This window comes from Mus musculus, chromosome 7 (assembly GCF_000001635.26).
Source record: "Mus musculus strain C57BL/6J chromosome 7, GRCm38.p6 C57BL/6J".
NCBI lineage: Eukaryota > Metazoa > Chordata > Mammalia > Rodentia > Muridae > Mus > Mus musculus.
The window spans coordinates 5138199-5210287 of record NC_000073.6 but is presented as its reverse complement, the minus strand read 5'-3'; the positions used below and the strand labels follow the sequence as shown (position 1 = coordinate 5210287).

At 40.3% G+C, this 72089-nt stretch overlaps 2 protein-coding genes across 2 annotated transcripts; both read left to right on the top strand.

The window, feature by feature from the left end:
* The first annotated feature begins 13540 nt into the window (after nt 1-13540).
* Nucleotides 13541-15372, top strand: Vmn1r56 (vomeronasal 1 receptor 56). The gene has a single exon (NM_030740.1). The coding sequence runs from the start codon at nt 13672-13674 to the stop codon at nt 14602-14604; it is 933 nt and encodes a 310-aa protein (NP_109665.1). The 5' UTR covers nt 13541-13671; the 3' UTR covers nt 14605-15372.
* A 47493-nt stretch (nt 15373-62865) lies between these two features.
* Vmn1r55 (vomeronasal 1 receptor 55) lies at nt 62866-63798 on the top strand. The gene has a single exon (NM_001166706.1). The coding sequence runs from the start codon at nt 62866-62868 to the stop codon at nt 63796-63798; it is 933 nt and encodes a 310-aa protein (NP_001160178.1).
* Nucleotides 63799-72089: the final 8291 nt, after the last annotated feature.

The window sequence follows — 72089 nt, the reverse complement described above, 5'->3', positions numbered from 1 at the left end:
ACATAGCCTCACAAAGAGAGCTTTATCATGGTCCTGTAAGCAAAATCTTTCTGGCATATGCAATAGTGTCTGGTTTGGGTGGTTGTATATATGATGGTACCACACGTGGTGCATTCTCTGGATGGTCCTTCCTTCCATCTCAGCTCTGAACTTTGTCTCTCTAACTCCTTCCATGGGTATCTTGTTCCCCATTCTAAGAAGAAGCGAAGTATCCACACTCTGGTCTTCCTTCTTCTTGAGTTTCATGTGTTTTGCAAATTGTATCTTGGATGGTCTAAGTTTCTGGGCTAATAACTGCTTATAAGTGAGTGCATATCATATGAGCTCTTTTGTGATTGGGTTATCTCACTCAGGATTATATCCTACAGATATATCCATTTGCCTAAGAATTTCATAAATTCATTGTTTTTAATCTCTGAGTAGTACTCCATTGTGTAAAAGTAGCACAATTTCTGAATCCATTTTTTTTTAGGGGCATCTGGGTTCTTTCCAGCTTCTGGCTATTATAAATAAGGCTGCTATGAACATAGTGGAGCATGTATCCTTATTACAAGTTGGTACATCTTCTGGGTATATGCCCAGGAGAAAAATTGCTGGATCTTACAGTAGTACTATGCCCAATTTTCTGAGGAATTGCCAGATTGATTTCCAGAGTAGTTGTACCTGCTTGCAATCCCACAACCAATGGAGGGATGATCCTCTTTGACCACATCCTCAAATTGAAGACACAGAAATGAACCCACACACCTATGGTCACATGATCTATGACAAGGGAGCTAAAACCATCTAGTGGAAAAAAGACAGCATTTTCTTTTTTTTTTTTCCATTTTTTATTAGGTATTTAGCTCATTTACATTTCCAATGCTATACCAAAAGTCCCCCTTACCCACCCACCCCCACTCCCCTACCCACCCACTCCCCCCCTTTGGCCCTGGCGTTCCCCTGTACCGGGGCACACAAAGTCTGCGTGTCCAATGGGCCTCTCTTTCCAGTGATGGCCGACTAGGCCATCTTTTGATACATATGCAGCTAGAGTCAAGAGCTCCGGGGTACTGGTTAGTTCATAATGTTGTTCCACCTATAGGGTTGAAGATCCCTTTAGCTCCTTGGGTACTTTCTCTAGCTCCTCCATTGGGAGCCCTGTGATCCATCCATTAGCTGACTGTGAGCATCCACTTCTGTGTTTGCTAGGCCCCGGCATAGTCTCACAAGAGACAGCTACATCTGGGTCCTTTCAGTAAAATCTTGCTAGTGTATGCAATGGTGTCAGCATTTGGAAGCTGATTATGGGGTGGATCCCTGGATATGGCAGTCTCTACATGGTCCATCCTTTCATCTCAGCTCCATACTTTGTTTCTGTAACTCCTTCCATGGGTGTTTTGTTCCCACTTCTAAGGAGGGGCATAGTGTCCACACTTCAGTCTTCATTTTTCTTGAGTTTCATGTGTTTAGGAAATTGTATCTTATATCGTGGGTATCCTAGGTTTTGGGCTAGTATCCACTTATCAGTGAGTACATATTGTGAGAGTTCCTTTGTGATTGTGTTACCTCACTCAGGATGATGCTCTCCAGGTCCATCCATTTGGCTAGGAATTTCATAAATTCATTCTTTTTAATAGCTGAGTAGTACTCCATTGTGTAGATGTACCACATTTTCTGTATCCATTCCTCTGTTGAGGGGCATCTGGGTTCTTTCCAGTTTCTGGCTATTATAAATAAGGCTGCTATGAACATAGTGGAGCATGTGTCCTTCTTACCAGTTGGGGCTTCTTCTGGATATATGCCCAGGAGAGGTATTGCTGGATCCTCCGGTAGTACTATGTCCAATTTTCTGAGGAACCGCCAGACTGATTTCCAGAGTGGTTGTACAAGCCTGCAATCCCACCAACAATGGAGGAGTGTTCCTCTTTCTCCACATCCTCGCCAGCATCTGCTGTCACCTGAATTTTTGATCTTAGCCATTCTCACTGGTGTGAGGTGGAATCTCAGGGTTGTTTTGATTTGCATTTCCCTGATGATTAAGGATGTTGAACATTTTTTCAGGTGCTTCTCTGCCATTCGGTATTCCTCAGGTGAGAATTCTTTGTTCAGTTCTGAGCCCCATTTTTTAAGGGGGTTATTTGATTTTCTGAGGTCCACCTTCTTGAGTTCTTTATATATGTTGGATATTAGTCCCCTATCTGATTTAGGATAGGTAAAGATCCTTTCCCAGTCTGTTGGTGGTCTTTTTGTCTTATAGACAGTGTCTTTTGCCTTGCAGAAACTTTGGAGTTTCATTAGGTCCCATTTGTCAATTCTCGATCTTACAGCACAAGCCATTGCTGTTCTGTTCAGGAATTTTTCCCCTGTGCCCATATCTTCAAGGCTTTTCCCCACTTTCTCCTCTATAAGTTTCAGTGTCTCTGGTTTTATGTGAAGTTCCTTGATCCACTTAGATTTGACCTTAGTACAAGGAGATAAGTATGGATCGATTCGCATTCTTCTACATGATAACAACCAGTTGTGCCAGCACCAATTGTTGAAAATGCTGTCTTTCTTCCACTGGATGGTTTTGGCTCCCTTGTCGAAGATCAAGTGACCATAGGTGTGTGGGTTCATTTCTGGGTCTTCAATTCTATTCCATTGGTCCACTTGTCTGTCTCTATACCAGTACCATGCAGTTTTTATCACAATTGCTCTGTAGTAAAGCTTTAGGTCAGGCATGGTGATTCCACCAGAGGTTCTTTTATCCTTGAGAAGAGTTTTTGCTATCCTCGGTTTTTTGTTATTCCAGATGAATTTGCAAATTGCTCCTTCTAATTCGTTGAAGAATTGAGTTGGAATTTTAATGGGGATTGCATTGAATCTGTAGATTGCTTTTGGCAAGATAGCCATTTTTACAATGTTGGTCCTGCCAATCCATGAGCATGGGAGATCTTTCCATCTTCTGAGATCTTCTTTAATTTCTTTCTTCAGGGACTTGAAGTTTTTATCATACAGATCTTTCACTTCCTTCGTTAGAGTCACGCCGAGATATTTTATATTATTTGTGGCTATTGAGAAGGGTGTTGTTTCCCTAATTTCTTTCTCAGCCTGTTTATTCTTTGTGTAGAGAAAGGCCATTGACTTGTTTGAGTTAATTTTATATCCAGCTACTTCACCGAAGCTGTTTATCAGGTTTAGGAGTTCTCTGTTGGAATTTTTAGGGTCACTTATATATACTATCATATCATCTGCAAAAAGTGATATTTTGACTTCCTCTTTTCCAATTTGTATCCCCTTGATCTCCTTTTGTTGTCGAATTGCTCTGGCTAATACTTCAAGTACTATGTTGAAAAGGTAGGGAGAAAGTGGGCAGCCTTGTCTAGTCCCTGATTTTAGTGGGATTGCTTCCAGCTTCTCTCCATTTACTTTGATGTTGGCTACTGGTTTGCTGTAGATTGCTTTTATCATGTTTAGGTATTGGCCTTGAATTCCTGATCTTTCCAGAACTTTTATCATGAATGGGTGTTGGATCTTGTCAAATGCTTTTTCTGCATCTAACGAGATGATCATGTGGTTTTTGTCTTTGAGTTTGTTTATATAATGGATTACATTGATGGATTTTCGTATATTAAAACATCCCTGCATCCCTGGAATAAAACCTACTTGGTCAGGATGGATGATTGCTTTAATGTGTTCTTGGATTCGGTTAGCGAGAATTTTATTAAGGATTTTTGCATCGATGTTCATAAGAGAAATTGGTCTGAAGTTCTCTATCTTTGTTGGATCTTTCTGTGGTTTAGGTATCAGAGTAATAGTGGCTTCATAAAATGAGTTGGGTAGAATACCTTCTACTTCTATCTTGTGAAAAAGTTTGTGCAGAACTGGAGTTAGATCTTCTTTGAAGGTCTGATAGAACTCTGCACTAAACCCGTCTGGTCCTGGGCTTTTTTTGGCTGGGAGACTATTAATAAGTGCTTCTATTTCTTTAGGGGATATGGGACTGTTTAGAAGGTCACCTTGATCCTGATTCAACTTTGGTACCTGGTATCTGTCCAGAAACCTGTCCATTTCGTCCAGGTTTTCCAGCTTTGCCGAGTACAGCCCCCTGTAGAAGGATCTGATGGTGTTTTGGATCTCCTCAGGATCTGTTGTTATGTCTCCCTTCCCATTTCTTATTTTGCTAACTAGGATTTTGTCCCTGTGCCCTTTAGTGAGTCTAGCTAAGGGTTTATCTATCTTGTTGATTTTCTCAAAGAACCAACTCCTCGTTTGGTTAATTCTTTGAATAGTTCTTCTTGTTTCCACTTGGTTGATTTCACCCCTGAGTTTGATTATTTCCTGCCGTCTACTCCTCTTGGGTGAATTTGCTTCCTTTTTTTCTAGAGCTTTTAGATGTGTTGTCAAGCTGCTAGTATGTGCTCTCTCCCGTTTTTTCTTGAAGGCACTCATAGCTATGAGTTTCCCTCTTAGAAATGCTTTCATTGTGTCCCAAAGGTTTGGGTACGTTGTGGCTTCATTTTCATTAAACTCTAAAAAGTCTTTAATTTCTTTCTTTATTCCTTCCTTGACCAAGGTATCATTGAAAAGAGTGTTGTTCAGTTTCCATGTGAATGTTGGCTTTCTGTTATTTATTTTGTTATTGAAGATCAGCCTTAGTGCATGGTGATCTGATAGGATACATGGGACAATTTCAATATTTTTGAATCTGTTGAGGCCTGATTTGTGACCTATTATGTGGTCAATTTTGGAGAAAGTACCATGAGGTGCTGAGAAGAAGGTATATCCTTTTGTTTTAGGATAAAATGTTCTGTAGATATCTGTCAGATCCATTTGTTTCATCACTTCTGTTAGTTTCAGTGTGTCCCTGTTTAGTTTCTGTTTCCATGATCTGTCCATTGGTGAAAGTGGTGTGTTGAAGTCTCCCACTATTATTGTGTGAGGCGCAATGTGTGCTTTGAGCTTTACTAAAGTTTCTTTAGTGAATGTGGCTGCTCTTGTATTTGGAGCATAGATATTCAGAATTGAGAGTTCCTCTTGGAGGATTTTACCTTTGATGAGAATGAAGTGTCCCTCCTTGTCTTTTTTGATGACTTTGGGTTGGAAGTCAATCTTATCAGAGATTAGGATGGCTACTCCTGCTTGTTTCTTCATACCATTTGCTTGGAAAATTGTTTTCCAGCCTTTCATTCTGAGGTAGTGTCTATCTTTTTCTCTGAGATGAGTTTCCTGTAAGCAGCAAAATGTTGGGTCTTGTTTGTGTAGCCAGTTTGTTAATCTATGTCTTTTTATTGGCGAGTTGAGACCATTGATGTTAAGAGATATTAAGGAGAAGTAATTGTTGCTTCCTGTTATTTTAGTTGTTAAAGGTGGCATTCTGTTCTTGTGGCTGTCTTCTTTTAGGTTTGTTGAGGGATTACCTTCTTGTTTTTTCTAGAGCGTTGTTCCTGTTCTTGTATTGGTTTTTTTCTGTTATTATCCTTTGAAGGGCTGGATTCGTGGAGAGATAATGCGTGAATTTGGTTTTGTCGTGGAATACTTTGGTTTCTCCCTCTATGATAATTGAGAGTTTGGCTGGGTATAGTAGCCTGGGCTGCAGTTTGTGTTCTCTTAGTGTCTGTATAACATCTGTCCAGGCTCTTCTGGCTTTCATAGTCTCTGGTGAAAAATCTGGTGTAATTCTGATAGGCTTGCCTTTATATGTTACTTGACCTTTTTCCCTTACTGCTTTTAGTATTCTATCTTTATTTAGTGCATTTGATGTTCTGATTATTATGTGTCGGGAGGAATTTCTTTTCTGGTCCATTCTATTTGGAGTTCTGTAGGCTTCTTGTATGTTCATATGCATCTCATTCTTTAGATTTGGGAAGTTTTCTTCAATAATTTTGTTGAAGATGTTTGCTGGACCTTTGAGTTGAAAATCTTCATTCTCATCCACTCCTATTATCCGTACGTTTGGTCTTCTTATTGTGTCCTGGATTTCCTGGATATTTTGAGTTAGGATCTTTTTGCATTTTCCATTTTCTTTGATTGTTGTGCCGATGTTCTCTATGGAATCTTCTGCACCTGAGATTCTCTCTTCCATCTCTTGTATTCTGTTGCTGATGCTCAAATCTATGGTTCCAGATTTCTTTCCTAGGGTTTCTATCTCTAGTGTTGCCTCGCTTTGAGTTTTCTTTATTGTGTCTACTTCCCTTTTTAGGTCTAGTATGGTTTTGTTCATTTCCATCACCTGTTTGTATGTTTTTTCCTCTTTTTCTGTAAGGACTTCTACCTGTTTGATTGTGTTTTCCTGTTTTTCTTTAAGGACTTGTAACTCTTTAGCAGTGTTCTCCTGTATTTCTTTAAGTGATTTATTAAAGTCCTTCTTGATGTCCTCTACCATCATCATGAGATATGCTTTTAAATCTAGGTCTAGGTTCTCAGGTGTGTTGGGGTTCCCTGGACTGGGCGAAGTGGGTGTGCTGGGTTCTGGTGATGGTGAGTGGTCTTGGTTCCTGTTAGTAAGATTCCTCCGTTTACCTTTCGCCATCTGGTAATCTCTGGAGTTAGTAGTTATAGTTGACTCTGTTTAGAGATTGTTCTTCTGGTGATTCTGTTACCGTCTATCAGCAGACCTGGGAGACAGATTCTTTCCTCTGAGTTTCAGTGCTCAGAGCACTCTCTGCTGGCAAGCTCTCTTACAGGGAAGGTGCGCAGATATCTTGTATTTGGACCTCCTCCTGGCCGAAGAAGAAGGCCCAAAACAGGACCTTTCTCAGACACTGTGTTGCTTTGGCAGTTCCCAGGTGGTACAGACTCTCACCTAAGCAGACTAAATTCCTAAGTTCCTTGGAGTCCCGGGACCAAGATGGCGACCGCTGCTGCTGTAGCTTAGGCCGCCTCCCCAGCCGGGTGGGCACCTGTCCTCCGGTCCGGAAGGTGGCCGGCTGTCCCCGGCCCACACAGGGTGCTGCCTCAGCGCCTCTGTGCTTCTGCCTGTTCCAGAAGCTGTCAGGTTCTCTGGCGCACCCTCTCACCTGTTCAGACTAATTTCCTAAGTTCGGCGGGTCTCGGACCAAGATGGCGACCGCTGCTGCTGTGGCTTAGGCCGCCTCCCCAGCCGGGCGGGCACCTGTCCTCCGGTCCGGAAGGTGGCCGGCTGTCCCCGGCCCACACAGGGTGCTGCCTCAGCGCCTCTGTGCTTCTGCCTGTTCCAGAGGCTGTCAGGTTCTCTGGCGCACCCTCTCACCTGTTCAGACTAATTTCCTAAGTTCGGCGGGTCCCAGACCAAGATGGCGACCGCTGCTGCTGTGGCTTAGGCCGCCTCCCCAGCCGGGCGGGCACCCGTCCTCCGGTCCGGAAGGTGGCCGGCTGTCCCCGGCCCACACAGGGTGCTGCCTCAGCCCCTCTGTGCTTCTGCCTGTTCCAGAGGCTGTCAGGTTCTCTGGCGCACCCTCTCACCTGTTCAGACTAATTTCCTAAGTTCGGCGGGTCTCGGACCAAGATGGCGACCGCTGCTGCTGTGGCTTAGGCCGCCTCCCCAGCCGGGTGGGCACCTGTCCTCTGGTCCGGAAGGTGGCCGGCTGTCCCCGGCCCACACAGGGTGCTGCCTCAGTGCCTCTGTGCTTCCGCCTGTTCCAGAAGCTGTCAGGTTCTCTGGCGCACCCTCTCACCTGTTCAGACTAATTTCCTAAGTTCGGCGGGTCCCGGACCAAGATGGCGACCAAGACAGCATTTTCAACAAATGGTGCTGACACAACTGGAGGTTATCATGTCAAAGAATGCAAATTGATCCATTCTTATCTCCTTGTACAAAGCTCAAGTCTAAGTGTATCAAGGAACTCCACATAAAATCAGAGATACTGAAATTATAAAGGAGAAAGTGGGGGAAAGCCTCGAATGTATGGGCACAGGGTGAAAATTCCTGAACAGAACAGCTGTAAGATCAAGAATCAAAAAATGGGACCTTATAAAAATTGCAAAGCTTCTGTAAGGCAAAAGACACTGCCAATAAGACAAAAAGGTCACCAACAGATTGGGAAAGGATCTTTACCAATCCTAAATCAGATAGGGGACTAAAATACAATATATATAAAGAATTCAAGAAGATGGACTCCAGTAAATCAAATAACCCTATTAAAAATGGGGTACAGAGCTAAACAAAGAATTCTCAAATGACGAATACCAAATAGCTGAGAAGCATTTGAAAAAATGTTCAACATCCATAGTCATCAGGGAAATACAAATCAAAGCAACCCTGAGATTCCACCTCACACCAGTCAGAATGGCTAAGGTCAAAAACTCAGTTGACGGCAGATGCTGGCTGGATATGGAGCAAGAGAAACACTCCTCCATTCCTGTTGGGATTGCAAGCTTGTACAACCACTCTGAAAATCAGTCTGAGGGTTCCTCAGAAACTTGGACACAGTACTACTGGAGGATCCTGCAATACTTCTTCTGGGCATATATCCAGAAGATGTTCCAACTGGTAAGAAGGACACATGCTCCACTATGTTCATAGCAGCCTTATTTATAATAGCCAGAAGATGGAAAGAACCCAGATGCCCCTCAACAGAGGAATGGATACAGAAAATGTGGTACATTTACACAATGGAGTACTACTCAGCTCTTAAAAAGAATGAATTTATGAAATTTCTAGGCAAATGGATGGACCTGGAGGGCATCATCCTGAGTGAGGTAACCCAATCACAAAGAAACTCACACAATATGTACTAACTGATAAGTGGATATTAGCCCAGAAACTTAGGATACCTAAGATATAAGATACAATTTGCTAAACACATGAAACTCAAGAAGAATGAAGACCAAAGTGTAGACACTTTGCCCCTTCTTAGGAACAAAACACGCATGGAAGGAGTTACAGAGACAAAGTTTGGAGCTGTGACGAAAGGATGGACCATCTAGGACTGCCATATCCAGGGATCCACCCCATAATCAGCTTCCAAACGCTGACACCATTGCATACACTAGCAAGATAATGCTGAAAGGAACCAGATATAGCTGTCTCTTGTGAGACTATGCCAGGGCCTAGCTAACACAGAAGTGGATGCTCACAGTCAGCTACTGGATGGATTACAGGGCCCCTCAATGGAGGAGCTAGAGAAAGTACCCAAGGAGCTAAAGGGATCTGCAACCCTATAGGTGGAACAACAATATGAACTAACCAGTACCCCGGAGCTCTTGACTCTAGCTGCATATGTATCAAAATATGGCCTAGTCAGCCATCACTGGAAAGAGAGGCCCATTGGACTTGCAAACTTTATATGCCCCAGTACAGAAGAACACCAGGGCCAAAAAGTGGGAGTGGGTGGGTAGGGAAGTGGGTGGGGGGGTATGGAGGACTTTTGGGATAGCATTGGAAATGTAAATGAGGAAAATACCTAATTAAAAGAAAACAAAAAAACAAAAGCAGCACATATTCACTGTATGAAATTTGGAAAATTTGGAAAACACATAAAAGCCCAGAGAGAAGAAAATAGAAATTATCTGCTTCCTTGCCACCCAGACTTATACAGTTTTATGTGTGACCACTTTCTAATTTGGGGATAGTTACATGCTTCCAAATTTTAACTCTACAATTATTTATGTAAATAAGTCTTTTGTGTATCCTCAATTGTTCCCTTAAGATAAATAACTAATGGTGAAAATTCTGGGATAAATATCGATAGATAGATAGATAGATAGATAGATAGATAGATAGATAGATAGATAGACAGATATCCTCCAAATGTCCTTCAGAAAGGTTATGACAATGTGTAACTCCATCAAAAGACAAGTTTTGTTTCTATTTCAACCTGGCCAAAAGTGACTATAATGACTGGTTTTTAATTTTTTTTAACCTTGCTAATGATCATCAGGGTATTAATTAAGCACATGAGTTAAATGATGTCTGTTGGACAGTTTTATTAAGTTCTTGGTCTTCTGTTGTGTGTAAATGGTCTGCTTATCTCTTTGTCATTTTATTAATCTGTGAGAAGTCAAATAGACTAATAAAATGACAATATCAGCATTTTTTTATTCTATATGCTCACATTTTAAATGCCATCTCCACATATACAGCACCACTGTGATTCACTGGAGTCTTTATGTCTTCATTGAGGCAAAAATTCTCTAAAATTTAAAGGTAGGGGGGAAAGGACAGAAATATGTCTTTTTCCTTTCTTTCCACTACATACTAGAAGATATAAGGAACCCACAATGATCCTAAAAATAAATGGACCACGTTATTAGAGAAATAAAAAAATATTTTTTAAAAATTTCTATAAAAACTGGTACAGTCTAATATAATAATAAATCTCTGTGGAGATCTCATAAAATGAATAATGACATATCTCAAAGCAAATAAGTGGGGAAAAGCTTCAAGATATGGGCACAGAGGAAAAATTCCTAAACAGAACAGCAATGGCCTGTGCTGTAAGATCAAGAATCGACAAATGGACCTCATAAAATTGCAAAACTTCTGTAGAGCAAAAGATACTGCCAATAAGACAAAAAGGCCACCAACAAATTGGGAAAGAATTTTTACCAATCTTAAATCTGATAGGGGACTAATATCCAATATATACAAAGAGCTCAAGAAGCTGAACTCCAGAAATTCAAATAACCCCATTAAAAAATGGGATACAGATCTAAACAAAGAATTCTCAACTGAGGAATTTGGAAGGACTGAGAAGCACTTGAAAAAAATGTTCAACATCCTTAATCATCAGGGAAATGCAAATCAAAACAACCCTGAGATTCCACCTCACACAAGTCAGAATGTCTAGGATCAAAAATCCAGGTGACAGCAGATGCTGGCGAGGATATGGAGAAAGAGGAACACTCCTCCATTGTTGGTGGGATTGCAAGCTTGTACAACTACTCTGGAAATCAGTCTGGCCATTCCTCAGAAAACTGGACATAGTACTACCTGAGGATCCAGCAATACCTCTCCTGGGCATATACCCAGAAGATGTTCCAACTGGTAATTAGAACACATGCTCCACTATGTTCATAGCAACCTTATTTATAATAGCCAGGATCTGGAAAGAACCCAACTGTCCCTCAACAGAGGAATGGATACAGAAAATGTGGTACAGTTACACAATGGAATACTACTCAGCTATTAAAAACAATGAATTTATGAAATTCTTAGGCAAATAAATGGATCTGAAGGATATCATCCTGAGTGAGGTAACCCATTCACAAAAGAGTTCACTTGATATGCACTCACTGATAAGTGGATATTAGCCCGGAAACCTACAATACCCAAGATACTATTTGCAAAACACAAGAAAATCAAGAAGATGGTAGACCAATGCTTGGATTCTTCATTCCTCACTGAAAAAGGGAACATAATACCCATGGAAAAAGTTACAGAAACAAAGTTTGGAGCTAAGATGAAAGGATGGACCATCCAGAAACTACGGTACATGAGGGTCCATCCCACAATCAGCCACCAAATGCCGACACTATTGCATACACCAGCAAGATTTTGCTGAAGGGACCATGATATAGCTGTCTCCTGTGAGGCTTTGCCAGTGCCTGGCATATACAGAAATGTATGCTCAGAGTCATCTATTGGATGGAACACAGGGTGCCTAATGGAGGAGCTAGAGACAGTACCCAGGGAGCTAAAGGGGTCTGCAACCCTATAGTTGGAACAAAAATATAAACTAGCCAGTACTCCCAGAGCTTGTGTCTCTAGCTGCATATGTAGCAGAAGATGGCCTAGTCGGCCATCATTGGGAAGACAGGCCCCTTGGTCTTGCAAACTTTATATGCCCCAGTACAGGGGAACACCAGATCCACGAAGTGGGAGCGAGTAGGTAGGGGAGCAGGGTGGGGGAGGGTATAGGGGACTTTTGGGATAGCATTTGAAGTCTAAATGAAGAAAATATCTAATAAAAATTTTTTAAAACCTCAACCCTGGAATGACTCAAGAATTCATGGTAGGGAACAGAGTCCAGGTGTTTGATTTGTCAGACTAAAATGCCCTTGTCCACACATGGGAAAATACAAGATTCCAAACTGCATGGTGATGGTCTGTCTGAAAGGACTTGATGTCAGCCAGATTTTGCAAGGTGAAAGCATATGATGTAATGCACACACACCCCTGGATATAAACCTAACATATCTCTTGATCTCTCCTGAAGAGCACCTCTCCACACCTGATGCTAACACCACTTTACCACTTAAATCCTCCCTAAGGAAAAAAGGAAAACTTCTTGTAACTTTGGCTCTACTACTCATTATGATATCACAAAATCTTGGGCATCATTATCAATTACCAGAAAGTGAAAATGTTGATTTCCCTTGGGATAAATGTGTTTTCTTCATTAAAAGTTTTCCAATATACCCATACAGTCATATTCAATAACACCACAGATGACAAGGGAATGGACTGTCTGAAGGATTTCAGGAACTGACACTGCCCCTTTATAAGCTCTGGTATCTGGCTTCATTCAGCAATCTGCACAGCACTTTATGGGAGAGGTAGGCACTTCTTTGAATCTGTCTTAGGAAACGGATACACAAAGATGTTCTTCAAAGGGAGAGGAACTCAGAGCTACGTTTCTGCAGTAACTGTTCAGGAGCTGGCCTACATCTCTGTGAGCAACCCCATCTCTGATGGTACTAAGCAGGTGAGATATCTGCAAGTTTTAATTTCTGCTTAAAGTTCTCTTCTCCCTCCTACAATCCACGGTGTCTTCCAAAGTGAGCATTAGTCATTAGAATGGTTTTTTATTTCTCTCCCTAATTTACCTAATTATGTCAATGATTTCATTAGGCTAAAGACATATATATTTCATGGCTCAGCACTTATTTGAAAATGTACTTTAATGTTACATGTATACATTAGGTAACTGGTTTTTAGTTGTTGCCTTGAGTTGAACTTCTCAGTTCCTTATTCACATTCTTCTATAAAGCATGGATTTTAATTTTATGTTACATTTTAAAAGATTTCTTTATTTATTTTTATTTTACATGCACTGGTGTTTGGCCTGCATGTATGACTGAGCAGGTCCAAATTCTCTGGAATTGAAGTTACACACAGGTATAAGTAGCCATGACAGTGGTAGAAATTAAGCACAGTCATCTGGTAGTGCTCTTAACTGCTGACAAATCTCTTCAACACTTGATCAAAACTTTTAAAGATATACTTATTTTATTTTATGCCTATTATGGTTTTGCTTGTGTGGATGACTAGAAATACATGAATAAAGTGCCACGAAGCTGAGTAGAGGTCATTAGATCCTGAATCATCTCTCCAACAACAAATTTGTATTTCTTAACACATTGTTATAACATGAGGGATGATGTCAGTTCTCATTAAGCAAAAATGCACTCCTGTCTACAAACATTCATGTATACATATGCAGAGCCCATGCTGTGTTAAGATATGTGTCATATTGTTGAACAACAGAGATAGAGTTGCATTACACACACACACACACACACACACACACACTTACATCATGAGTGAAAGGAAAGGAAAATAAGTGTGAAGTTGATATTCTGGATCAATGTCCATTCATTGTTTTCCAGAAAAATCTCCTGTAGTGTGTCAAAGCACTGACAGCATTTCAAAAAAAAAAAGACTCCAAATCAGTTGAAAATCTCAGATAATTGAGAAGATTCTTGAAGACAGCACTGTCCAACCTGATCCTTACACCACTGTGCTATGAAGATACCAAAAGGTTGTCTCAGAATAAAACCCTGAAAACCATGGAAGTGTTGGCTCTTCACATCCTTTTGCTTTGCCATGTTGTAGTTGGGACTGTGGGCAACATCCTTCTGTTTGTCCATAATTTCTCTCCAATCTTGACTGATTCCCGACTGAGGCCCATACAGGTCATTCTAATCAACTTGGCTGTGGCCAATGCATTCATGCTCCTTCTCTTGACATATTCACATGACATGATTGATTTTGTTCCAAAGAACCCTCCAACTGACCTCAAATGTAAACTTGCATACTTCTTTCACATGGTGGCTCGAGGCACAAACATGTGTTCTACCTGTGTCCTCAGCACCTACCAGTTTGTCACTCTTGTTCCTGGTAACTGCGCTAGGGTCATGTTCAGAGAAATATCCCCCAAGGTCGTGAGCTATTCTTGTTTCAGTTGCTGGTTGTTCAGTGTCTTAAATAATGCTTATATCCCAATGAATGTCAGTGGTCCACAGAAATCACACAATGACACTGATTCTAAAGGCAATTGTATATGCTCCGTCTCTGGGGTCAGTGTAGACATGAATTTCTTTCGTTTTTCCCATGACATCATGTTCCTTAGCATCATGGCCTGGACCAGTGTCTCCATGGTGATTCATTTAAACAGACACCACCAGAGAATGCACTATATACATAATCATAACCATAAAAACACAGGCCATGCTGAAACCAGAGCAGCCCACACCATCCTGATGCTGGTGGTCACATTTGTGAGCTTATATATTCTAGATTGTATTTGTATTTTATTTCACATTTCCTTTGTGGAATCTCGACTCTGGTTGAGGCATGTCATACAACTTATGACTCTAAGCTTCCCCACCATTTCTCCCTTACTGTTGATTTTTAGGGATCCTAGGGGTCATTGTTCTCTGCTCTTCAGTGTGGGCCTGGAAATCCACATGACTAGGGGAGACATTACAGAGGAACAGTAAGGTCAAAACATGTACATAACTTGAAAAATCTCACCCTGACACCAGCAGGAGTAGGACTGATCCTGCCTTGATCTAGGACTGCATCTACCCACACACAGAGTCAGTCCATCCCCCAGCTCTACCACCCTGAGGTAGTCATGTAGCCTAGTGGCCAGCGTGCAGGGTAAGCTTCCTATCTCCTTATAAGAACATGTCCAGCTAGAACCAGGAATTCCTAATCATACAATTGAAGCAGTCCCTGCAACTTGACCACTGTCTATGATGTGCACTCATCCCCCCCCTAAAAAAAAACCCTACCCTATATCCAAGGGTTATATAGACCATGCCACCCCAAATAAAGATGTCTGTTTCACTGAAAACCATCTTGAAAGAAGGCTGTTTCTCCTGGACTCAACACTGGCTGAAATTCTGCTACCATGCCTGCACAAATAAGCCTGTTCATCGGTTTTATAAAGGACAGCTACTTATTTCTTTGAGATGCTTTTCTATCCAGCCAAATTGCAGAAGTTATTTATCAGCTGTAGGAGATATAATATATAATTTATATGGTCGCTAATATGTACACTATTATGTCATCTATAAATAGTGATACTTTGAATACTTCTTTCCAATTTGTATCCCATTGATTTCCTTTCATTCTCTTATAGGTCTAGTTAGGACTTCAAGTACTGTATTGAATAGAAAGGAAAAGAGTGGACAGCCTGTCTTCCCTGATTTTAGTGTTATTGCTTTCATTTTCTACCCATTAAATTTGTTGTTGGTTATTGACTTTCTGTATATTGCTTTTATTATTTGGGGTAATTGCCTTGTATTTCTGAACTCACTAAAACTTTTAATATAAAGGATTGTTTGATTTTTTTTTCAAAGACCTTCTCGCAATCTAATGAGATGTTCCTGTGAATTTTTTTCTTTCAGTTTGATTCTATGGGAATTGCATTGATGAATTTATATATATTGAGCGATCCCTGCATCTACAAGATGAAGCCTACTTGATCATGGAGAATGATGTCTTTGATGAGTTCATGGGCTTGATTTGTGAGTATTTTATTGAGTATTTTTGCATCTAGGTTAATAAGAGAAATTGGTCTGTAATTGTACTTCTTTTTTGAGTCTTAGTGTCATTTAGATATCAGGGTGACTATGACCTTGTAGAATGAGTTTGGCAATGTTCTTTTTCTTTCTATTTTGAGGGATAGTGTGAGGAGTATTGATATTCACTTTTATTTAAAGGCCAAGTTAGTTCTGCCTAAAGCCATCTGACTCTAGGCTTTTAATTTACTTGAAACTTTTGATAACTGCTTCTAATTCTTTAGTGGTTATAGTACTTTTTAGTTTATTTACCTGATCCTTGTTCAACTTTGATAAGTGGAGTCCATCAAGAATAACATCGAGACAACCGGCCACCTTCCTGGTGAGTGCACAGGGATCCACCAGCCCGAGAGGTTTTTGCCTCAGGCCCTGGCAGCGGGAGTCTCCATGGCTCCAGGACTCCTCGGAGGGCAGGCTGCACGGGTGACAGTGTGGAATACAGAGGCCAGCCGTTTCTGGGAAAGGCTAGAGCCAGAGAGCTTCTGAGGCGGCGCCATCTTCGGCTCCAGACAACCAGCCACCTTCCTAGTGAGTGCACAGGGATCCGCCAGCCCGAGAGGTTTGTGCCTCAGGCCCTGGCAGCGGGAGTCTCCTTGGCTCCAGGACTCCGCAGAGGGCAGGCTGCACGGGTGACGGTGTGGAATACAGAGGCCAGCCTTTTCTGGGAAAGGCTAGAGCCAGAGAGCTTCTGAGGCGGCGCCATCTTCAGCTCCAGACAACCGGGCACCTTCCTGGCCAAAGCAACACAGCTTCTGGGAAAGATCCTGTTTTGGGCCTTCATCTTCAGCCAGGAGGAGGTCCAAACACCAGATAACTGTGCACCTTCCCTGAAAGAGGAGAGCTTGCCTGCAGAGACTGCTCTGACCACTGAAACTCAGAGGAGAGAGCTAGTCTCCCACGTGTGCTGATAGAGGGTAATAAAAGCAAAAGAGGAACAATCTCTAAACAAAGACAACTAACTCCAGAGATTGCCAGATGGCCAAAGGTAAACGGAAGAATCCTACTAACAGGAACCAAGACCACTCACCATCATCAGAACCCAGCACTCCCACTTCGCCCAGTCCAGGACATCCTAACACACCTGAAAAGGTAAACCTGGATTTAAAAGCATTTCTCATGATGATGGTAGAGGACATAAAGAAGGAATTTAATAACTCACTTAAGGAAATACAGGAGAACACTGCTAAAGAGTTACAAGTCCTTAAAAAAAAACAGGAAAACACAACCAAACAGGTAGAAGTCCTTATAGAAAAACAGGAAAACACATCCAAACAGGTGATAGAAATGAACAAAACCATACTAGACCTAAAAAGGGAAGTATACACAATAAAGAAAACCCAAAGTGAGGCAACGCTGGAGATAGAAACACTAGGAAAGAAATCAGGAAGCATAGATGCCAGCATCAGCAACAGAATACAAGAGATGGAAGAGAGAATCTCAGGTGCAGAAGATTCCATAGAGAACATTGGCACAACAATCAAAGAAAATGGAAAATGCAAAAGATCCTAACTCAAAACATCCAGGAACTACAGGACACAATGAGAAGACCAAACCTACGGATAATAGGAGTGGATGAGAATGAAGATTTTCAACTCAAAGGACCAGCAAACATCTTCAACAAAATTATTGAAGAAAACTTCCCAAACCTAAAGAAAGAGATGCCCATGAACATACAAGAAGCCTACAGAACTCCAAATAGACTGGACCAGAAAAGAAATTCCTCCCGACACATAATAATCAGAACATCAAATGCACTAAATAAAGATAGAATACTAAAAGCAGTAAGGGAAAAAGGTCAAGTAACATATAAAGGCAAGCCTATCAGAATTACACCAGATTTTTCACCAGAGACTATGAAAGCCAGAAAAGCCTGGACAGATGTTATACAGACACTAGGAGAACACAAATTCCAGACCAGGCTACTATACCCAGCCAAACTCTCAATTACCATAGATGGAGAAACCAAAGTATTCCACGACGACAAAACCAAATTCACCCATTATCTCTCCACAAATCCAGCCCTTCAAAGGATAATAACAGAAAAAAACCAATACAAGGACAGGAACCACGCCCTAGAAAAAAACAAGAAGATAATCCCTCAACAAAACTAAAAGAAGACAGCCACAAGAACAGAATGCCAACTTTAACAACAAAATTAACAGGAAGCAACAATTACTTTTCCTTAATATCTCTTAATATCAATGGTCTCAACTCCCCAATGAAAAGACATAGACTAAGAGACTGGCTACACTAACAGGACCCAACATTCTGCTGCTTACAGGAAACCCATCTCAGGGAAAAAGACAGACACTACCTCAGAGTGAAAGGCTGGAAAACAATTTTCCAAGCAAATGGTCTGAAGAAACAAGCTGGAGTAGCCATCTAATATCGGATAAAATCGACTTCCAACCCAAAGTTATCAAAAAAAGACAAGGAGGGACACTTCATACTCATCAAAGGTAAAATCCTCCAAGAAGAACTCACAATTCTGAATATCTACACTCCAAATGCAAGGGCAGCCACATTCATTAAAGACACCTTAGTAAAGCTAAAAGAACACGTTGCACCTCACACAATAATAGTGGGAGACTTCAACACACCACTTTCATCAATGGACAGATCGTGGAAACAGAAACTAAACAGGGACACAGTGAAACTAACAGAAGTTATGAAACAAATGGACCTGACAGATATCTACAGAACATTTTATCCAAAAACAAAAGGATATACCTTCTTCTCAGCACCACATGGGACCTTCTCCAAAATTGACCATATAATTGGTCACAAAACAGGCCTCAACAGATACAAAAATATTGAAATTGTCCCATGTATCCTATCAGACCACCATGGCCTAAGACTGATCTTCAATAACAACATAAATAATGGAAAGCCAACATTCACGTGGAAACTGAACAACACTCTTCTCAATGATACCTTGGTCAAGGAAGGAATAAAGAAAGAAATTAAAGACTTTTTAGAGTTTAATGAAAATGAAGCCACAACGTACCCAAACATATGGGACACAATGAAAGCATTTCTAAGAGGGAAACTCATAGCTCTGAGTGCATCCAAGAAAAAACGGGAGAGAGCACATACTAGCAGCTTGACAACACATCTAAAAGCTCTAGAAAAAAAAGGAAGCAAATTCACCCAAGAGGAGTAGACGGAAGGAAATAATCAAACTCAGGGGTGAAATCAACCAAGTGGAAACAAGAAGAACTATTCAAAGAATTAACCAAACGAGGAGTTGGTTCTTTGAGAAAATCAACAAGATAGATAAACCCTTAGCTAGACTCACTAAAGGGCACAGGGACAAAATCCTAATTAACAAAATCAGAAATGAAAAGGGAGACATAACAACAGATCCTGAAGAAATCCAAAACACCATCAGATCCTTCTACAAAAGGCTATACTCAACAACACTGGAAAACCTGGACGAAATGGACAAATTTCTAGACAGATACCAGGTACCAAAGTTGAATCAGGATCAAGTTGACCATTTAAACAGTCCCATATCACCTAAAGAAATAGAAGTAGTTATTAGTAGTCTCCCAGCCAAAAAAAGCCCAGGACCAGACGGGTTTAGTGCAGAGTTCTATCAGACCTTCAAAGAAGATCTAATTCCAGTTCTGCACAAACTATTTCACAAAATAGAAGTAGAAGGTACTCTACCCAACTCATTTTATGATGCCACTATTACTCTGATACCTAAACCACAGAAAGACCCAACAAAGATAGAGAACTTCAGACCAATTTCTCTTATGAATATCGATGCAAAAATCCTCAATAAAATTCTCGCTAACCGAATCCAAGAACATATTAAAGCAATCATCCATCCTGACCAAGTAGGTTTTATTCCAGGGATGCAAGGATGGTTTAATATACGAAAATCCATCAATGTAATCCATTATATAAACAAACTCAAAGACAAAAACCACATGATCATCTCGTTAGATGCAGAAAAAGCATTTGACAGGATCCAACATCCATTCATGATAAAAGTTTTTGAAAGATCAGGAATTCAAGGCCCATACCTAAACATGATAAAAGCAATCTACAGCAAACCAGTAGCCAACATCAAAGTAAATGGAGAGAAGCTGGAAGCAATCCCACTAAAATCAGGGACTAGACAAGACTGCCCACTTTCTCCCTACCTTTTCAATATAGTACTTGAAGTATTAGCCAGAGCAATTCGACACCAAAAGGAGATCAAGGGGATACAAATTGGAAAAGAGGAAGTCAAAATATCACTTTTGCAGATGATATGATAGTATATATAAGCGACCCTAAAAATTCTACCAGAGAACTCCTAAACCTGATAAACAGCTTCGGTGAAGTAGCTGGATATAAAATAAACTCAAACAAGTCAATGGCCTTTCTCTACACAAAGAATAAATAGGCTGAGAAAGAAATTAGGGAAACAACACCCTTCTCAATAGTCACAAATAATATAAAATATCTCGGCGTGACTCTAACTAAGGAAGTGAAAGATCTGTATGATAAAAACTTCAAATCACTGAAGAAGGAAATTAAAGAAGATCTCAGAAGATGGAAAGATCTCCCATGCTCATGGATTGGCAGGATCAACATTGTAAAAATGGCTATCTTTCCAAAAGCAATCTACAGATTCAATGCAATCCCCATCAAAATTCCAACTCAATTCTTCAACGAATTAGAAGGAGCAATTTGCAAATTCATCTGGAAAAACAAAAAACCTAGGATAGCAAAAACTCTTCTCAAGGATAAAAGAACCTCTGGTGGAATCACCATGCCTGACCTAAAGCTTTACTACAGAGCAATTGTGATAAAAACTGCATGGTACTGGTATAGAGACAGACAAGTAGACCAATGGAATAGAATTGAAGACCCAGAAATGAACCCACACACCTATGGTCACTTGATCTTCGACAAGGGAGCTAAAACCATCCAATGGAAGAAAGACAGCATTTTCAACAATTGGTGCTGGCACAACTGGTTGTTATCATGTAGAAGAATGCGAATCGATCCATACTTATCTCCTTGTACTAAGGTCAAATCTAAGTGGATCAAGGAACATCACATAAAACCAGAGACACTGAAACTTATAGAGGAGAAAGTGGGGAAAAGCCTTGAAGATATGGGCACAGGGTAAAAATTCCTGAACAGAACAGTAATGGCTTGTACTGTAAGATCGAGAATTGACAAATGGGACCTAATGAAACTCCAAAGTTTCTGCAAGGCAAAAGACACCGTCAGTAAGACAAAAAGACCACCAACAGATTGGGAAAGGATCATTACCTATCCTAAATCAGATAGGGGACTAATATCCAACATATATAAAGAATCAAGAAGGTGGACTTCAGAAAATCAAATAACCCCATTAAAAAATGGGGCTCAGAACTGAACAAAGAATTCTCACCTGAGGAATACCGAATGGCAGAGAAACACCTGAAAAAATGTTCAACATCCTTAATCATCAGGGAAATGCAAATCAAAACAACCCTGACTTTCCACCTCACACCAGTCAGAATGGCTAAGATCAAAAATTCAGGTGACAGCAGATGCTGGCGTGGATGTGGAGAAAAAGGAACACTCCTCCATTGTTGGTGGGATTGCAGGCTTGTACAACCCCTCTGGAAATCAGTCTGGCGGTTCCTCAGAAAATTGGACATAGTACTACCGGAGGATCCAGCAATACCTCTCCTGGGCATATATCCAGAAGATGCCCCAACTGGTAAGAAGGACACATGCTCCACTATGTTCATAGCAGCCTTATTTATAATAGCCAGAAGCTGGAAAGAACCCAGATGCCCCTCAACAGAAGAATGGATACAGAAAATGTGGTACATCTACACAATGGAGTACTACTCAGCTATTAAAAAGAATGAATTTATGAAATTCCTAGCCAAATGGATGGACCTGGAGGGCATCATCCTGAGTGAGGTAACACATTCACAAAGAAACTCACACAATATGTACTCACTGATAAGTGGATATTAGCCCAAAACCTAGGATACCCAAGATATAAGATACAATTTGATAAACACATGAAACTCAAGAAGAATGAAGACTGAAGTGTGGACACTATGCCCCTCCTTAAAATTGGGAACAAAACACCCATGGAAGGAGTTACAGAGACAAAGGTTGGAGCTGAGATGAAAGGATGGACCATGTAGAGACTGCCATATCCAGGGATCCACCCCATAATCAGCATCCAAACGCTGACACCATTGCATACACTAGCAAGATTTTATTGAAAGGACCCAGATGTAGCTGTCTCTTGTGAGACTATGCCGGGGCCTAGCAAACACAGAAGTGGATGCTCACAGTCAGCTAATGGATGGATCACAGGGCTCCCAATGGAGGAGCTAGAGAAAGTAGCCAAGGAGCTAAAGGGATCTGCAACCCTATAGGTGGAACAACATTATGAACTAACCAGTACCCTGGAGCTCTTGACTCTAGCTGCATATATATCAAAAGATGGCCTAGTCGGCCATCACTGGAAAGAGAGGCCCATTGGACACGCAAACTGTATATGCCCCAGTACAGGGGAACGCCAGGGCCAAAAAAGGGGAGTGGGTGGGCAGGGGAGTGGGGGTGGGTGGGTATCAGGGACTTTGGTATAGCATTGGAAATGTAAATGAGCTAAATACCTAATAAAAAATGGAAAAAAAAAGAATAACATCCATTTAACTTAGATTTTCCAATGTTGTGGAGTACAAGTTTTTAAAATAAGACCAAGTGATTCTTTGGATTTTCTCCTTATCTGTTGTCATGTCTCCCTTTTCATTTCTGATCTTGTTGATTTGGATATTGTCTTTTTGTCTTTTGCTTAGTTTGACCAAGGGCTTGTCTATCTTCTTGATTTTCTCAAAGAACCAGCTCTTGGATTTGTTGATTCTTTCAGTCACTTTCTTTGTTTCTAATTTATTAAGTTAAGCCATGAGCTTTGTTATTTCCTGCCATCTACTCCTCTTGAGTGTGTTTCTATCTTTTATCTAAATTTTTCAGTAGTACTATTAAGTTGCTAGTATGCAATTTCTCTAGATTCTCTATGAAGGTGCTTCCTGCTATGAACTTTCCTCTCATCACTTCTTTCACTGTGTCTAGTTTGGGTATGTTGTGCCTTCACAGAAGTAGAAAAAAATCTTCCTGAGTAAGGCTATCCCAACCAGAAAAATAAGTGTGGTATGTATTCCCTTATAAGTGGATATTAGCAGTTAAGTAAATAATAATCACACTACAATTCACAGGCATGAAGAGGCTAAGTAAGAAAAGGGGCTTAACGGGGTGCATGGATCTTCCTGTAAAAGGGAAATAGAACAGGCTTTGCAGTTGAACTATAGGCAGGTCTTCAGGGAAAACAGGGAAATCATATGGGAGAAAGATGACTGAAGAGAGAGAGAGAGAGAGAGAGAGAGAGAGGGAGAGGGAGAGGGAGAGGGAGAGGGAGAGGGAGAGGGAGAGGGAGGGAGAGGGAGAGGGAGAGAGAGAGAGAGTGGGAGAGAGACACATGGAATTGGGGGCATTTGGGGAGTGATGTAGAAACCTAGTACAATGGACAGTTCCTGGAATTTAGGAGTATGAACTTTAGTTAGGACTTCAAGCAATGGATGACTCAGAGTGTGTTCTGACAATCTTCTGTAAACAGAAAAAACTCCTAGTGGTGGAACTGGTCCACCAACCCAGCCACAAAACATTCCAGATACAACCTGTCCTGTCTTCAAGTTGTGCTGCAGCAATGATGGCTCAAGATAGATTAGTCATTGATTGCTCACATCCATCAATGACTAATCTATCTTGAGTCCCATACAACACAATGGAGTCCATATATGACACTTCCTAGATGCCTAAAAATTGGAAGCTGGATAGCATGAAGAACTAGTCACCACTAGCTAAATAAAAAATAACCAAAGTCTAATGAAAGCCTTCCTAATGATATTCTGTGCTCACACAGTCTTTTTCCAGTATCTACTGATAGCAGAGGCAAAGGCACATAGCCAAACATTAGATGGAACTTGGGTAACCCTAAGTAAGAGGGTGAGGGAGAACTATAGGAACCAGAGTAGTCAAGGATACCAAGAGAATGTGGCCCATAAAATCATCTAAGCAAGGCTTATAGAGGCTCACATGGCAAATGATAGAGCCTCCAAGGGTCTGAACTAAGGCTTCTGCAAAATGTTGTTGATCTTCAGCTTAGTATTTTTGTGTTACTTGTTAGAAAGGAAGTGGGGCTGTCTCTGATTCCTTTGCCTCCTACAGGACTACCTCATCCAGCCTTCATAGGAATTAATTGTGAAATAGTTCAGTAGCTAAGATCAGTTTCTATTTATGCACAGGAAACAAATTCTATACCCAGCACCCACTTGGCAGCTAACAACTATTGATAACTACAATTTCAGAGGGCCTGATGCACTCCTATGGCTTTAATGGACACTGCACACATGTGGTACACTGACACACAGTATATCACACATACACATGAAATAGAAATAAATAAAATTGTGTTTGGATCTGGCACTTGAGGTTTTACTTTTTGTGTTTGAGATGCAGAATGAAGGCCCTTGATTTATAACTTACCTGTTTGACTTTTCTCATTTCTACTGCCACTTTTTATGACTTTATTTTCTATTGCTTTATAATATTCAGTCATTTCAATATTTAAGTTAATGGTGTTAAAATATGTGAAAATTAGTATTTGTTTTTGCATTGAACTGTGAGCTCAAAAGACTTATATTTTAGTTAGAATCACTGTTAGAAACTTCATATTTAGTATGAGTTTAGTATGAGTATTTAGTAATGGCATGAGAATTCTGTATGACTTACAGCAGGTCACACATTATTATATTAGTATAGTAGCTGTCACCATGAAAAAAAAAACAAGTGTAGAATCCAGGACTCATGTAATAATAGGTGGCACATATACTGAGCCAAACTCTCTGCTGAAAACATAGACATTTCCTACTTAGAATCAATATTCCTGAAACAAAAGGAGGTTTGGCAACTCAGCCCCCTGGTTAAAGATCATTTCTCTACTAGATCCATGTCAAGGGCTTGTTACTCCTACATTGAAAATGAACACTAATACCTTTGGGGAAAAAAGAACTATCCATCTGTGGTGTTTTCAATGTGCTTTGCTCAGAAAGTGGCACTACTAAAAGTTGTGGCCCTATTGGACTAGGTGTGGGCTTGTTGGATGAGGTGTGTCACTGTGGGCATGGACAATGAGATCCTCATCCTAACCACATGGGAGACAGTCTTCTCCTAGCAGCCTCCAGATAAAGACATAGACTTCTTAGCCCCTCCTACTCATGTATCTTCCCACAGTGCTGCACCAAAATTAAATCTGGCAAAACTGTAGCACCATGATGTGGTCATAACACTGGCCATAATCAGGGCAGCAAGGAAACTCAGCAGGTAAAGTGCTTGTCACTGAAACTGATGACTGGTTCTACACAGCAGAGAGAACCTCCTTCAGGTTGTCGTCTGGCCTCCACACTGTGTACTTACACATGTCCATACACAATAAACACCTGAAACACAATGGCCTCTGGACAGAGGAATCTGTTCTTCACCTTTATCAATTCACCAATTGGTCATATGAAACAAATGGAGCTACACTCTGAATGTATTAGGTGTTGGTTTGCATGACACAGTTTAAAACCCATGAATAACACCTGGGTTACTGCATTCTTTTTCACAACTCTCTTTCTCAGAGTTAGCTTAACATACTAGATAATTTCATCACCACATCTGTGACATGACAAACACAGAGAATCCTAATGATCAGATTTTGTCTCTTTCAAACCTCCCAAAACTAAAAATTGAAACTCCAGGTACCATTTAACCTAAATTTCTTATGAACGTGGAAAGTCCACTTGGATAATATGGAGATATGAGGAAGGAGTAAAGATTATTGTCTACTGGCCTTGACCATGGATCTGTATGGATAAGGGAGCAACTATGGAAAAGGCCCTCTAAAGGGACATGAGAAAATAGAGGAATGTCAAACACCATGATGCAACCGTTTTTAGTATTTCATTAAATTAATATTGAAAACCCAAATGATTTATGATTTGGTTTTTTTTTTTTAGTTGTTTGTTTCTTTAGCTGGTTGTTTTTTGGGTTTGGGGTTTTTGGTTTTTTGTTTTTCATTTTTTGGTTTTTTGTTTTGTTCTTTTTTGTTTGTTTTTTGGTTGGTTGGTTGGTTGGTTGGTTTGTTTTGGTTTTTCAGAGTCAGGGTTCTTATCCATGCAGCCCTGGCTGTTCTGGTACTTGCTCTGTAGGCCAGGCTGCTGCTTCAAGATTCACCTACCTCTGCCTCCCCAGTGCTGGGACTAAAGGCATGCACATCCACCACCCTGCTCAACTGGCTTATACAAACTTGATGTGGCTAAGTTTTACTCAGCAATAACATACTCACCTTTTCTCAGCAATGGTATACTAATATTTGAGCCATTCATATGCTATGTCTCTGTGTGTGTGTGTGTGTGTGTGTGTGTGTGTGTGTGTGTGTGTGTGTGTGTGTGTTGTCCTTGGCTCCAAATATTTGCAAAAAAGAACCTGAAATATCTTTTGCACATTGCCCTTCAGTCATGTGGATGGGGAGAAAAGAGTGTTAAGCAGTATTGCAGTGCTTTCATGTTAGTCAGGTTCCAATGCTTCTTGCCTTCATGACCCTTGCCAGTTAACAAAAGCTTACAAGAAAACCCCAGTGTTCACAGATACAGAGGAACTGATCTGATCATAAGTCTGTTTTCTTTGTTTGTCTAAAGACTTAGTTTTGAATGTGCATGTAGGTTTCTGACTGTGGATATTTACACTAGAATGCAGTTCCTAAGAAGGCCAAAAAAGTGAATTGAGTCTCTTGGAGGTAGACATATACACAGCTGCGAGCCAACTCACACTGGTGCTGAGAACCAAACTCAGGTCCTCTAAATGAGTAACACCTGTTCTTGGCAGGTGGATATCTCCCCATTCCCCAAGAAGTTGTTTTACAAGATTTTCTGAGAAACTACAGTTAAATTATAGTCAAAGAAGCCTTCCTTGCATTACTGCCATTAGCATTGCCTTCCCTTACCCACACACAGACTGATAGGGATCTTGCTATTCATGTGCACTTTAATATTTCCTGCCTTTTTGTAGATGCATCATTGGTCATGTGTGTGCACTTTGCTCTCATCAATTGTATGTGAAGAATTCACAAAGATGAATGTCCTTGTTCATGTATTTCTGTGATTCTCATTCTTCCTATACTTCCTCATCAGGAAAAGGAATTGCAACGTGGGACATCATGGTCAAAGATCCATCTGAGTTTCATAACCAATTCTAAGCAGCCCGACTTGCCACAGACCCTCTCGGTCCCTTGTCTGCGTAGGACGGGGTCTCTGGTTGCAGATGAGCAGGGAGTCGGCAAATGACAGACAGATCAACACGCAACATTGTGTAGAATCTGAATGTATTGTCACAAAGTGAACACCAGTCTTATATAATACAGAAAATAAAGGGGTAGGATGTCACAGCAGGCAAAGTACATTGAAGTTACCTGACACAAAACAAAGGAATGACTACAAAAAGGACTTACACGAACGAGGTAAATGTTTACAGTAAAGAAAAAGCAGTCCTGCCTAGGGTCAGCTTAATGAGAGGTAAGGATTCCATGCCCTAGTCACAATTTGTGCTACTCCTTTGAGCCTTGTGAAAGCTAGCACCAGGGGGTTCTGCTCTAGCAGACCTTCTCATGAATAATGCAAAACCACAACCCCCTATTTCCTGGGCCCTGATAAATTCTTGTATGAGTGTAACTTGGCTGTTCTTTTAAGTATCAGGAGAATCTCCATTTGTCAGAAGAATTCACCAACTTGCTTCTAATATGCAATGTAGTCTGCTATACCTGGCTGTAGTGAAGATTCCTGTCTCAGTGGGATTCTCTAACTCTTTCATGGTAAACCCACCTATTAGATAGGCCATTGTGTATGGATGAGACTGGCTACTGCCTCACATAAACACTCTGCAGACTAGCTCTGAGGTATTTCTGGCTGGGTTCTTTGTAATGCCTAATTAGTTCCTCTGTCTCTACTAGAAGTAAATTTGAATATTACTGAATAGGTAACCTTTTCACCGAATTCCTACTGAATTCCCAGTTTTTCGGCTTCAAGGATTTTCTGGGACACTGGCAAAGGTTAATCTATGTCAGAATTCAATCTGATAAGGCACTTATAATAAGATAATACTAAAAGAGAGCACATGAATCCATACACCAGACTAACTCGTGGATAGGGTATGAGTATACGGGTTATGAGAATGCCAAAGTTCAGAGGGTGAGTTTCCATGAAATTCTTTGCCTCATGAATGCTCCCAGGCCTCTCTTCCTGCCAAGCAAACTTCACTGGAGAGTGCGTAGCACTGACCCAGAGAGGCAAGGCCTCAAGCATTGCCTTTCACAGTATTCTCTGCCTGTAGGTGTAGAAGAGAGGTAGTGAAAGGTGAAAGGGATGGGCTAACTCACATCCAAAGGAAACAGGCACTCCCTTCTGTATCTTGTTATAGGACATTAACAGGAAAGACCCGGGGTCTCTCTACTTTAACCATCCAACAGTGTGATCACAACAAGAGCTATAATAAACTATGAGAGAAGAAATGGACAAATCCAGAACATGACAGTCTGACTGGACAATCGTTTGTTTTTTGTTGCATAACTATGAGGAACAATGTTATGTTGGTACATTTGGAAATCTCTGATATAGTGATAATGTAAATTATGTGCATTTTCTAAGTACTAGGAAACATTCATGTTCCTTCTTACACCACATTTTTGTAAGATTTATTTTATATATATGATGAAACTTTTGCCTATATACGTGTGCCTCCACATGTGTGTATGTACAATGTGAATGCAGTGACTGTGGAGGTCAAAAGAGGACCCTGGATCTGTAGAACTGCAGTTGCAGCTATTTTTAAACTACCATATGTGTTCTCAGAACTGATCCAAGATCTTCTGAAAGAGCAGTCAGTGCTATTATCTACTGAGTAATCTCTCTAGTCCTATTAGCACCACATTTCTGAACAGAGGAGCAAAGGTTATATTTAGGGATTAAAAGGTCTAAAATGAACACATTTCAGTCAACAGACCTGGACATCAATTTTATATATAATCTTCTAACAAGGATTAAAAAAAAAGAAAAACACTGATACAACTTTTACAGGAAAACAAAACTGATGGTGAGGCTGAGATACAGCTCAATACTAATATCTTCATAAGGCTCTGCATTCAGCCATCAGTGATAACAAAATAATTTTTGAAATGAAATTATGTTGTCTCGAGCCCTGGGGTACCTTGCCAGCAGAGTTGCCTGACACCCACAAGGGCCCACACAGGATTCCCCACGGGATCCTAAGACCTCTGATGAGTGGAACACAGCGCCTGCCCCAATCCAATTGCGCAGAACCTGAGACTGTGGTAAATAGGGAAGCAGATTACCTGGGGCCTGACCTGGGGCACAAGTCCCTTCCAACTCCACTCGAGCACCGGGGTACCTTGCCAGCGGAGTCGCCTGACACCTGCAAGGGCCCACACAGGATTCCACACGGGATCCAAAGACCTCTAGTGAGTGGAACACAACTTCTGCCAGGAGTCCGGTTCGAACACCAGATATCTGGGTACCTTCCCTGCAAGAAGAGAGCTTGCCTGCAGAGAATACTCTGCACACTGAAACTAAGGAAAGAGCTACCCTCCCAGGTCTGCTTAGAGGCTAACAGAGTCACCTGAAGAACAAGATCTTAACAGAGACAATTATAACAGCTAGCTTCAGAGATTACCAGATGGCGAAGGCAAACATAAGAATACTACTAACAGAAATCAAGACCACTCACCATCATCAGAACGCAGCACTCCCACCTCACCTAGTCCTGGGCACCCCAATACAACCGAAAATCTAGACCCAGATTTAAAAACATTTCTCATGATGATGATAGAGGACATCAAGAAGGACTTTCATAAGTCACTTAAAGAATTACAGGAGAGCACTGCTAAAGAGTTACAGGCCCTTAAAGAAAAGCAGGAAAACACAACCAAACAGGTAGAAGTCCTTAAAGAAAAACAGGAAAACACATCCAAACAGGTGATGGAAATGAACAAAACCATACTTGACATGAAAAGGGAAGTAGACACAATAAAGAAAACCCAAAGCGAGGCAATGCTGGAGATAGAAACCCTAGGAAAGAGATCTGGAATCATAGATGCGAGCATCAGCAACAGAATACAAGAAATGGAAGAGAGAATCTCAGGTGCAGAAGATTCCATAGAGAACATCGACACAACAGTCAAAGAAAATACAAAATGCAAAAGGATCCTATCTCAAAACATCCAGGAAATGCAGGACACAATGAGAAGACCAAACCTACGGATAATAGGAATTGAAGAGAATGAAGATTTTCAACTTAAAGGGCCAGCTAATATCTTCAACAAAATAATAGAAGAAAACTCCCCAAACATAAAGAAAGAGATGCCCATGATCATACAAGAAGCCTACAGAACTCCAAATAGACTGGACCAGAAAAGAAATTCCTCCCGACACATAATAATCAGAACAACAAATGCACTAAATGAAGATAGAATATTAAAAGCAATAAGGGAGAAAGGTCAAGTAACATATAAAGTAAGGCCTATCAGAATTACACCAGACTTTTCACCAGAGACTATGAAAGCCAGAAGAGCCTGGACAGATGTTATACAGACACTAAGAGAACACAAATGCCAGCCCAGGCTACTATAGCCGTCCAAACTCTCAATTACCATAGATGGAGAAACCAAAGTATTCCACGACAAAACCAAATTCACACATTATCTTTCCACGAATCCAGCCCTTCAAAGGATAATAACAGAAAAGAAGCAATACAAGGACGGAAATCATGCCCTAGAACAAGAAAGAAAGTAATCTCTCAACAAACCAAAAAGAAGACAGCCACAAGAACAGAATGCCAACTCTGACAACAAAAATAAAAGGAAGCAACAATTACTTTTCCTTAATATCTCTTAATATCAATGGACTCAATTCCCCAATAAAAAGACATAGACTAACAGACTGGCTACACAAACAGGACCCAACATTCTGCTGCTTACAGGAAACCCATCTCAGGGAAAAAGACAGACACTACCTCAGAGTGAAAGGCTGGAAAACAATTTTTCAAGCAAATGGTCTGAAGAAACAAGCTGGAGTAGCCATTCTAATACTGGATAAAATCGACTTCCAACACAAAGTTATCAAAAAAGAAAAGGAGGGACACTTCATACTCATCAAATGTAAAATCCTCCAAGAGGAACTCTCAATTCTGAATATCTACGCTCCAAATGCAAGGGCAGCCACATTCATTAAAGACACTTTAGTAAAGCTCAAAGCACACATTGCACCTCACACAATAATAGTGGGAGACTTCAACACACCACTTTCATCAATGGACAGATCGTGGAAACAGAAACTAAACAGGGACACAGTGAAACTAACAGAAGTTATGAAACAAATGGACCTGACAGATATCTACAGAACATTTTATCCTAAAACAAAAGGATATACCTTCTTCTCAGAACCTAACGGGACCTTCTCCAAAATTGACCATATAATTGGTCACAAAACAGGCCTCAACAGATACAAAAATATTGAAATTGTCCCATGTATCCTATCAGACCACCATGGCCTAAGACTGATCTTCAATAACAAAATAAATAATGGAAAGCAAACATTCACGTTGAAACTGAACAACACTCTTCTCAATGATACCTTGGTCAAGGAAGGAATAAAGAAAGAAATTAAAGATTTTTTAGAGTTTAATGAAAATGAAGCCACAACATACCCAAACCATTGGGACACAATGAAAGCATTTCTAAGAGGGAAACTCATAGCTCTGAGTGCCTCCAAGAAGAAACTGGAGAAAGCACACACTAGCAGCTTGACAACACATCTAAAAGCTCTAGAAAAAAGGGAAGCAAATTCACCCAAGAGGAGTAGACGGCAGGAAATAAACTCAGGGGTGAAATCAACCAAGTGGAAACAAGAAGAACTATTCAAAGAATTAACCAAACGAGGAGTTGGTTCTTTGAGAAAATCAACAAGATAGATAAACCCTTAGCTAGACTCACGAAAGGGCACAGGAACAAAATCCTAATTAACAAAATCAGAAATGAAAAGGGAGACATAACAACAGATCCTGAAGAAATCCAAAACACCATCAGATCCTTCTACAAAAGGCTATACTCAACAAAACTGGAAAACCTGGACGAAATGGACAAATTTCTGGACAGATACCAGGTACCAAAGTTGAATCAGGATCAAGTTGACCATCTAAACAGTCCCATATCACCTAAAGAAATAGAATCAGTTATTAATAGTCTCCCAGCCAAAAAAAGCCCAGGACCAGACCGGTTTAGTGCAGAGTTCTATCAGACCTTCAAAGATGATCTAATTCCAGTTCTGCACAAACTATTTCACAAAATAGAAGTAGAAGGTACTCTACCCAACTCATTTTATGAAGCCACTATTACTCTGATACCTAAACCACAGAAAGACCCAACAAAGATAGAGAACTTCAGACCAATTTCTCTTATGAATATCGATGCAAAAATCCTCAATAAAATTCTCGCTAACCAAATCCAAGAACACATTAAAGCAATCATCCATCCTGACCAAGTAAGTTTTATTCCAGGGATGCAAGGATGGTTTAATATACAAAAATCCATCAATGTAATCCATTATATAAACAAACTCAAAGACAAAAACCACATGATCATCTCGTTAGATGCAGAAAAAGCATTTGACAAGATCCAACATCCATTCATGATAAAAGTTTTGGAAAGATCAGGAATTCAAGGCCCATACCTAAACATGATAAAAGCAATCTACAGCAAACCAGTAGCCAACATCAAAGTAAATGGAGAGAAGCTGGAAGCAATCCCACTAAAATCAGGGACTAGACAAGACTGCCCACTTTCTCCCTACCTTTTCTACATAGTACTTGAAGTATTAGCCAGAGCAATTCGACAACAAAAGGAGATCAAGGGGATACAAATTGGAAAAGAGGAAGTCAAAATATCACTTTTTTGCAGATGATATGATAGTATATATAAGTGACCCTAAAAATTCTACCAGAGAACTCCTAAACCTGATAAACAGCTTCGGTGAAGTAGCTGGATATAAAATAAACTCAAACAAGTCAATGGCCTTTCTCTACACAAAGAATAAATAGGCTGAGAAAGAAATTAGGGAAACAACACCCTTCTCAATAGTCACAAATAATATAAAATATCTCGGCGTGACTCTAACTAAGGAAGTGAAAGATCTGTATGATAAAAACTTCAAATCACTGAAGAAGGAAATTAAAGAAGATCTCAGAAGATGGAAAGATCTCCCATGCTCATGGATTGGCAGGATCAACATTGTAAAAATGGCTATCTTTCCAAAAGCAATCTACAGATTCAATGCAATCCCCATCAAAATTCCAACTCAATTCTTCAACGAATTAGAAGGAGCAATTTGCAAATTCATCTGGAAAAACAAAAAACCTAGGATAGCAAAAACTCTTCTCAAGGATAAAAGAACCTCTGGTGGAATCACCATGCCTGACCTAAAGCTTTACTACAGAGCAATTGTGATAAAAACTGCATGGTACTGGTATAGAGACAGACAAGTAGACCAATGGAATAGAATTGAAGACCCAGAAATGAACCCACACACCTATGGTCACTTGATCTTCGACAAGGGAGCTAAAACCATCCAATGGAAGAAAGACAGCATTTTCAACAATTGGTGCTGGCACAACTGGTTGTTGTCGTGTAGAAGAATGTGAATCGATCCATACTTATCTCCTTGCACTAAGGTCAAATCTAAGTGGATCGAGGAACTTCACATAAAACCAGAGACACTAAAACTTATAGAGGAGAAAGTGGGGAAAAGCCTTGAAGATATGGGCACAGGGGAAAAATTCCTGAACAGAACAGCAATGGCTTGTGCTGTAAGATCGAGGATTGACAAATGGGACCTAATGAAACTCCAAAGTTTCTGCAAGGCAAAAGACACCGACAATAAGACAAAAAGACCACCAACAGATTGGGAAAGGATCTTTACCTATCCTAAATCAGATAGGGGACTAACATCCAACATATATAAAGAACTCAAGAAGGTGGACTTCAGAAAATCAAATAACCCCATTAAAAAATGGGGCTCAGAATTGAACAAAGAATTCTCACCTGAGGAATACCGAATGGCAGAGAAGCACCTGAAAAAATGTTCAACATCCTTAATCATCAGGGAAATGCAAATCCAACCAACCCTGAGATTCCACCTCACACCAGTCAGAATGGCTAAGATCAAAAATTCAGGTGACAGCAGATGCTGGCGAGGGTGTGGAGAAAGAGGAACACTTCTCCATTGTTGGTGGGATTGCAGGCTTGTACAACCACTCTGGAAATCAGTCTGGCGGTTCCTCAGAAAATTGGACATAGTACTACCGGAGGATCCAGCAATACCTCTCCTGGGCATATATCCAGAAGATGCCCCAACTGGTAAGAAGGACACATGCTCCACTATGTTCATAGCAGCCTTATTTATAATAGCCAGAATCTGGAAAGAACCCAGATGCCCCTCAACAGAGGAATGGATACAGAAAATGTGGTACATCTACACAATGGAGTACTACTCAGCTATTAAAAAGAATGAATTTATGAAATTCCTAGCCAAATGGATGGACCTGGAGGGCATCATCCTGAGTGAGGTAACACATTCACAAAGGAACTCACACAATATGTACTCACTGATAAGTGGATATTAGCCCCAAACCTAGGATACCCAAGATATAAGATACAATTTGCTAAACACATGAAACTCAAGAAGAATGAATACTGAAGTGTGGACACTATGCCCCTCCTTAGAATTGGGAACAAAACACCCATGGAAGGAGTTACAGAGACAAAGTTTGGAGCTGAGATGAAAGGATGGACCATGTAGAGACTGCCATATCCAGGGAACCACCCCATAATCAGCATCCAAACGCTGACACCATTGCATACACTAGCAAGATTTTATTGAAAGGACCCAGATGTAGCTGTCTCTTGTGAGACTATGCCGGGGCCTAGCAAACACAGAAGTGGATGCTCACAGTCAGCTAATGGATGGATCACAGGGCTCCCAATGGAGGAGCTAGAGAAAGTACCCAAGGAGCTAAAGGGATCTGCAACCCTATAGGTGGAACAACATTATGAACTAACCAGTACCCCGGAGCTCTTGACTCTAGCTGCATATGTATCAAAAGATGGCCTAGTCAGCCATAACTGGAAAGAGAGGCCCATTGGACACGCAAACTTTATATGCCCCAGTACAGGGGAAGGCCAGGGCCAAAAAGGGGGAGTGGGTGGGTAGGGGAGTGGGGATGGGTGGGTATGGGGGACTTTTGGTATAGCATTGGAAATGTAAATGAGTTAAATACCTAATAAAAAATGGAAAAAAAAAGAATGGACAATAAAAGAAATTTGTTTAAAAAAAAAAAGAAATTATGTTGTTACTGTAAGATCCTGGCAGAATGTAAAAGGACACAGAAGCCCTGAAATTGGCAAGATAGACGTCAGTGTTAGCAGAACTAGCTTCACTGATTTAGAAAAATAGAGTTGCACAATGCTCTGGCCACTCCTTGAACCTGTGTGTCTGCCAATGTTCTGACCAGGTGTGTGCCCATTGCTGCACCTTCTTTAGACTCTTTCCTTGTACCCTTCCCATACCCATTTCTTGAGAATAGACATTGTTTAGATCTGGAAATCCCCTAGTCTCCCCCTTCTCCTTTCCTCCCTGAGGGCCTATAAAAACTGGGAACTCTTTCCCCTCGAGGTCGACTCCTCTACCCCTGCGTGGGATATGAGTCGTCCCCAGAGCTCTGGTTTCCCAGAATAAAGCCTCATGTGGTTTGCAACAAGCTCTGTCTATCGTGAGTTCTTGGGTGTCTGCTACTTTCCTGAGGCCTGAGCGAGGGGCTCCTCTCGGAGTCTTTCAGTTACCAGACACACAAATGAAAGCCTCTTCTATATAACAGAACATAGTAGTTTTCAAAGGAGCTGAGCTGTCGAGACAAAAGTCAGAGCCAGGTGTGGTGGCGCACGCCTTTAATCCCAGCACTTGGGAGGCAGAGGCAGGTGGATTTCTGAGTTCGAGGGCAGCCTGGTCTACAAAGTGATTTCCAGGACAGCGAAGGCTATACAAAGAAACCCTGCCTTGACAAAAGAAGAAGAAGAAGAAGGAGAAGGAGGACGAGGAGGAGGAGGAGGAGGAGGAGGAGAAAGAGAAGAAGAAGAAGAAGAAGAAGAAGAAGAAGAAGAAGAAGAAGAAGAAGAAGAAGAAGAAGAAGAAGAAGAAGAAGAAGAAGAAGAAGAAGAAGAAGACAAAAGTCAGCTCCATACTAAAGGAGTTGAAGTTACTAAGTGTAGTAGATAATGTTACATTGAAGCCCGTATAGAACTCACAAATGATAAAGCATAGAGTAAATGGAAAGAGTAGATAAGTAGATAATATCTAACTGAAATGTTGCATTTTTCATTTTTATCATTGTAATATTCTTATAAAATATCTTTAATAAAAGTTAAAACATTTCTTGAATGTCTCTATGTGGGAAACTCATATTTTTCAGAATGTGAGGCAAATGGAGACACTCACTGCCAACCATTAGACTGAGGTTGGGGACCACTATGGAAGAGTGGGTGAAGGAGTGAAAGAGCTGAAGGGGATGTCAACCCCACAGGAAGACCAAGAATATTGTGTAACTCAGACCACTAGCAGTTCCCAGAGACCAAGCCAGCAGCAAAGAGTATATATGAGCTTCTCCATGGTCCCCAGCACATGTGTATCAGAGGACTGTCTTTACTGGCCTCACTGGGAAAGGACGCTCTTAATCCTGTAGAAACTTGATGCCCCAGGGAAAGAAAAAGCTGGGGTGTGTGTGAGGTAAGGTGGTTGAGGGAAGCAAAGTAGAGAGACTGAAGAAATCTAAAGGGGGGGGACTGACCTGGTTACAGCATTTGGAATGATAATAAATAAAATAGTTAAATGTATATGTGTGATAAAGTTTTCAAAAATTAAAAAAATATTGACATGTAACTAAAGTGAATTATACACACTAGTAAACACTTCCAATCACTAGTTTGGCAATACAGGTTACATGGTTCATGAGAATTGGGATAACTTGCTTGCCACAGTCAGCCAGTGAAGGGAGTGCCTCACACACCTGAGAATATGTAACACACGTTTTGTCTCAGCTTTAAGTTCTAGATGCTATACAATACATAAAATAATACAGATACATGTGAGCTGAAAGTAGGGACCTAGGGAACCTAACATGAGGTCTTAAGAAAAGAAGGTAAGAGGGAATAGTGTGGAAAATTTACCCAAAATGCATTCCACCCATGGAAAAACTGGCTTTATGTAACACAATATAATAAAATAAAAACACCAAAAGCACAGAATGAGAAAGAATATGAAAAGCAGTGAGAAAAAAAGGTCAAGTAACATATTAAGGCAGACCTATGAGAATTACAGCAGACTTAACAGAGACTAGGAAAGCCAAAAGAACTGGAGATGCCATATAGATCCTAAGAGATCCAGAATGCCAGCCCACAATTTGCAAATTCCTCTAGAATAACAAAAAACCTAGGATAGCAAAAACTATTCTCAACAATAAAAGAACCTCTAGGGTAATCCCCATGCCTGACCTCAAGCTGTACTACAGAGCAATCATGATAAAAACTACATGGTACTGGTACAGCAACAGACACGTAGATCAATGGAATAGAATTGAAGACCCAGGAATGAACCCACACACCTATGGTCACTTGATCTTTGACAAGGGAGATAAAACCATCCAGTGGGAAAAAGACAGCATTTTCAACAAATAGTGCTGGCACAACTGGCCATTATCATGTAGAAGAATGAGAATTGATCCATTCTTATCTCCTTTTACAAAGCTCAAGTCTAAGTGGATCAAGGAACTCCACATGAAACCAGAGACACTGAAACTTATACAGGAGAAAGTGGGGAAAAGCCTCGAAGATATGGGCACAGGAGAAAAATTCCTGAACAGAACAGCAATGGCTTGTGCTGTAAGATCAAGAATTGACAAATGGGAAGACATAAAACTGCAAAGCTTCTGTAAGGCCAAAGAAAAAAGGCCATCAACAGATGGGAGAGGATCCTTACTAATCCTAAATCATAAGGCCCACATACATGTGGAAGCTTCACAATTATCTAGTCAATGATAACTTGGTCAGGGAAGAAATAAAGAAAGAAATTAAAGCCTTTTTAGGATTCAATGAAATGAAAGCATAACATATCCAAATTTATTGAACACAATGAAAGCAGAGACACATTGGTACTAAAAGAAGTTATGAACTGAATGGATTTAACAGATATCTACAGAACATTTCATCCTAAAACAAAAATATACCTTATTTTTTTCTTTTTTTTAATTTATTTTTTACACACCATGTTCCTTCCCACCCCCCCCCATCTACCTTCTGACTGCTAGACATCCCACACAACCTCCTAACACCACCTTGTCTCCACATGGACGCCCCACACCCACCCCACCTGACCTTTAAACTCCCTAGGGCCTCCAGTCTCTTGAGGGTTAGGTACTTCACCTCTGAATGAACACAGTCCCGGAAGTCCTCTACTATATATGTGTGTTGGAGGTCCTCATATCACCTGGTGTATGCTGTCTGTTTGGGGTTCCAGTGTGTGAAAGATATCAGGGGTCCAGATTAATTGAGACTGCTGGTTCTCCTACAGAATCCCCCTTCTCCTCAGCTCCATTCATCCTTCCCTAATTCAACCACAGGGGTCAACTGCTTCTCTCCATCAGGTGGGTGCAAATATGTGCATCTGATTCTTTTAGCTGCTTGTTGGGTCTTTCAGAGAGCAGTCATGATAGATCCCTTTTTGTGAGCACTCCATAGCTGCAGTAACATTGTCAGGCCTTGGGACATCCCCTTGATCTAGATCCTACTTTGAGCCTGTCACTGGGCCTTCTTTTCCTCAGCCTCCATTCCATTTCCATCCCTGTAATTCTTCTAGAAAGGAACAATTATGAGTCAGAGATGTGAGTGTGTAATGGCAACCCAATCCCTCACTTGATGTCCTGTCTTCCTGCTGGAGGTGGGCTCTATAAGTTTCCTCTCCTTACTGTCAGGCATTTCATCTATGGTCCCTCCCTTTGAGTCCTGGGAGTCTCTCAACTCCTAGGTCTCTGTGCATTCTGGGGGTACCCCAACCTCCTATTTCCTGAGGTTGCCTGTTTACATTCTTTCTGTTGACCCTCAGGGCTTCAGTCCTTTTCCTTCACTCAATACCAGATTAGGTTCCCCTTCTTCCCCAACTTCCCTACCCCATCCACTTTCCCTCCCAATTCGCTCCCTCCCTTCCTCCCCATTAGTGATTGCTTTCTTCTCTCTCCCAAGTGGCACTGAGGCATCCTCACTTGGGAACTTCAGATTGTTGAGCGTTATGAGTTCTGTGGACTGAAAGTTGAGTATTCTGTCCGGTAATGTGTTGCTTACTTTTGTTTTGGTTTTTGCTCATATCCACTTATCAGTGAGTACATACCATGCACATTCTTTTGGGTATAAATTACCTCACTCAAGATATTCTCCAATTCCATCCATTTGCTTACAAAACTCAGGTTGTCCTCATTCGTAATAGCTGAGTAGTATTCCATTCTGAAACAAACCACATTTTCTGTATCCATTTTCCGTCTGGGGACATCTGGGGTGTTTCCAGCCTCTCTGGCTATCGAAAATAAGGCCACTATGAAAATAGTAGAACAGATAACTCTGTGGCATGGAGGGGAATTCTTTCTGTATATTCCCAAGAGAGGTATAGCTAGGTCTTCAGATTGATCTATTTCCAATATTCTGAGGAACCTCCTGTATGATTTTCAGATTGGTTTTAACAACTTGCAATGCTATCAGCAATGGAAGAGTGTTCCTCTTTCTCCAAATCCTGTCCGACATGTGTTGTCACCAGAGGTTTTGATCTTTGCCATGCTGAATAGTGTGAGGTGGAATCTCTGGGTTGTTTTGATTTGCATTTCTATGACCACTAAGATTTTTAAACATTTCTTTAGGAGCCTCTCAACTATTCGATATAACTCAGTTGGGAATTCTTGGTTTAATTCTATACCCAACTTTTTGATTGGGTTGTTTGGGTTTTGTGGTGATTACCTTCTTGAGTTCTTTATATATGTTGGATATAAGCCCTCTATGGGGGTTAGTGAAGTTTTTTCCCAATCTGTAGGCTGCCAATTTGTCTTATCAGATGGTGTCCTTTGCCTTACAGAAGCTTTCCAGTTTCATGAGGTCCCAGTTATCAGTTCTTGATCTTACAGCATGAGCCATTTGAGTTCTGTTTAGGAAATTTCCCCCTGTGCCAATTCTTTCCAGGCTCTTTCCCACTTTCTCTTCTACTAGATTCAGTGTATCTGGCTTTATGATAAGGTCTTGATCCACTTGGACTTGAGCTTTATACAAGGTGACAAATATGGGTTTATTTTCATTCTTCTACATAAAGACAGCTAGTTATACCAGCACCATTTATTGAAGATGCTTTCTTTTTTCCATTGTATATTTTTGGCATCTTTGTGAAAAATAAAGTGACCGTACGTGTGTGTGTGTGTGTGTTTTCTGGGTTTTATTTCAATTATTATTTTATTTCAATTCTGTTTCATTGATCAACATGTCTGCCTCTGTACTAATACCATTAAGTTTTTATCACTATTAATCTGTAGTAAAGCTTGAGGTCAGAGATGGTGATTCTCCCAGCTCTTCTTTTATTGTTAAGAATTGTTTTCACTATTTTGGTTTCTTTGCCTTTCCATATGGATTTTAAAATTGTTCTTCCCATGTCTTTGGAGAATTGTGTTGGGATTTTAATGGGGATAGCATTGAATTTATAGATTGCCTTTGATAGGATGGCCATTTTTACTATGTTAATTTTGCCAATCCATGAGCATAGACGATGTCTCCATTTACTGAGATCTTCGATATCTTTCTTCAGAAACTTGAAATTATTATCATACACGTCTTTCACTTGTTTGGTTAGAGTTATCCCAAGGTATTTTATACTATTTGTGGCTATTGTGAAGGAAATTGTTTCCCTAATTTCTTTCTCAGCCGGTATACCATTTGTATAAAGGAAGGCTAATGATTTATTTGAGTTAATTTGATATTCAGTCACTTTGCTGAAGTTGATTATCCATGGGATAATCCTCTTCATGTAAGTGAAGCATTCCCAGCACCCCAGCCTCTGCCAATGATATATGCCCACCCCAAATACCCATACTGTCACTGCAAGATTTATGTAGCCCTTGTTCACCCTCAATACATATATCTCTTTCACTGAAAACCATGTCCAGAAATGACTGTTCTCCTACAGTCTCACTGGCCACAAGGCTCTGCTAACACACCAGCCCATCTAAGCTTCATTCCTTCCAGTCCAGCCTAGTGTGCAATTGTACCTGGATACCCAAAGGCAGAGGCAGACTCAAAGTGACATATAACACATAATAAAGATTCAACAAGACCTCTGGTTAGCACAGGATAGGGTGAGTGCACTCCTAGCCTTTGGTATCACTGGAAAGGCCCTAAGCCTTATCACTCAGAGGGCTTACACTCTTCTTTTGATTTTCTTTCACACCAGCATATTGCATTCAGACACATTGAAAGGACACATGTAACCTCCTGGCATGGCTCTCCATAGTGTTGATAGGAGGTCTTCAAATCTATGCCTGAACTCTGACAGACCACTCAGGCATTGGCCAAAACCTTGTATCTGTTTCTCCTGAAGAAAGAAATCACTGATTACACAGCAGTCAATAACTACTGTTAGCATGGTTACTGGAGTTCCTACACCTGTGGTCAGGCTGATGATCTAACACATTGCAGACACCCCTGACACCTGCATGGCTGCAGGAACATTCAAGGTGGTTCCTTTCCTTTTCTATCATGGGAAACATCTCATCACAGTTTATTAAAAACTACAAATTAGGGAAATGCATGGCCTCTTAGATTTCTGTGGAATAAAACTCACCAAAACCAAGCCTCCTACTTTTGGGAGGAAATCTTACCATAGCACCATTTATGGCTACTGGTAATAATTACAATTCTGATTCACGGACAAGAGACACTTATATAACTCAGCACAGAGACACACAAGAAGGCAAAATTCCTTCACTCCACTTTGTGCCTATCATAGGGATAATGTTTTTATACATTATTGAAGATGTATCTGTCCATCCTTGCTTGCCTGAGGCATCTTCTGACTGGTTAAAATAAAAGGAGTATGCTCCATTTCAAAATCAGGAATAGTAAGGTGGGCCTTTGCACAAAAGAGGAATTCTGGAAAAGAATCAGGTGTAGGGAGATTCACCAATGAGATACAGAAGAAGTCTGATTATGAAACTGTGGAGAGGTAATGTGCCCTGTGGCAGAACATAGATCAGTATAAAAGGAATAAGTGAATTATGAGCCAGTGTAAATAAGCCTATCTTAAGGTCTAGGCACTATAACTCTCTGGGTCATTATTTGGGAGCTGAGGTGGGCATAAAATGCCCAAGGTTACATCTGGTGTCTAATATAAGGGCTCATAAAATCCAAGATTAGAGCCTGGGAAAGCCACGGGTGGAAAGGCAGGGAGGAAACATTTCCTATGAACTAGAGTCTCCTTTAGATTGCATATTGTACAACAAAGCTGGCTGCAGAGGAGAAACAGGGAACTGAAGTCTCAGGCATGTGTCATGACACAGAACCTCTGGGTCGCTTTGTCTGCATGGACAGGGTCTCTGGGTGCAGATGGGCAAGGAGTTGGCGGGAATGACAGACAGATGCACACAGGAGATTGTGTAGAAATCTGAATGTGTTTTGTCAGGTCTAGCATCAAACTTTTTATACAGCAGAATAGCAAGAAACCAGACAAGATACAATCCACCAAGTTTCAGTAACACAATACAAAAGGAATGTATACATCAAAAGAAGGTGGGGACCAGGTTGCTGCCACTAAGAAGGGAGCCAGGTGGAAAGCTAGTCTATTGTTAAGCCCACAAACAGGGGTTCTACTTTAGCAGACTTTCTCATGAATACTGCAATACCACAACTCCCCTATTTCCTGGGCCCTGATAATTTCTAGTATGAGAGTAACTTTTAAGTATCTGCGTAGAATCTCCATTTGTCAGAAGAATTCACCAACTTGCTTTTAATATGCAATGTAGTCTGTACTGAAGATTTCTATCTCAGTGGGATTCCCTGGCTCTTTCATGGTATTCCCTTGTTTGGGTGAGATTTGCTACTGTCCTTAGTAAATACTCTGCAGACCAACCCTGAGCTGCTGGTTCTGTCTTCTGTAATGCTTAATTAGTTACTGAATAGGTAACTTCCTTACTGCATTCATAACGGATTCCAAACTCGTCCCTTCTGGCACATTGGAACACTGGTGGGAGGCTTAACTATGTCAGAATTCAATCTTAAAGGCACTTATAATAAAATAATACTAAAAGAGAGCACATGGATCCATACACTAGACTAACACGGGGATAGAGTATGAGTATTCGGGTTAATGAGAACTTCAAAGCTCCAGGAGGTGAGTTTCAGTGAAACTCTTTGCCTCGTGAGTGCTTCCAGGCCTCTTGGCCTGCCAAGCACACTTCACTGGAGTGTGTGTAGCAGTGTCCGAGGCAGAATACTTCCCAGAACTGTGATGTGAAGTAGGACTGGGACAGTTGGCAGGCAAGTACCACAGCCCATTCATGATCAACTGTGCCCCAGTGGCTGATACAGCATCTGTCACCCTTTTCCCAGAGTGTGTGGAAATTAGAGGCTCTGACCCTGCCCAGCATAGCTGGGCATTTGGGCCTAAAACTACCAGCCATTGTTCACAGAAAGGAGGCTCAACTGTCACCAAAGGACAGAAAGAGTTGGTTGTAGACAGAGTACATGAGATGTTGGCACCGTGGAAGGAGACCTCTGAGAAGCTGATAACAGCTCATGGTGCCCTTCCTGTCAAGTCAGTCACAGAAGGTGGCCTGAGTTGAAGAAGCCAGGTCCAGATGGACACTGAAATCTCCAGCACAGAAAAGCCTCGGACCAGCTACAGTAATGTTTGATTGTGACTAAGTGCTATATAAAATAAAATAAAATAAAATAAAATAAAATAAAATAAATAAAGAGAGGGGTATAGATAACCTTAGAAGAAATAGTTTTTAAAAAAACTCAATTCTCTGTGGAAAGGAGAGATTTTAAAAGGAAAATATGCTCTGTGTTAAAAAGCAGAAAAGGCATGGGGATCCCATATACATTTTTTCACTTCTCAGTATGCAAATAATTGTACTTTCAATAATGATTACAATTTTATATATCCTTCTTAAGAGAGATCAGAAGAAAGAAGATTAGATAAAGAAGCACAAAAATCCTTGCTAATGTACAAACAAGAGAACAACACTTGGAAATTCCCATGATTCATAAAATTTCAGATGAATTAAATGCAAAGCCTACACAATCACCTAGTCAAGTCTGCAAAAAGGCAGTTTGTGTCCATCAAAAAAATTTCAAATGATTTTTCCAGTCCAGATACTCAATTTGAACCAATTGAAGAGGTTTCAGTAAATTACCAAGAATTTGAGTGGTGAACCACAGAGGCTAAAGATTTACAAAGATTTAATGGAGCAATAACTATTTATGGTTTACATACACCATATGTAAAACAGATATGTAATAACTGGACCCCAGAAAATCATGTAATTGCAAAAGATTGGAAAGATTTACAAAGATCACCCAAAGTTTAAAAAGTCTTTCACTAAATTCATACAAAGAATAACTACAGCTCTACATAGAGGTGAGGGAGCAATCTTGTGTCCCCTGTCCCTCGGAGACCAGTCTGCACAGGTGAGCTCGCAGAGGGTGAGCAAGAGGACTGCAGAAGTGACACAGCTTCTGGGACAAGAAGAAGCAACACAACTTCTGGGACAGACCCCATTCGGGGCTACAGACATCCGGGCACCTTCCCTGCCAGAGGAGAGGTGGCCACCTGGGAGGGCTCTGACTGCCAGAGCAGGTGAGGGAGCCATCTTGGGTCCCAGGTAACTCAGGGAATAGTCTGTGCAGGTGAGTGCACAGACTGCAGAGGCAACACATCTTCAGGGACAGGCCCTGTTTCAGGCCTTCATCCTCAGACAAAAGGCAGTCTGGGGAGAGCTTGCTTGCAGAGAGCACTCTGACCACTGGTACTCAGGAGAGAGCTGGACTCCCAGGACTGATGACAGAGGTTAACAGAATCACAGGAGAATCAGGCTCCAGCCAGAGACAACTATAACAACTAAGGCCAGAGATTACCAGATGGTGAAAAGCAAATGTAAGAATCTTGCTAACAGAAACAAAGACCACTCACCATCATCAGAACTCAGCACTCCCACCTCAGCCAGTTCTGGATACCACAACACACCCGAAAAGGATGATTAAGATTTAAAATAATATCTCATGATGCTGGTAGAGGACTTTAAGAAAGGCATCTATCACTCACTTAAAGAAATACAGGAGAACAGTGCTAAACAGGTAGAAGTCCTTAAAAAATTAAAGGAAAACACTGCTAAACAGGTAGAAGTCCTTAAAGAGGATACACAAAAATCCCTTAAAGGATTACAGGAAAACACAAACAAACAGTTAATGGAATTGAACAAAATCATCCAAGACCTAAAGGGAAATAGAAACAATAAAGAAAACCAAAAGTGAGACAACTCTGGAGATAGAAACCCTAGGAAAGAAAAAAAGGAGCTATAGATGCAAGCATCAGCAACAGAATACAAGAGATGGAAAAGAGAATCTCAGGTGCAGAAGACTCCATAGAGAACATGGGCACAACAATCAAAGAAAATGCAAAATGCAAAAAGATACTAACTCAAAACATCCAGGAAATCCAGGACACAATGAGAAGACCAAACCTACGGATAATAGGAGTAGATGAGAATGAAGATTTTCAACTTAAAGGGCCAGCAAATATCTTCAACAAAATTATAGAAGAAAACTTCCCAAACCTAAAGAAAGAGATGCCCATGAACATACAAGAACCCTACAGAACTCCAAATAGAATGGACCAGAAAAGAAATTCCTCCTGACACATAATAATCAGAACAATGAATGCACTAAATAAAGATAGAATATTAAAAGCAGTAAGGGTAAAAGGTCAAGTAACATATAAAGGCAGGCCTATTAGGATTACACCAGACTTCTCACCAGATACTATGAAAGCCAGAAGATCCTGGAAAGATGCTACACAGACCCTAAGAGAACACAAATGCCAGCCCAGGCTACCATACCCAGCAAAACTCTCAATTAACATAGATGGAGAAACCAAAGTATTCCATGATAAAAACCAAATTCACACAATACTTTCCACAAATCTAGCCCTTTAGAGGATAATAAAGGAAAAACACCAACACAAGGATGGAAACTACACCCTAGAAAAAGCAAGAGAGTAATCCTTCAATAAACCTAAAAGAAAACTGCTGTAAGAAGAGAATCCCAATTTTAACTACAAAAATTACAGGAAGCAACAATTACTTTTCTTTAATTTCTCTGAACATTAAAGGACTCAATTCCCTCAATAAAAGGACATAGACTAACAGACTGGCTACACACACAGGACCCAACATTTTGCAGCTTACAGGAAACCCACCTCAGGGAAAAAGATAGACACTACCTCAGAGTGAAAGGCTGGCAATTTCCCAAGCAAGTGGTTCGCAGAAACAAGCTGGAGTAGCCCTTCTAATATCGAATAAAATTGACTTCCAACCCAAATTTATTCAAAAAGACAAGTAAGGGCACTTCATACTCATCAAAGGTAAAATCTATCAAAATGAACTCTCAAATCTGAATATCTATGCTCCAAATGCAAGAACATCCACATTCGTTAAAGAAACTTTGGTAAAGCTCAAAACACCCATTGCACCTCACACAATAATAGTGAGAGACTTCAACACTCCACTCTAACAAATGGACAGATCCTAGAAACAGAGACTAAACAGAGACACAAGGATACTAACAGAAGTTATGAAACAAATGGATTTAATAGATATCTACAGAACAGTTAATCCTAAAACAAAAGGATAGACCTTCTTCTCAGCACCTCATGGTACCTCCTCCAAAATTGACCATATAATCAGTCACAAAACAGGACTCAACAGATACAAAAATATTGAAATTATCCCATGCATCCTATCAGATCACCAAGGACTAAGGCTGATCTGCAATAACAGCATAAATAATAGAAAGCCAACATTCACGTGGAAACTGAATTCACTATACTCAATGATACCTTGGTCAAGGATGAAATAAAGAAAGAAATTAAAGACTTTTTAGAGTTTAATGAAAATGAAGCCACAACATACCCAAACATATGGGACACAATGAAGGCAGTCCTAAGAGGAAAACTCATAGCCCTGAGTGCCTCCAAATAGAAACTAGAGAGAGCATACACTAGCAGCCTGACAACACATCTGAAAGCTCTAGAACAAAAGGAGGCAAATTAACCAAAGAGGAGTAGAGGGCAGGAAATAATAAAACTCAGAGCTGAAATCAACCAAGTGGAAACAAAAAGAACTATTCAAATAATCAATCAAACCAGGAGCTGGTTCTTTGAGAAAAACAACAAGACAGATAAACCCTTAGCCAGACTAACTAGAGGGCACAGGAACAGTATCCTAATTAACAAAATCAGAAATGAAAAGGGAGACATAACAACAGAACCTGAGAAAATCCAAAACATCAACAGCTCCTACTATAAAAGACTATACTCAACAAAATAGGAAAACCTGGATGAAATGGACAGTTTACTAGACAGATACCAGGTACCAAAGTTAAATCAGGATCAGATTAACAATCTAAACAGTCCCATTTTCCCTAAGGATATAGAAGCAGTCATCAATAGTCTCCCAACCAAAAAAAGCCCAGGAACAGATGGGTTTAGTACAGAGTTCTATCAGACCTTCAAAGAAGACCGAATTGCAACTCTCCTCAAACTATTCCACAAAATAGAAACAGAACGTACTCTACCCAATTCATTCTACGAAACCCCAATTACTTTGATACCTAAACCTCATAAAGACCCAACAAAGAAAGAGAACTTCAGGCCAATTTCCCTTATGAACATCGATGTAAAAATACTCAATAAAATCCTTGCAAACTGAATCCAAGAACACATAAAAATGATCATTCATCATGACCAAGTGGCTTCATTCTAGGGATGCAGGGATGATTTAATATACTGAAAGCCATCAACGTAATCCACTATATAAACAAACTCAAAAGACAAAAACCACATGATCATCTCATTAGATGCTGAGAAAGCATTTAACAAAACCCGACACCCATTCATGATAAAAGTCTTGGAAAGATCAGGAATTCAAGGCCCATACCTAAACATAATAAAAGCAATATACAGCAAACCAGTAGCCAACATCAAACTAAATGGAGAGAAGCTGGAAGCAATACCACTAAAATCAGGGACTAGACAAAGCTGTCTATTTTCACCCTACCTATTCAATATAATACTTGAAGTCCTAGCCAGAGCAATTTGACAACAAAAGGAGATCAAGGGGATAGAAGTGGGAAAGGAAGAAGTCAAAATATCACTATTTGGAGATGATATCATGGCATATATAAGTGACCCTAAAAATTGCACCAGAGAACTCCTAAACCTGAAAAACAGCTACAATGCAGTAGCTGGATATAAAATTAACTCAAACAAATCAATGGCCTTTCTCTACACAAACAATAAATGGGCTAAGAAAGAAATTAGGGAAACAACACCCTTCACAAGAGTCACAAATAATATAAAATACCTTAGTGTGACTCTAACTAAGGAAGTGAAAGATCTGTATGATAAGAACTTCAAGCCTCTGAAGAAAGAAATTGAAGGAGATCTCAGAAGATGGAAAGATCTCCCATGCTCATGGATTGGCAGGATCAATATAGTCAAAATGGCTATCCTGCCAAAAGCAATCTACAGATTCAATGCAATCTCTATCAAAATTCCAACTCAGTTCTTCACTGAGTTAGAAAGGGCAATTTGCAAATTCATCTGGAATAATAAAAAACCTAGGATAGAAAAAACTCGTCTCAACAATAAAGGAATCTCTGGTGGAATTATCATGCCTGACCTAAAGCTGTCCTACAGAGCATTGTGATAAAAACTGCATGGTACTGGTACAACAACAGACAGGTAGATCAATGGAATAGAATTGAAGACCCACAAATGAATCCACACACCTATGGTCACTTGATCTTTGACAAAGGAGCTAAAACCATACAGTGGGAAAAAGACAGCATTTTCAACAAATAGTGCTGGCACAGCTGGCGATTATCATGTAGAAGAATGAGAATTGATCCATTCTTATCTCCTTGTATAAAGCTCAAGTCTAAGTGAATGAAAGAACTCAACATAAAACCAGAGACACTGACAATTTTAGACGAAAAGTAGGGAAAAGCCTTGAGGGTATGGGCACTGGGTGAAAATTCCTAAACAGAAGAGCAATGGCTTGTGCGTTAAGAGAGAGAATTGACAAATGGGACCTCATTGAATTGCAAAGCTTTTGTAAGGCAAAAGACACTGTCAATGATACAAAAAGGCCACCAAGAGATTGGGAAAGGATTTTTACCAATCCTAAATCTGATAGGGGACTAATATCCAATATATACAAAGAGCTCAAGAAGCTGGACTCCATAAATTCAAATAACCACATTAAAAAAATGGGGTACAGAGCTAAACAAAGAATTCTCATATGCGGAATACTGAAGGGCTGAGAAGCACCTGAAAAAAAAATGTTCAACATCCTTACCATCAGGGAAATGCAAATCAAAACAACCTTGAAAGTCCACCTCATTCCAGTCATAATGGCTGAGATCAAAAATTCAGGTGACAGTAGATGCTGGTGAGGATGTGGAGAAAGAGGAACACACCGCCATTGCTGGTGGGATTGCAAGCTTGTACAACCACTCTGAAAATCAGTCTGGAAATTCCTCAGAAAATTGGACATAGTACTACTGGAAGATTCAGCAATACCTCTTCTGGGCATATACCCAGAAGATGTTCCAACTGGTAATAAGGACACATGCTCCACTATGTTCATAACAGCCTTAATTATAATAGCCAGAAGCTTAAAAGCACCCAGATGTCCTTCAACAGAGGAATGGATACAGATAATGTGGTATATTTATACAATGGAATACTACTCAGCTATAAAAAAGAATAAATTTATGAAATTCCTAGGCAAATGGATGGACCTGGAGGGTATCATCCTGAGTGAGGTAACCCAATCACAAAAGAACTCACATGATATGTACTCATGATAAGTGGATATTAGCCCAGAAACTTAGAATACCCAAGTTACACTTTGCAAAACATATGAAACCCAAGAAGAATGAAGACCAAAGTGTGGTCACTTTGCCCCTTCTTAGAATTGGGAACAAAACACGCATGGAAGGGGTTACAGAGACAAAGTTTGGAGCTGAGATGAAAGGATGGACCATCTAAAGACTGCCACACCCGGGGAGCCATCCCATAATCAACCACCAAACGCAGACACCATCGCATACACCAGCAAGATTTTGCTGAAAGGACCCTGATACAGCTGTCTCTTGTGAGTCTATGCCATTGCCTGGCAAACACAGAAGTGGATGCTCACAGTCAGCTATTGGATGGAACATAGGGCCCACAATGGAGGAGCTAGAGAAAGCACCCAAGGAGCTAAAGGGATCTGCCACCCTATAGGTGGAACAACAATATGAACTAACCAGTATCCCCAGAGCTCGTGTCTCTAGCTGCATATGTAGCATAAGATGGCCTAGTCAGCCATCATTGGAAAGAGAGGCCCCTTGGTTTTGCAAACTTTATATGCCTCAGTACAGGGGAACACCAGGGCCAAGAAGTGGGAGTGGGTGAGGAGGATATGGGGTACTTTTGGGATGGCATTTGAAATGTAAATGTAGAAAATACATAATTAAAAAAATGTTAAAAAAATAAATTCTTGGGCAAATAGATGTATCTGGAAGATATCATCCTTACTGAGGTAACGCAATCACAAATGAAGTCACTTGATATGCACTCACTGATAAGAGAATATTAACCCAGAAACATAGAATACTAAGATGCAATTTGCAAAACACAAGTAAATCAAGAAGAAGGAACACCAATTGTGTATTCTTCATTCATCCTTAGAATAGGGAACTCGACAGGTGAGAGGGTGCGCCAGAGAACCTGACAGCTTCTGGAACAGGCAGAAGCACAGAGGCGCTGAGGCAGCACCCTGTGTGGGCCGGGGACAGCCGGCCACCTTCCGGACCGGAGGACAGGTGCCCACCCGGCTGGGGAGGCGGCCTAAGCCACAGCAGCAGCGGTCGCCATCTTGGTCCCGGGACTCCAAGGAACTTAGGAATTTAGTCTGCTTAGGTGAGAGTCTGTACCACCTGGGAACTGCCAAAGCAACACAGTGTCTGAGAAAGGTCCTGTTTTGGGCCTTCTTCTTCGGCCAGGAGGAGGTCCAAATACAAGATATCTGCGCACCTTCCCTGTAAGAGAGCTTGCCAGCAGAGAGTGCTCTGAGCACTGAAACTCAGAGGAGAGAATCTGTCTCCCAGGTCTGCTGATAGACGGTAACAGAATCACCAGAAGAACAATCTCTAAACAGAGTCAACTATAACTACTAACTCCAGAGATTACCAGATGGCGAAAGGTAAACGGAGGAATCTTACTAACAGGAACCAAGACCACTCACCATCACCAGAACCCAGCACACCCACTTCGCCCAGTCCAGGGAACCCCAACACACCTGAGAACCTAGACCTAGATTTAAAAGCATATCTCATGATGATGGTAGAGGACATCAAGAAGGACTTTAATAAATCACTTAAAGAAATACAGGAGAACACTGCTAAAGAGTTACAAGTCCTTAAAGAAAAACAGGAAAACACAATCAAACAGGTAGAAGTCCTTACAGAAAAAGAGGAAAAAACATACAAACAGGTGATGGAAATGAACAAAACCATACTAGACCTAAAAAGGGAAGTAGACACAATAAAGAAAACTCAAAGCGAGGCAACACTAGAGATAGAAACCCTAGGAAAGAAATCTGGAACCATAGATTTGAGCATCAGCAACAGAATACAAGAGATGGAAGAGAGAATCTCAGGTGCAGAAGATTCCATAGAGAACATCGGCACAACAATCAAAGAAAATGGAAAATGCAAAAAGATCCTAACTCAAAATATCCAGGAAATCCAGGACACAATAAGAAGACCAAACGTACGGATAATAGGAGTGGATGAGAATGAAGATTTTCAACTCAAAGGTCCAGCAAACATCTTCAACAAAATTATTGAAGAAAACTTCCCAAATCTAAAGAATGAGATGCATATGAACATACAAGAAGCCTACAGAACTCCAAATAGAATGGACCAGAAAAGAAATTCCTCCCGACACATAATAATCAGAACATCAAATGCACTAAATAAAGATAGAATACTAAAAGCAGTAAGGGAAAAAGGTCAAGTAACATATAAAGGCAAGCCTATCAGAATTACACCAGATTTTTCACCAGAGACTATGAAAGCCAGAAGAGCCTGGACAGATGTTATACAGACACTAAGAGAACACAAACTGCAGCCCAGGCTACTATACCCAGCCAAACTCTCAATTATCATAGAGGGAGAAACCAAAGTATTCCACGACAAAACCAAATTCACGCATTATCTCTCCACGAATCCAGCCCTTCAAAGGATAATAACAGAAAAAAACCAATACAAGAACGGGAACAACGCCCTAGAAAAAACAAGAAGGTAATCCCTCAACAAACTTAAAAGAAGACAGCCACAAGAACAGAATGCCACCTTTAACAACTAAAATAACAGGAAGCAACAATTACTTTTCCTTAATATCTCTTAACATCAATGGTCTCAACTCGCCAATAAAAAGACATAGACTAACAAACTGGCTACACAAACAAGACCCAACATTTTGCTGCTTACAGGAAACTCATCTCAGAGAAAAAGATAGACACTACCTCAGAATGAAAGGCTGGAAAACAATTTTCCAAGCAAATGGTATGAAGAAACAAGCAGGAGTAGCCATCCTAATCTCTGATAAGATTGACTTCCAACCCAAAGTCATCAAAAAAGACAAGGAGGGACACTTCATTCTCATCAAAGGTAAAATCCTCCAAGAGGAACTCTCAATTCTGAATATCTATGCTCCAAATACAAGAGCAGCCACATTCACTAAAGAAACTTTAGTAAAGCTCAAAGCACACATTGCGCCTCACACAATAATAGTGGGAGACTTCAACACACCACTTTCACCAATGGACAGATCATGGAAACAGAAACTAAACAGGGACACACTGAAACTAACAGAAGTGATGAAACAAATGGATCTGACAGATATCTACAGAACATTTTATCCTAAAACAAAAGGATATACCTTCTTCTCAGCACCTCATGGTACCTTCTCCAAAATTGACCACATAATAGGTCACAAATCAGGCCTCAACAGATTCAAAAATATTGAAATTGTCCCATGTATCCTATCAGATCACCATGCACTAAGGCTGATCTTCAATAACAAAATAAATAACAGAAAGCCAACATTCACATGGAAACTGAACAACACTCTTCTCAATGATACCTTGGTCAAGGAAGGAATAAAGAAAGAAATTAAAGACTTTTTAGAGTTTAATGAAAATGAAGCCACAACGTACCCAAACCTTTGGGACACAATGAAAGCATTTCTAAGAGGGAAACTCATAGCTATGAGTGCCTTCAAGAAGAAACGGGAGAGAGCACATACTAGCAGCTTGACAACACATCTAAAAGCTCTAGAAAAAAAGGAAGCAAATTCACCCAAGAGGAGTAGACGGCAGGAAATAATCAAACTCAGGGGTGAAATCAACCAAGTGGAAACAAGAAGAACTATTCAAAGAATTAACCAAACGAGGAGTTGGTTCTTTGAGAAAATCAACAAGATAGATAAACCCTTAGCTAGACTCACTAAAGGGCACAGGGACAAAATCCTAATTAACAAAATCAGAAATGAAAAGGGAGACATAACAACAGATCCTGAAGAAATCCAAAACACCATCAGATCCTTCTACAAAAGGCTATACTCAACAAAACTGGAAAACCTGGACGAAATGGACAAATTTCTGGACAGATACCAGGTACCAAAGTTGAATCAGGATCAAGTTGACCTTCTAAACAGTCCCATATCCCCTAAAGAAATAGAAGCAGTTATTAATAGTCTCCCAGCCAAAAAAAGCCCAGGACCAGACGGGTTTAGTGCAGAGTTCTATCAGACCTTCAAAGAAGATCTAACTCCAGTTCTGCACAAACTTTTTCACAAGATAGAAGTAGAAGGTATTCTACCCAACTCATTTTATGAAGCCACTATTACTCTGATACCTAAACCACAGAAAGATCCAACAAAGATAGAGAACTTCAGACCAATTTCTCTTATGAACATCGATGCAAAAATTCTTAATAAAATTCTCGCTAACCGAATCCAAGAACACATTAAAGCAATCATCCATCCTGACCAAGTAGGTTTTATTCCAGGGATGCAGGGATGGTTTAATATACGAAAATCCATCAATGTAATCCATTATATAAACAAACTCAAAGACAAAAACCACATGATCATCTCGTTAGATGCAGAAAAAGCATTTGACAAGATCCAACACCCATTCATGATAAAAGTTCTGGAAAGATCAGGAATTCAAGGCCAATACCTAAACATGATAAAAGCAATCTACAGCAAACCAGTAGCCAACATCAAAGTAAATGGAGAGAAGCTGGAAGCAATCCCACTAAAATCAGGGACTAGACAAGGCTGCCCACTTTCTCCCTACCTTTTCAACATAGTACTTGAAGTATTAGCCAGAGCAATTCGACAACAAAAGGAGATCAAGGGGATACAAATTGGAAAAGAGGAAGTCAAAATATCACTTTTTGCAGATGATATGATAGTATATATAAGTGACCCTAAAAATTCCAACAGAGAACTCCTAAACCTGATAAACAGCTTCGGTGAAGTAGCTGGATATAAAATTAACTCAAACAAGTCAATGGCCTTTCTCTACACAAAGAATAAACAGGCTGAGAAAGAAATTAGGGAAACAACACCCTTCTCAATAGCCACAAATAATATAAAATATCTCGGCGTGACTCTAACGAAGGAAGTGAAAGATCTGTATGATAAAAACTTCAAGTCCCTGAAGAAAGAAATTAAAGAAGATCTCAGAAGATGGAAAGATCTCCCATGCTCATGGATTGGCAGGACCAACATTGTAAAAATGGCTATCTTGCCAAAAGCAATCTACAGATTCAATGCAATCCCCATTAAAATTCCAACTCAATTCTTCAACGAATTAGAAGGAGCAATTTGCAAATTCATCTGGAATAACAAAAAACCGAGGATAGCAAAAACTCTTCTCAAGGATAAAAGAACCTCTGGTGGAATCACCATGCCTGACCTAAAGCTTTACTACAGAGCAATTGTGATAAAAACTGCATGGTACTGGTATAGAGACAGACAAGTGGACCAATGGAATAGAATTGAAGACCCAGAAATGAACCCACACACCTATGGTCACTTGATCTTCGACAAGGGAGCCAAAACCATCCAGTGGAAGAAAGACAGCATTTTCAACAATTGGTGCTGGCACAACTGGTTGTTATCATGTAGAAGAATGCGAATCGATCCATACTTATCTCCTTGTACTAAGGTCAAATCTAAGTGGATCAAGGAACTTCACATAAAACCAGAGACACTGAAACTTATAGAGGAGAAAGTGGGGAAAAGCCTTGAAGATATGGGCACAGGGGAAAAATTCCTGAACAGAACAGCAATGGCTTGTGCTGTAAGATCGAGAATTGACAAATGGGACCTAATGAAACTCCAAAGTTTCTGCAAGGCAAAAGACACTGTCTATAAGACAAAAAGACCACCAACAGACTGGGAAAGGATCTTTACCTATCCCAAATCAGATAGGGGACTAATATCCAACATATATAAAGAACTCAAGAAGGTGGACCTCAGAAAATCAAATAACCCCCTTAAAAAATGGGGCTCAGAACTGAACAAAGAATTCTCACCTGAGGAATACCGAATGGCAGAGAAGCACCTGAAAAAATGTTCAACATCCTTAATCATCAGGGAAATGCAAATCCAACCAACCCTGAGATTCCACCTCACACCAGTGAGAATGGCTAAGATCAAAAATTCAGGTGACAGCAGATGCTGGCGAGGATGTGGAGAAAGAGGAACACTCCTCCATTGTTGGTGGGATTGCAGGCTTGTACAACCACTCTGGAAATCAGTCTGGCGGTTCCTCAGAAAATTGGACATAGTACTACCGGAGGATCCAGCAATACCTCTCCTGGGCATATATCCAGAAGAAGCCCCAACTGGTAAGAAGGACACATGCTCCACTATGTTCATAGCAGCCTTATTTATAATAGCCAGAAACTGGAAAGAACCCAGATGCCCCTCAACAGAGGAATGGATACAGAAAATGTGGTACATCTACACAATGGAGTACTACTCAGCTATTAAAAAGAATGAATTTATGAAATTCCTAGCCAAATGGATGGACCTGGAGAGCATCATCCTGAGTGAGGTAACACAATCACAAAGGAACTCACACAATATGTACTCACTGATAAGTGGATACTAGCCCAAAACCTAGGATACCCACGATATAAGATACAATTTCCTAAACACATGAAACTCAAGAAAAATGAAGACTGAAGTGTGGACACTATGCCCCTCCTTAGAAGTGGGAACAAAACACCCATGGAAGGAGTTACAGAAACAAAGTATGGAGCTGAGATGAAAGGATGGACCATGTAGAGACTGCCATATCCAGGGATCCACCCCATAATCAGCTTCCAAATGCTGACACCATTGCATACACTAGCAAGATTTTACTGAAAGGACCCAGATGTAGCTGTCTCTTGTGAGACTATGCCGGGGCCTAGCAAACACAGAAGTGGATGCTCACAGTCAGCTAATGGATGGATCACAGGGCTCCCAATGGAGGAGCTAGAGAAAGTACCCAAGGAGCTAAAGGGATCTTCAACCCTATAGGTGGAACAACATTATGAACTAACCAGTACCCCTGAGCTCTTGACTCTAGCTGCATATGTATCAAAAGATGGCCTAGTCGGCCATCACTGGAAAGAGAGGCCCATTGGACACGCAGACTTTGTGTGCCCCGGTACAGGGGAACGCCAGGGCCAAAGGGGGGGAGTGGGTGGGTAGGGGAGTGGGGGTGGGTGGGTAAGGGGGACTTTTGGTATAGCATTGGAAATGTAAATGAGCTAAATACCTAATAAAAAAAAATGAAAAAAAAAAAAAGAATAGGGAACTCATGAAAGGAGTTATAGAGACAAAGTTTGGAGCTAAGACAAAATGATGGACCACCCAAAGACTACCCCACCCAGGGATCCATCCCATAATCAGCCACCAAACCCAGACACCATTGCATATTCCAGCAAGATTTTGTTGAAAGGACCCTAATATAGCTGTCTCCTGTGAGGATATGCCAGTGCCTGGCAAATACAGAAGAGGATGCTCACAGTCATCTATAGAATGGAACACAGAACCCCCAGTAAAGGAACTAGAGAAAGTACCCAAGGAGCTGAAGGGGTCTGTATCGCTATAGGTGGAACAACAATATGAACTAAGCAGTACCCCCAGAGGTCGTGTCTCTAGCTGCATATGTAGCAGAAGATGGCCTAGTCGGCCATCATTGGGAAGAGAGGCCCTTTGGTCTGCAAACTTTATATGCCCCAGTACAGAGGAATGCCAGGGCCAAGAAGTGGGAATGGGTGGGAAGGGGAGCAGTGCTGGTGGAGGGTATAGGGAACTTTCCAGATAGCATTTGAAATGCAAATAAAGAAAATATCTAATTAAAAAAAAAGAAATACACAAACCACCTACTATATCGTTAAATAAATAAACAAACAAATAAATAAATAAATAAGATAAAATAAAATAAAATAAAATAAAATAAAATAAAAATGGGGTACAAAGCTAAGCAAAGAATTCTCAACTGAGGAATGATGAATGGTGAGAAGCACCTAAAAAAATGTGCAACATCCTTAATCATCAAGGAAATGCAAATCAAAACAACTATGAGATTCCACCTCACATCAGTCAGAATGGCTAAGATAAAAAAAACTCAGTTGACAGGAGATCCTGGCAAGTATGTGGAGAAAGAGGCACACTCCTCCATTACTGGTGGTACTGCAAGCTGATACAACCACTGTAGAAATGAGTTTGGTGGTTCCTTCAAAAATTGGACATAGTACTACCTGAAGATGCAGCAATACCCCTCCTAGCATATGCCAAGAAGATGTTCCAACAAGTAACAAGGTCACATGATTCCACTATATTCATAGCAGCCTTATTTATAATAGTCAGAAACTGGAATGAACCCAGATGTCCCTCAATAGAAGAATGGTTTTAGATTATGTGTTACATTTACACATGGAGTACTACTCAGCTATTAAAAAAATGAATTTATGCAATTCTTAGACAAATGGATGGATCTGGAGGATATCATCTTGAGTGAGGTAACCCAATCACAAAAGAACGCACATGATATGCACTCTCTGATACATGGATATTAGCCCAGAAGCTCAGAATCCTTCTTAGATGTGGGAACAAAATACTCATGGAATGAGTTACAGAGACAAAGTTGGAGCAGAGACTGAAGGAATGACCATCCAGAGACTGCTCCCATGGAGATCCATCCCATAAGCAACCACCAAACACAGACACTATGGCAGAGGCCAACAAGAGCCTGCTGACAGGAGCCTGATATAGCTATCTCCTGAGGGCCTCTGCCAGTGCCTGGCATATACAGAAATAGATGCTCACATTCATGAATTGGACAGAGCACAAGGTCCCCACTGAAGGAAGAACCCAAGGAGTTGAAGGGGTCTGAAGCCCCATAGAAGGAACATCAATATGAACTACCCAATACCACCAGAGCTCCTTAGAACTAAACCACCAATCAAAAGAACACATGGTGGAACTTGTGGTTCTAGCAGTATATATAGTAGAGAATGACCTAGTCGGTCGTCAATGTGAGGAGAGGCCCTAGGCCCTCAGAAGTATAGGGGAATATCAGGACTGGGAATGGGGGTGAGTGGGTTGGGGAGCAGAGGGATGTGATAGGGGATTTTAGGAGGGGAAACTAGGAAAGGGGATAGCATTTGAAATGTAAATAAAGAAAATATCTAATATAAAAAGAAAAATAAGGAGGAAGTGAATGGGATATAAAGTGAATTTGTAAATAATAATAGTAAGATTAAGAATAATAAATATTAGGGTATCCCACGGATATCCAATTGCTTTTTCCTTAGCTAATCACTAGTCTCAAGGAGAGCCCAGTTTTCTTCCCACTAATCCAGGCCACAGAGATATTGGTGCATTGAGCAAGATTTTGAATGTCCTTTGTTCTAGGACAGTGTGATCTATATATGAGAAATGTGGGAATGAAGACTGGGATGAAATGTCTGTAATGTCACATTTAATGGACAGACATCCTACAAGACTCAGTAGCAATTCTAAGGTGAGTGATGATATATTACAAAGAGTATCTGCTATCTTACTCTCCCTCTAACCACTTCTCTCTCTGTCTCTCTGTCTCTTTGTCTCTCTCTCCACATTGTGTCTATAAGATAGAGACAGAAAATATAGTTTCTAAAATTCTGCGTTAATATGTTTCCATGAAGCCTTTTTTATTGTTAATTAATATAATTAACTATCCCCATATCCTCTCCATCCTCTCAACGTAATTTAATTCATCACTTTTCATTATTTCCTTTAATTCTTAAATGACTGTGCTCTATCACAAGACTCTTAATCCTATGTCTCTTACTTTTATAGAAGTATCCCAAATGAAACAAATATAACTCAAGAGACAAAGCTAGTGTCTACAAACTAAGGAAAATAGCAAAGTTTGCCTTAATTTGTGGGTTACCATATGAACGTTTGCTTCTCAATGATCCATTTATCTACAAACTTTGTAATATTATTTTGCTTAGCAGATGAATAATATCCCACGGTGTAAATGTACCTCATGATCATTATCAATTCATTATCTGATGGATATTTAAACTGTTTCTGTATCATGGCCAAAGTGAATATGGCAGCCATGGGTGATTGCCTATATTAATAACTGATACCTAAATCCAATTTTGAGTGTACTTACAGAATTGGTTCTTTCCATGTAAATATCTATAAAAACTGGTACAGTCTAATATAATAACAAATTTCCATGGAGGTCTCAGAAAATGAGTCATGACCTACCTCAAAACAAATCAACCTTGGTATAACCCAAGAAGTCATGGTGGGGAACACAGGCTTCAGTTGTTTGATTTGTCAGACTAAAATGTCCTTGTCCACACATGGGAAAATACAAGATTCCAAACTGCATGGTGATGGTCTGTCTGAAAGGACTTGATGTCAGCCAGATTTTACAAGGTGAAAGCATATTATGTAATGCACACACACACACACACACACACACACACACACACACCTGGATATAAACCTAACATATCTCTTGATCTCCCCTGAAGAGCACCTCTCCACACCTGATGCCAACACCACTTTACCACTTAAATCTTCCCTAAGGAAAAAAGGAAAACTTCTTCTAACTTTGGCTCTACTACTCATTATGATATCACAAAATCTTGGGCATCATCATTAATTACCAGAAAGTGAAAATGTTGGTTTGCCTTTGGGATGAATGTGTTTTCTTTCATTAAAAGTTTTCATATTCAATAACACCACAGATGACAAGGGAATGGACTGTCTGAAGGATTTCAGGAACTGACACTGACCCTTTATAAGCTCTGGTATCTGGCTTCATTCAGCAATCTGCACAGCACTTTATGGGAGAGGTAGGCACTTCTCTGAACCTGTCTTAGGAAATGGATACACAAAGATGTTCTTCAAAGGGAGAGGAACTCAGAGCTACATTTCTTCAATAACTGCTCAGGAGCTGAACTACATCTCTGTGAACAACCCCATCTTTGCTGGTACTAAGCAGGTGAGATATCTGCAAGTTTAGATTTCTGCTTAAAGTTCTCTTCTCCCTCCTACAATCCATGGTGGCTTCCAAAGTGAACATTAATCATTAGAATGGGTTTGTCTTTCTCTCCCTAATTTTGTCAATGATTTCATTAGTCTAAAGACATGGCTCAGCACTTATTTGAAAATGTACTTTAATGTGACATGTATACATTAGGTAACTGGTTTTTAGTTGTTGGATGGAGGCTTATTCTTCCTATAGAAAAGAAAATAAAGTAAATTGCAGATGAAACATAAGCTTTATAAAACAAGTATTCAAAAAATCTGTGTGTGCAAAGCATTTAATGGTGATGCTGGTAGTGTTTTTTATTCTGGTTCTCAAAAAAAGATGACTCAGATATGTGTCCAGCACTCAAGTCCTCAGAAAAACAAATAAAATTTAGACTGTTATGAATCAACAGTATGCTAGGATTCCTCAAAATTTTTTCCAACATAAATGATACACGTGGGGCTGGAGAGATGGCTCAGGGGTTAAGAGCACTGACTGTTCTTCTGAAGGTCCTGAGATCAAATCCCAGCAACCACATGATGGCTCATAGCCATCCATAATGAGATCTGATGCCCTCCTTTGGTGTGTCTGAAGACAGCTACAGTGTACTTACATATAATAATAAATAAAATAATGAATAAATCTTTTAAAAAATAAAAAATAAATGATACACGTGTAAATAAAGGTTCTTCTGTGTGAACAGAAACCCAGCACATTTTCAAAATAATATTTTGTTTTTTATCATTATGATGAGTAGTGTGAAAATATATCAACATTATATGAATTAATTTCTGGGGCATATTTCATTCACTCTTTTTTAAAAAGATTTAATTTGCTTGGTTTTTTGTTCATTTATTTATTTTATGTATGTGAGTACACTGTAGCTGTCTTCAGACACAGCAAAAGAGAGCATCTGATCCCTTTACAGATGGTTGTGAGCCACCATGTGGTTGCCTTGAATTGAACTCAGGAACTTTGGAAAAGCAGTCAGTGCCCTAAACCACTCAGTCACCTCCATTCCTAACTCACATTCTTCTATAAAACATGGATCTTAATTTTGTATTACATATTTAAAGATTTCTTTCTTGATTTTTATTTTATGTGCACTGGTGTTTTGCCTTCATGTATGACTGGGAAGGTCCAAATCCCCTGGAACTGGAGTTACACACAGTTCTAAGTAGTTATAACAGTGGTAGAAATTGAACACAGGTCATCTGGAAGTGCTCTAAACTGCTGAGAAATCTCTCCAACACCTGATCAAAATTTTTAAAGATACACTTATTTTATTTTATGCCTACTACTGTTTTGCTTGTTTGCATGACTAGAAATACATGAATAAAGTGCCACGAAGCTGAGTAGAGGTCATTAGAATGAGAATCGTCTCTCCAACAACAAATTTGTATTTCTTCTTCTTTTTTTTTTTTTTTTTTTTGGTTTTTAGAGACAGGGTTTCTCTGGGCAGTCCTGGCTGTCCTGCAACTCACTCTGTAGACCAGGCTGGCCTTGAACTCAGAAATTCGCCTGCCTCTGCCTTCCAACTTCTTAACACACTGTTATAATTTAAGGGATGATGTCAGTACTCATAAAGCAAAAATGCACTCCTGTCTACAAACATTCATCTATACATATGCAGAGCCCATACTATGTTAAAATGTGTGTCATCCTGTTGAACAACAGATATACAGTTGCATTACAACACACACACACACACACACACACACACACACACTTACATCATGAGTGAAGGGAAAGGAAAATACGTGTGAAGTTGATATTCTGGATCAATGTTCATTCATTGTTTTCCAGAAAAAATCTCATGTAGTGTGTCAAAGCAGTGCCAGATTTTAAAAATAAAAAGACTCCAAATAAATTGAAAATCTCAGATAATTGAGAAGATTCTTGAAGACAGCACTGTCCAACCTGATCATTACACCACTGTGCTATGAAGATACCTCCATGTTGTCTCAGAATAAAACCCTGAAAACCATGGAAATGTTGGCTCTTCAGATCCTTTTGCTTTGCCAGGTTGTGGTTGGGACTGTGGGCAACATCCTTCTGTTTGTCCATAATTTCTCTCCAATCTTGACTGACTCCAGACTGAGGCCCATACAGGTCATTCTAATCAACTTGGCTGTGGCCAATGCATTCATGCTCCTTCTCTTGACATATTCACATGACATGATTGATTTGGTTCCAAAGAACCCTCCAACTGACCTCAAATGCAAACTTGCACACTTCTTTCACATGGTGGCTCGAGGCACAAACATGTGTTCTACCTGTGTCCTCAGCACCTACCAATTTGTCACTCTTGTTCCTGGTAACTGGGCTAGGGTCATGTTCAGAGAAATATCCCCCAAGGTCGTGAGATACTCTTGTTACAGTTGCTGGTTGTTCAGTGTGTTAAATAATGCTTACATCCCAATGAATGTCAGGGGTCCCAAAAAATCACACAATGACTCTGATTCTCAAGGCAAGAGGATGTGCTCTATCTCTGTGGTCAATGTAGACATGAATTACTTGCAGTTTTCCTATGACATCATATTCATTGGCATCATGGTCTGGACCAGTGTCTCCATGGTGATTCACCTAAATAGACACCACCAGAGAATGCACTACATTCATAATCCCAATCAAAGCAACAGAGGCCATGCTGAAACCAGAGCAGCCCACACCATCCTGATGCTGGTGGTCACATTTGTGAGCTTATATATTCTAAATTGTATTTGTGTTTTATTTCACGTTTCCTTTGTGGAATCTCGGCGCTGGTTGAGGAATGTCATAGAATTTCTGGCTCTGAGCTTCCCCACCATTTCTCCTTTACTGTTGATCTTTAGGGATCCTAGGGGTCCTTGTTCTCTGTACTTCAATGTTGGGCTTGAAATCCATGTGACTGGCAAAGTCATTACAGAGGAACAGTAAACTCAAAACATGTCCAAACCCTGAAAATCTCATCCTGATACCAGCAGGAGTAGGACTGAACCTGCCATACTCTAGGACTGCATCTACCCACACACAGAGCCAGTTCATCCACCAGCTCTGACTCCCTGAGGTAGTCATGTAGCCTAGAGGCCAGGATGCAGGGTAAACTTCCTATCTCCTCTTATAAGAACAGGTCCAGCTAGCACCAGGTATTCCTAATCATGCAAATGAAGCAGTCCCAGGAACATGGCCACTGCCAATGATGTAGACTCTCTACAAAGGTTATATAGACCATGCCACCCCCAATAAAGATGTCTGTTTCACTGAAAACCATCTTGAGAGAAGGCTCTTTCTCCTGGACTCAACACTGGCTGAGATTCTGCTAACATGCCTGCACAAATAAGCCTGTTTATCAGTTTTATAAAGGACAGCTTCTTATTTTTCACATACTTTTCTATCCAGCCACTTTGCACAAGTCATTTATCAGCCATAGGAGTTCTAATATATAATTATATATTGACTTGAAAAGAAGATTGCTCTTTTCAAGAGGGTTCCTAATATATATACTATCATGGCATCTCTGAATGGTGGTACTTTGACTACTTCCTTTCCAATTTGTATCCCATTGATTTCCTTTTGTTCTCTTATTGCTCTGGTTAAGACTTCGAGTTCTGTACTGAAAAGAAAGGAAAGAGTGGGCAGCCTTGTCTCTTCCCTAATTTTAGTGTTATTGCTCTAATTTTCTCCCAACTAAATGTGTTGTTAGTTATTGGCTTTCTGTATATTGATTTTATTGTTTGGTGTATGTGCCTTGTGTTTCTGAACTCTCTAAAACTTTTAACATGAAGGACTGTTTGATTTTGTCAAAGAAATTCTCACCATCAAATGAGACGATCCTGTGAATTTTTTTTCTTTCAGTTTGTTTCTATGGGGATTACACGGATGAATTGATATATATTGACCCATACGTGCATCTACAAGATGAAGCCTAATTGATCATGGTGGTGAATGTCTTTCATGATTTTTTGGACTTGATTTGTGAGTATATTCTTGAGTATTTTTGCATCCGTGTTCATGAGAGAAATTGGTATGAAATTGTATACCTTTTTAAAAATTAGATATTTTCTTCATTTACATTTCAAATACTATCCCTTTCCTAGTTTCCTCTCCAAATACCCCTATCCTCCCCCTACCCCTGTTCCACAACGCACCCACTCCCGCTTCCTAGCCCTGTCATTCCCCTATACTGGGGCATTGAACTTCAAAAGAGCAAGGGCTGCTCCTACCATTAATGTTTGAATAGGCTATCCTCTGCTACATATGCAACTGGAGACATGAGCTCTGAGGTACTGATTAGTTCATATTGTTTTTCCTCCTGTAGGGCTGCAGACCCCTTCAGCTCCTTGGGTATTTTCTCTAGCTCCTCAATTGGGGACCCGGTGTTCCATCCAATAGATGACTGTTAGCATCCACTTCTGTATTTGACAGGCACTGGCATAGCCTCACAGTAAACAGCTTTATCAGGGTCCTGTCAGCAAAACCTTGTTGGCATATGCAATTCTGTCTGGGTTTGGTGGTTGTTTATGAGATTGATCTCTGGGTGGAGCAGTCTCTGGATTGTCATGCCTTCAGTCTCAGCTGCCAGCTTTTTCTCTGTAACTCCTTCCATGGGTATTTTGTTCCCCCTTCTAAGAAGGAATGAAGTATCCACACTTTGGACTTCCTTCTTCTTGAATTTCATGTGTTTTACAAATTGTATCTTTGGTATTCTAAGTTTCTGTGCTAATATCCACTTATCAGTGAGTGCATATCATGTGAGTTATTTTGTGATTGGGTTATCTCACTTAGGATGATATCCTCCAGATCCATCCATTTGCCTAGGAATTTCATAAATTCATTGTTTTTAATAGCTGAATGGTACTACATTGTGTAAATGTACCACATTTTCTGTATCCATTCCTCTGTTTAGGGACATCTGGGTTCTATCCAGTTACTAGCTATTATAAATAAGGCTGCTATGAACATAGTAGAGCATGTGTCCTTATTACAAGTTGGAACATCTTCTGGGTATATGCCCAGGATTGGTATTGCTGGATTTTCCAGTACTACTATGTCCATGAACATATATTTCTTTGTTGAGTCTTTGTGGGGTTTCGATATCAGGTTGACTATGGCCTTGACAAATGAGTTTTGCAATGTTGCTTCTGTTTCTATTTTGTGCAATAGTGTTATAAGTATTGTGATTAGGTCTTCTTTAAAGACCAATTTAGTTCTGCTTAAAGCCATCAGGCTATGGGCTTTTATTTTACTTGAAACTTTTGATAACTGCTTTTAATTCTTTAGTGGTTATAGGACTTTTTAGTTTATTTACCTGATCCTTGTTCAACTTTGATAAGTGGAGTCTATCAGGAATAACATCCATTTAATTTAGATTTTCCAATGTTGTGGAGTACAAGTTTTTAAAATAAGACCAAATGATTCTTTGGATTTTCTCCATGTCTGTTATTATGTCTCCCTTTTCATTTCTGATTTTGTTGATTTGGATATTGTCTTTCTGCCTTTTTCTTAGTTTAGCTAAGGGCTTGTCTATCTTGTTGATTTCTTCAAAGAACCAGCTCTTGGATTTGTTGATTCTTTCAGTCACTTTCTTTGTTTCTAATTCATTGAGTTCAGCCATGAGCTGTTATTTCCTGCCATCTACTCCTCTTGGGTGTGTTTCTATATTTTATCTAAAGATTATAGGAGTAATATTAAGTTTCTAGTATGCAATTTCTCTAGATTCTCTATGAAGGTGCTTCTTGCTATGAAATTTCCTGTCAGCACTGCTTTCACTGTGTCCAGTTTGGGCATGTTGTGCCTTCACAGAAGTAGAAAAAAAAATCATCCTAAACAAGGCTATCCCAACCCAGAAAAATATATGCACTATGTATTCCCTTGTAAGTGTATATTAGTAGTTAAGTAAAAAATAATCACACTACAAATCACAGAACTTAAGAGGCTAAGTAAGAAAAGGGGCTGAAGGGGGTGAGTGAATCTTCCTGTAAAAGGGAAATAGAGCAGATTTTGCAGTTGACCTATAGGCAGGTCTTCAGGGAAAATGGGGGAAATCATATGGGAGAAAGATGAATGAAGAGAGAGAGAGAGAGAGAAAGAGAAAGGGGGAGAGACACAATGAATTGGGAGCATTTGGGGAGTGATGTAGAAACCTAGTACAATGAACAGTTCCTGGAATTTAGTAGTATGACTCTAGTTAGGACTTCGAGCAATGGATGGCTCAGACTGTGTTCTGACAATCTTCTATAAACAGAAAAATATCCTAGTGTTGGAACTGGTCCACCATCCCAGCCACAAGACCTTGCAAATACAACCTGTCCTCTCTTCAAGTTGTGCTGCAGCAATGATGACCCAGAGCTGGTAGATGTGACCAACCAATGACTGATCTATCTTGAGGCCCACGCAGCACAATGGAGTCTATGTATGACACTGCCTAGATACAGAGAAATTGGAAGCTGGATAGCATGAAGACCTAGTCACTACTGGCTAAAAGAAATAACCAAAGTCTAAAGAAAGCTTTCCTGAAGATATTCTGTGCTCACACTGTCTTTTTCCAGTATTTCCTCGTAGCACAGGCAGAGGCACATACCCAAACATTAGATGGAGCTTGGGGAACCCTGAGGAAGAGGTGGAGGAAGAACTATAGGAACCAGAGTGCTCAAGGACACCAAAAGAACATGGCCCATAAAATCAACTAAGCAAGGCTTATAGGGGCTCACAGAGTGAAGTCAATCATAGATCAAGCCAGCATTGGTCTGACCTAGGACTTCTGAAAAATGTTCTTGTTCTTTAGCTTAGTATATTCGTGGAACTCCTAACATAGGAAGTGGGGCTGTCTCAGACTCCTTTGCCTCCTACTGGACTAGTTCATCCACCCTTTGTGGGAATAAATTGTGAAATAGTTCAGTAGCGAAGATCATTTTCTATTTATGCACAGGAAACAAATTCTATTCCCAGCACCCAATGGCAGCTAACAACTATTGATAACTACAATTTCAGAAGGCCTGATGTCCTTTTATGGCTTTCATGGGCACTGCACACATTTGGTACACTGACACACGGTGTATCACACATACACATGAAATAAAAATAAATAAATCTGTTTTTGGATCTGGCACTTGAGGTTTTACTTTTTGTCTTTGAAATGCAGAACAAAGATCCTTGATTTATAACTTACCTATTTGTCTTTTTCTCATTTCTCCTGACACTTTTCATGAATTTATTTTCTATTGCTTTATAATCTTCAGTCATTTCAATATTTAAGCTCACAGTTTTTAAAACATGTGAAAATTAGTATTTGTTTTTGCATTGTATTAAGGGCTCAAAGACTTATGTGTCAGTTAGAATCACTGATGGGAATTTCATGGAGTGTTTAGTAATGGCATGGTAATTCTGTATGAGTTATAGCAGGTCACACCGTATTATTTTAACTAAGTAGCTATCACCATAAACAAACAAACAAGGGTAGAATCCAGGCCTTATATATTAATAGGTGGCACACATACTGAGCCAAATTCTTTGCTGAAAATATAGACATTTTCTGCTTAGAAACAATATTCCTGAAACAAAAGGAGGTTAGGCAACTCAGCCCCCCTTTTTAAACGTCATTTCTCCACTAGATCCATGTCAATGGCTTATGACTCCTAGAGTGAAAACTAACATTACTACCTTTGAAAAAATAACTCTTTCCATCTGTAATGATTTTGAAGTGCCTGGCCCAGGAAGTGGCACAACTACAAAGTGTGGCCCTATTGGAGTAGGTGTGGGTTTTTTGGAGAAAGTGTGTCACTGTGGGCATGGACAATGAGATCCTCCTCCTAACCACATGGGGGTCAGTCTTCTGCTAGCAGCCTTCAGATGAAGACATAAAACTCTCAGCTCCTCCTGTGCCATGACTCCCTGGAAGCTTCCATGCTCGTGCTTTAATGACACTGGGCTGAACCTCTGTACCTGTAAGCAAGCCCCAGTTAAATGTTGTCCTTATCCAAGTTGCCTTAGTCATGGTGTCTGTTCACAGCACTGAAATCTTAACTAAGATACCATTAGACTGTACTAAACTTTGTTGTCTTTCCCAAATCCTTCTTATTTACACATTGTCATAGTTGGAACAAGCTTGTCACGGCCTCCAACTCAATTCTCAACAGAGTTAGAAAGAGCAATTCTCAAATTAATCTGGAATAACAAAAAACACAGGATAGTGAAAACTATTCTCAACAATAAAAGAAATTCTGGGGAAAGCACCATCCCAGACATCAAGCTGTACTACAGAGCAATTGTGATAAAAAGTACATGGTATTAGTGGAGTGACAGGCAAGTAGATCAATGCAATAAAATGGAAGACCCAGAAATGAACCCACACCTATGTTCACTTGATTTTTGACAAAGGAGCTAAAACCATCCAGTGGGAAAAAAAGACAGCATTTTCAACAAATGATGCTAGCTCAACCGGTAGTTAGCATGTAGAGGAATTCGAATTGATCCATTCTTATCTCTTTGTACAAAGCTCAAGTCGAAGTTTATCAAGAACCTTCACATAAAACCAGAGACACTGAAATTTATAGAGGAGAAAGTGGGGAAGAGCCGCAAAGATATGGGCACAGGTGACAATTTCCTGAACAGAACACCAATGGCTTATGCTCTAACATCAAGAATTGACAAATGAGACCTCATAAAATTACAAAGCTGTAAGGCAAAGGATACTGTCAATAGGAAAAACAGCTACCAACAAATTGGGAAAAGATCTTTACCATCCCCAACATCTGATAGAGGGCCAATATCTAATATATGCAAAACCTCAAGAAGATCCAATAACCCTAGTAAAAATTGGGTACAGAGCTAAACAAAGAATTTCAACTGAGGAATACCGAATGGCTGAGAAGCACCTGAAAAAAATGTTCAACATTCTTAGCCATCAGGGAAATGCAAATAAAAACAACCCAGAGATTCCACCTTACACCAGTCAGAGTGCCTAAGATCAAAACCTCAGGTGACAGCAGATGCTCACAAGGATGCAGAGAAGGAAGAACACTCCTCCATTGCTGGTGGTATTGCAAGCTGGTACAACCACTCTGGAAATCAGTTTGGCAGTTCCTCAGAACATTGTACATAGTACTAATGGAATACACAGCTATACCATTCGTGGGCATATACCCAGAACATGCTCCAACATATAACAAGGACACATGCTCCACTATGTTTATAGCAGTCTTATTTATAATAGCCAGAAGCAGAAAAGAACCCAGATGTTCCTCTACAGAGGAATGAATACAGAAACTGTGGTACATTTATGCAATGGAATACTACTCAGCTATTAAAAACAATGATTTCATGAAATTCTTAGGCAAATGGATGGAACTAGAAAATATCATCCTAAGTTAAGTAACCCAATCACAAAAGAACATACATGGTAGTCAATCACTGATAAGTGGATTTTAGCCCAGAAACTCCAAATACCCAAGATACAATTCACAGACCAAATGAAGCTCAAGTAGAAGGAAGACCAAAGTATGCATACTTTGGTCCTTCTTAGAAGGTGGAACAAAATAGCCATGGGAGAAAATACAGAGACAAAATATTGAGCAGAGACTGAAGAAAAGGCCATCCAGAGACTGCCCTATTTGAGGATCCATTCCATATATAGTCACCAAACCCAGACATTATTGTGGATGCCACAATATGTGTATAGCTGTCTCCTGAGAGGCTCTGCAAGAGCCTGACAAATACAGAAACAGATGCTCACAGCCAGCCACTGGACTGAACACTGGGTCACCAATGGAGGAGTTAAAGGACTGAAGGAGCTAAAGTGGTTTGCAACCCTCATAGGAAGAACAAAAATATCAACCAATCAGAATCCCCAGAGCTCCCAGAGACTAAACCACCCACCAAAGAAAACACATGGAGGGACCCATGGCTCCAGCTGCATATGTAGCAGATGATGGCCTTGTCTGGTATCAATGGGAGGAGAAGCCCTTGATCCTGTGAAGGCTCAATACCTCAGTGTAAGGGAATGATAGGGCAGGGAGGCAGGAGTGGGTATGTGGGTAAGGGAACACCCTCACAGAAGCAAGGGGTGGGATAGGGGGTTTTCAGGCAGGATCCAGAAAAAGGGATAACATATGATATGTAAATAAAGAAAATATCACTCTTCTGGTAGACGCCAGCTCCGGGTCACCTTTGGTGCGAATCAGCGGACAGTCTCATGGTCCCAGGAGGACTCTTCACATGATCTTAGGATCACTGGTGAGTGGAACACAACATCGATTCCAATGCAATTGTGATGGGCCTGTGAAGGCAGGAGCAAGAACATGGGAGCCTTACTTGACCAGAGGTTCAGGTTCCTTTTGATTGGTACTGGTATACCTTGGTTTTGAACAGACCATCTGCTCCATGGTTCTCAGAATAGACACCACTTTGAGGTGCTGTAACATGCCAGGTTCTCAGGATTCCAGGATCCCAGGATAACAGGAGCTTGGTCACACCAGGATCTAAGGGTCTCAGAGGAAACTTGACACACCCAGAATCTCAGGTTAACAGGAGCCCAGAATCACAGGATCACAGAGAAAGCTGGACTCTCAGACTCTCAGATTAAAGACTCTCAGAGTCTTTAATCAACCAGGATTATAGGAAGGACAGGCTCCAATCAGATATATTGAGGGCAGCAAGCACTTGAGATAATCAGATGTCAGGAGGCAAGCATAAGAACAGAAGCAACAGAAACCAAGTTTACTTGAAATCATCGGAACCAAATTTTTCCACCATAGCAAGTCCTGGATACACCATCACACCAGAAAAGCAAGACACTGACCTAAAGTCAATCCCATGATGATGATGGAGGACTTTAGGAAGGAAATACAGGAAAACACAGGTGAACAGCTAAAAGCCCTTAAAGAGAAAACACAAAAATCCCTTAAAGAGTTACAGGAAAACACTACAAAACAGGTGAAAGAATTCAACAAAACCATCCAGGATCTAAAAATAGAAGTAGAAACAATAAAAAAATAAAATCACAAAGGGGGATTTCTATCTGGAGATAGAAATCCCAGGAAAGAAATCAGGAACCAAAGATGAGAGCATCAGCAACAGAATACAAGAGATGGAAGAGAGAATCTCAGGTGCAGAAGATTCCATAAAAAACATGGATACAACAATCAAAGAAAATGCAAAATGCAAAAAGATCCTAACTCAAAACATCTAGGAAACAATGAGAAGACCAAACCTAAAAATAATAGGTAAAGATA

Bases quoted from the DNA above. Each gene is read 5' to 3' on its own strand.
- Vmn1r56 (NM_030740.1), top strand. From the start codon at position 13,672: ATGGAAGTGTTGGCTCTTCACATCCTTTTGCTTTGCCATGTTGTAGTT.
- Vmn1r55 (NM_001166706.1), top strand. From the start codon at position 62,866: ATGGAAATGTTGGCTCTTCAGATCCTTTTGCTTTGCCAGGTTGTGGTT.